Below are 72,089 nucleotides of genomic sequence, written 5' to 3'. Positions count from 1 at the left end.
GGAAGAACAGAATAATGCTGTAATAACTAAATTGGACAGTATTCTTTCTGTGCATTAAAGTACAGAAAAGCTTGCGAAAAAACAATTCTAAAAACTGTGCGCTCAGGAAATTGATTCTCTTTGGGACAACTAAACTCAAGTCTTTTTTTTTTTTAACTTCTAAATTAAGTTGCCATATAACTAACCACCTAAAGTAAGAAAGTAATCATAAGTGGTATTTGAATAATTGCAATTTCTTGAAAGATTAGCTGTTAAATTACAAAATATCTCATTTTTATTTTCAATCCTCATTAGGAAGTAATTATTCTTCCCTTTATATTTCTTTCATGAGAAATGGCTTCAGAATTAAAGCAGTTTAAAAATATTTTATTGAATACATGTAACATATAACATTGTGTAAGTTCAAGGTGTACAGCATGTTACTTTGATACATTTATATATTTTAATATGATTGCTGGCGTAGCAGTATTTATCACTAGATAAGTCTACATTTGCAGTCTAGCTTAAATCTCCCATTGCCAAACAGCTCTCAGAAAACAAAGAAAAAGGGATGAAATTTCAGGATATTTTTGAAGGTCTCTCTAATCTTGTTTTTTAAAAAAAATGCATTCTATTGTTTTTAGCTTCTATCACAAGTCTTTTTAATGTTTAGCATATTCCCACAGCAAGAAATTCTGAAACAAATTATTCACAGTGTGTTTGGAAATGTTCTGTTTACTATCCATTCTCATTTCAATGATTACACATTCCTAAATAGTGTTGGAATATACGTACCATTGAGAGACGTAAGTTATAATATGTGTATGCCTTCCACAATAATATCCTCATAAAAAATATGTGGTGAGTACTAGAAAGTTATTTCCTACATCACAGGGAAGGACTTTATCTCTTGAATATTTTCACCTATGACTGGCATGGCCAAGGAAACATAGCAAACAAAATGCATAATGCAAAATAATTAAAATCTTATGGACTATTATGTGGTATTCAGTAATACATGCTAAAGAGAAATAGAATATCCAGAGTTTAGAGAAAAGATTCACATGTCCACATTTTCAGTAATTTTCTGCTAATTTTTGTAGATTTTCTCACATGTGTTGAGGGAACTAAACTAAGCTGTAGAGGGAAATCAATAGTGATCAGAATAAATGAGATGAGAATGTCAAATACGTGGTCCAAACACAAAATGTGAGAGGGATATTAGGAATGATAGAGAAGGAAAGAAAATTAAAAAGGACATTGAGTTTGATACAATGATTCAAGGATAGTTTGGTGATATACAATGAGATTACACTGGAATAGTTTAGAACTGGTAGGTAAAATCAATAGATAGACAAATATATGCAGAAAACACAAAAGACATCATTTTCCCATGTCAACTTTGCTTTAGAAGGATCAAGGCCAAATTAATGTGAATTTTTTAACCTTTTCCATTTCCTTATATCATCCCTTGTCAACCTGCATATCAAAGTTTTCTATATCTTAAGTTTGCTTATCAGTTTCTGAGAGTAACAGCCAAAGCACTGAGGTTTCTCTTTCTTTAAAACAGTGTAACCAATAAATTATAAAACTGTCATTTCTTCTATCTATTCAAAAGGCTGTTTGATCCTTTTTCTTTCTATGTATGGTTGAATTTAAAATTTAACTATTAAATTCTAAACTGTATAAAAGCACATTATGGAAAATTCAATAAGCTATGAAAAATCAACAAAAAGTGCAAAAATGTAAGTACATTATAAAACAGCCTAAAAATAGAAGGTTTGAAAAATTCATTCACAATTCTATCTATAGTTAGCAACCCTGTAAAAATATTCTTTTGTTAAATTTTTTAAATTATTAAAACATTTTTAATGTTTATTTATTTTTGAGAGAGGGAGAGACAGAGCGTGAGCAGGGGAGGGGCAGAGAGAGAGAGAAAGAAAGAGAGAGAGAAAGAATCCAAAGCAGGCTCCAGGCTCCGAGCTGTCAGCACATAGCTTGATGCCGGGCTCAAACTCATGAGATCATGACCTGAGCCAAAGTCGGAGTCTTAACCGACTGAGCCATCCAGGTGCCCGTCCAGTAAAATTATTCTGACTGAATTTTAAAAAACATCAATGATTAATTTAAAATTAATTTATAAGTTTAATTTTTTCCTTTTTTAAACTACATTAGCCTATTATTGAAGACATAGAACTCACTCTCTGGTGTTAATGAAAGCAATTTTAGAAATAGAGCACTAGGGTCATCTAAAATTGAAAAGTTAAGAACAAGTCACTGGATGGAATAGAGAGCAAAGCAGGTAGTAGAAGAAAGTGCAACTTCATCCTATTTTAAGAAGGATGGGAGTAGAGAAAGGGTCAGAGAGAACAAAGGAGTTAGTGTGTGCCTTCTCCTCAATGCATGGTAAAACCTATCATCTACCAAGATGAGATTGGAGTTATTATAACTTTACCACAACTTCTCTCTTAAAGTATGTCTTATTGGAAAAACTGTACATGTATTACTATTTTCCCAGCCAATATTCTAGAGGTTTTAAAGACACCTCTAAAAGTAACTGTAAAAAAACAGTATCTACAAATCATCAAATCTCAAAATACCATTCTTTGGCTGTACATAAGAACTCTGTACATGAAAAAAACTGCATGTGTGTAGGCTTTAAAAATTCCCCCAAAATGTCACAAATTTTAAAGAAACTCTTTAGCTATGAAGAAATTGTAAATAGTCCCTGTTGACTGTGTTTATTTACTTATTTTTGGCATGCATGCTGACACAAAAATTAGTCATGATGTCCGTCTGTTAAGAGATAGATTTGCCTAGATAAAATCAAGTGTACTGATGTTTTAGAACTTAAGCAAGCCCCCACTTTCCTGAAAAGCTGATTTCCAGTATTTAGGCTTTCTGTTTTCAAAACCCTATTATAAATTTTTAAATAAACTTGTGAAAATGAGATATAATTTACAGACACTGGAAAGTACAGTGGATTATAGAGTTAAGTGAGGTTTAATAAATGCACACACCCAGTGTGTTAGGTTAGCCCATACCCCTTTCAAGATACAGAAAAATTTTATCACCCAGAAAGATTCCTCACTTGTCTTCCCAGACATCTCTACTCATTCTCCCCCTACTCCCTAAAACCCTATTGTCCCAAGGCAACTGCACTTTTCTCAGTTCCAAAATTTTATGTAGATGGAATCATACTATATGCATATATTGGATGTAATATTCATTCTTATTCAGTATGGGCTCATCTTAACCAACTATATCTACAAAGAACCTATTTCCAAACACAGTCACATTGTGAAGTTCCAGATGACATGAATTTTGGAAGGACACTATTCAAACCAATATACCTTCCATGTTTCATGGTCCAGAAGTGCCTTCAGGCAGGAACCATGGTGGTTATGGAGCATATTATATTTATTTCCCCTCTGTAAGAAACATCCCAGCTTGGCCTATTGTCCAATATTTAAAAGTTCGTTTTTTTCATTTGCATATATTCTATATAAATTTTAAGGTTGATATATTTTTTATTTTTTTAAATTTATTTTTTAGTATTTGTTTATTTTTGGAGAGAAAGAGAGAGACAGAGAGAGAGTGTGAGCAAGGGAAGGGCAGAGAGAGGGTGGGACACAGGATCTGAAGCAGGCTCCAGGCTCAGAGCTGTCAGCACACAGCTGGACATGGGGCTCACATTCACGAACCATGAGATCATGACCTGAACTGAAGTCAGAGGCTTAATTGACTAAGCCAACCAGGCGCCCCTATAATACATTTTTAATTGTTCAGTGCAGAAAGGTGAGTCTGACACTAGTTACTATATCATAGCCAGAATTAGAAATTCCTCTGAGTACATAAAGTTTGAAAAGTTTCAAGTAGAAATTCCAAGTATAATTAATTTTGATGTTTAAGTAAAATATATGTTAGTTAGTTAGTTAGTTAGTTAGTTAGTTAGTTAGTTAGTTATTTATTTATTTATTTATTTATTTTAGGTTCCAGCTGTAAAACCAACCTAAAACGCAGAAAAACACCAAATCTTGATGTTCCTTCTAAGCAATTTTGGGCACTTTATAAAAAAAAAATTTGCATTGGGTCCTCTGTGAAGTACATCCCAAGACAGAGCTAGGAGTGCAACAGTTAACTGGAAAGTAATACCAATGAAAGGTAATAGGTAGAAACAGGAATGGAAAGGGGAAGCCTTAGATAATAACACCGAATTGGCAGATTCCAACCTACATATTCTTCCTAGGTGGAGGAAGGATTAGCCGTTAGAGGAGTTGTACTTTGTATGGAAATGACTGGGCCTTGGCATCACAGTGCTTCTCAGTCAGTGACTGGGGCCACCGAAAGAGTGTGCTCTTAGTACAAAAGTGAAGGTTGACCTGAAGGAGTTAGCAGCTGAGACTGTCAACTAACTACAGTCCTTGCAGTTGGCCAGTGAGTCCTTTCTTGAAGAAAGTCAAGCAGCACACCTCCATATCTGTCACCATCCATTCTTTTTACCATGTAAGTCCACTTGACCATACACATTTGGGGATCCCTTCTCCAGAATTTGAGTGTGCCCACCTTAGTGTGGGGACACTTAAAAGAATAATGGTAATGTGGACTAAAAATACTCACTCTAATAGTTTTACCCAAACTGGTATATGTCTCCTCCTTTTTTCACTTTCATATCTAAATCCCCTTTAACTCTCAGTTGTCATGTCCCTAGCCTGGGTCACTTACATGGAAGTAGAAGAAAGCTTCCTTTCTAAAGAGTTCTGAACCACTGGTAACACAGTCTTGTCAGTGGCTGACTTTGATTATTCCATGTGAATACAAACTAATTTTCTTTCCTGATTGGGATAGGACATAAGTCATTCACCAAATCAGAATCTACATACTATGTACCTGAGGCCTCTAGCAATGATACCACATGAGCACAGAGATGAAACTTTATTACTTGGAGGAACTTTGGTCATCTATGCATACTTCAGGATCCACCCAATTTGTAAAGGACCCATACTTGCTAATATAATGGGGATGTGATAGAGGCTACCACCGCTGCATAGCTTATATCTCTGCTATTATCCTTACAGAAATAATGGCTGTAGGGGTAATTCAGAGACTTCTCCTTGCCTTTCCCTACTATGACATTGCACAGGCTAAAGACCCATTATAGTGGTAGTTACTCCAACTATCACATACATATATGGCAATTACATATCCCAAAGTTGTGGAAATGGCCAATAATTGGGTTTATGGATCCAGTGGACCCATCATATGCCCAATTTTGATCAGGATCCATTTATTACTTAACCTCTCTGTTGTCTCCACTGTTACAACAGCTTGCAGTTAGGCAGAGTCCTTGCTTGAAGGGAGATATTAGTGGTGCATTTCTATGTCTCCCCTAAGTACCTAAATAACCAACTAACTGAACGTACAAATGAATTTAAAAAAATAAAAAAAAATAAATAAATATTCTAGAAGCAATAATAATTCCACTAGTAAATCAGCATGTCCTGGTCAAATCCATGACACACTGATAATCACAAGTCAATTCAGGCATATCTTCGAGGCCATGCTATGAAAACTTTGCACAAGGATGAGTAACACACCTCCTACTGTTAATTTAAGAACCTTTGGTTGTCCTGTGAATCAGAAACCATTTTCAGAGGGATCCATTAAGGATAAACACATCATTGATTTTGTTGAATATGAATTATGCATATATAATTCACTATCACACATGCTTTTTCCAATATTGCAGTTTACTGAAAGCACCACCTTTTTACAAATGTCATTGCCTTTTATGGGAATCGTTTATTGTGTTATGTGTATAAACCAGACTCCAACTTTTCACAGAGCCATAGGACAAGTCAAATGAGGAAATCAGTAGAGAAGATAATAAACTCTTCTATAGGGAATGTACTGGGAACATGTAACAACAGTTTTAAAGTAGAGTTGACAGTGAGTGGGATGTTGAGTGTTTTGTGAAATAATAAACTTGTGGTGGGTGGAGAAAAAGTGAGGACTATTATTAAGACTGCACAAAATGCACTTTCAGAGAGTAAACTCAGAAATCAGAGCATCACAGATTGGGAGCTTATCATTAAGAAAAACCCAAAACATCCATTAGATATTACAGGATATGAACTAGATATTTAGAGAAACAAGAGTGAGCTCCCAGGTTGAAATCCTATATTATATTTGCTAAGGCAGGTTGACTAGACAGTAATGAAGATCATGTAACTGAGTAAACTAGAGACCAGCACATTTTCTATATCCTTTTCCATTTCTTTTCCCACGTAAATAGATCTGAGGGAACAACAATGGGAAGACTGAGGTATAATGTACCTCATTAGACAATCAAAGAGCTGGTTTTAGAATCAGCCATGGAGAAATGAGCATGTTTCTCTTTGTTTATCTGTATGTATACTTTAGAGTGATACCAGAGAAGGCAAAATAATTTGCACAAAAACTTGGAGTTAGACACTTCATAGAAGGCTGACCTTAACAGATTTTTTTTTCAATTTGATATTGCAAACATTTGAAACCTCTTTTTAACTCCCATGTCGTGATTTTATGCTCTGCAAGCAATCCTCTGATTATAGATGGGCTTTCCTGGATTTTGTCCTCAGAGGAAGAATGTATACAGGAGCTTAGTCCCTGTATAGCTGGTTTTGTAGATTTTAATATAGGTCAGTAAATCAGTGCTTTTGTTATAGACACTGGTGTCTGTGAAGTTAACTGAATTCTACCTGTGATAGATGCAGCACTATTTGGTATATACTCAACATCAGTTTTCTTTAGTGAGTGGTTAAGGCTAGCCTATAAAATGAGCTGATCTCTCCAAGATAAAGGACAATCTGTAGAGGCCTGTCTGATGGGCACACCATTCCAGTTCCCTTATTCATTGTGAGATATCCGAAGTTTTTACATAACTATGAATATAAGTGATTGCTAAAATCTCATAGAACATAAACTCAGTGACTGAAGGCAACTTTGCTTCATTCACCAATATATCTTAAGTGCCACAGAACAATGCATAGCATGGAGTAAGTTCTCAATAAATATGTGTTGTTAATAACTCACCATCATCAAATGAAAATGTTGCCATGTGTAATTTAAATTTTAGACAAGCATATAGCTACAGATAATTTGGGATTATGGATTTATATTCTTTGTATCCTTGAATGATTCATAGGGATCCTGAAGCATAAAGCAAAACATCATTCTCTAGATTCTAGAATTTATTATAAGCAACATAGATTGGCAGCTCTTAAAATAACACAGTTAATATTCTGACTTGTCTAAAATTATCTAGTTTACTATAAACTGTTTATTTTCTTCATTTGTATTTTAATCCATTTTAGATTTTGTCGAGAATGATATTTTCATTTTGATATACTCTTTTCTCAAGGGAGGAATTTGCCAGATATTGAGATATGTCATAAATGACATTATAATTTTCAATATAAATGGAAAAGTTAATACAATCAATTCTTATCTTACTAGTGAATCCAGAAAAAAGCTTGGCTTTTATAAAAGCTGGAATGGCTGGTTTCTGATTTCCTGTTTTTCTTGTACATAGAAAATGCTTTTGAATTCTGACATGCAATATAATTTCAGGTATTTCATTGTAACATACTTGAAATTAAGTTTAAAAATGTTTACACTACTCACATTGTAAGTGTGTTCTTAGAATTTTGTTAAAGTGCAAACTTTTTCTAAATATTTAAATAAGACTGAGCCACATTTCAAAGCAAAATACCCTCAAGGAAGTGAGTAAAAGAATAAAAAGTGGTAGAGGAAACATAGTGCTGGGCAGTCATGGTGATTGCTTCTAATTCTGCAAAATGGTTTTTCCCACATGCCTTCTGGCAATGGACCCCAACTCTGGAACAGAGTGAGCACATCACCCAAGCGTACTGCACAGTAATTCCCAGGCATGTGACCCAGTAGGGCCAATCTGTGTCCTATGAGCATTTTAATGAGTGTAGGGGGAAGAAATTTCTCCTCTAGATGTTAGCCTGCATAAAGTAAGTATGGAACAGCATTTTTCTCAAGCCACAGGTGGAAGATTGTTTTCGGAAGGAGGCAACACGAAAAGGAAAACTGAGCTGAAAAATAGAGGAGGAGATCAAGAGAAGGGCAGGCTGCTGTGAAACTAGTTTACAGGGGCATAATCACGTAATCTGTTGTGTCACAAAGGACCTTCATCAGTTGATTAGTCTGTTTGGGCTGCCACAACAAAATACCACAGACCAGTAGCTTAACCAACAGAAATGTGTTTCTCACAGTCCCAGAAGCTGGGAAGCCCAAGATCAAGGTGCTGGCAGAATCAATTTCTGATGAGATCTCTCTTCCTGGCTTGCAAACAACCAGCTTCTTACCCATGTTCCTCCTCCTTTCCTCTTCTTCTTATATGACCACCAATCCTATCAGATTAGTATCCGAGCCTCATGACCTCACTTAAGTTTAGCTATCTTTTAAAAGTCCCATGTACAGATACAATCACACTGGGGATTAGGGTTTCCACATACAGTAATACCTTGGATTGTGAGTAACTTCTTCTGCGAGGGTTTCACAAGGCAAGCAAACATTTCTAATAAATTTTAACTTGATAAACAAGCGACATCTTGCAATGTGTGTGGTATGTGATGCTGAATGTCACATGATCACAACTGAGCCAATGGTTCTTAAAATTCTCTTTGATATACGAATGCTTTGGATTACAAGCAAGTTTCCAGAACAAATTCTGCCCACAAACCAAGGTTTTACTGTATACATTTTGGGAGGGCACAGGTCAGTACATAGCAATCAGGGAGTAAAAATCACTTCTTTATTTTTGCTTGATCTCTCCCACATCAATGCCTTTATGCTGCTCCACTTTGCCCAGTTAATTGTTACTCATTCACAGCTCAGCTAATCATCATTCCTAAAAACCTTCTGATCTCTGTAATTAGGTGAAATCTCCTTAGTATACTCTTATTATATGCTTTTCTACTGCCACATGCTTTTCTTTCAAAGTACTTTCTTACTTGTCAGGTTATTTGTGGAAGTATTTGCTCCATGTTTATTTTCCTACTTGGAGTCTAATAGCCATGGGGCCAAAGACTGTGTCTAACTTTGCTCACAAGTTTATCTGCAATATTATCACAGTACACTGTAGGTAGATGTTTCTTGAACGAATAGAAGAATAAAATGTAAATATGAGATGAATCTTGTTATAAAACAAAAGACCAAGTATTTTCCAAGCAAGAGGTCATAGCATACACAAAAAGTCTGAATACATCAGAATCTCAACTGCATGGGGAAGCTATTTAAAAAAAACTACAATGAGTGGAACAGGGAGAGCAAGGAGGGTGGAAAGCTTGGAAGAGATTTGATTCTGCAGCTTGTTGTGCTTTATGTTGGTGAATTTTGTCCTTTTTGCTAAGAGAAATGAGCAAATATTGAAGAATTTTAAGCGGGAAAATGACACGATTTATTTTGCACATTATTAGAATGTCTCCGCTCCTACATGGAAAATGACTGGACAAGAGCAAGGTGGATACAGGTGGAAGAGATGGGAAGCTTTGCAAGAATCTAGCAAGGAGAGAACTGGAGCTGAACTAAGGTGGTGACAGTTGAGACAAGGAACTAAGAAACATTAAAATATTAAAAGATGTTTGAATTAGGACATACAACAGTTTACATTTAACCTACAGTAAAACAGCACAACATTTTTATTATACCTGTCTAATGCTCCCTTTCTGCAAACAATATGTCAATTTTCCACTTACGTCAAAACAACACAATACATGCTGCTATGGTTATGATTATTTAGAACCAAGAAAATAGAAATGAGTAGTATTAGTAGTAAATGAATGGAAAGCCAATGATTTGGTATTAAAATCCTTTAGGCACTCAATTTCGTGGAAGGCTCTGCAACCAGCTAAGAAATAAACCAATTCATAAAAATTCACAAATGCATTTCATAATGTTCAGGATTGCCTCGCTTACATTTGACTGTATTAATAATAAAGTCCAGAGATTAAATCTACAGATACACACATTGGAGGTATTTTTTATCAAAGGTCTTGTTTTTATACAATCTTTTCAAAAAGTATGAGATATTTAATTCTATTAAACATGAAAAAAAATTCAATGTGACGCTTATACAAACTCAACAATCACAAATCATCAGTAAGATTTTTGAAGGACATAGGCTGTTTTGTTCTTTCTTTTGTCCCTCCGTTGACTTTTACTCAAGAGTTGAGTGTCATGAATTTGCTTATGATTCTTTTTTAATTAATTAATTAATTTATTTATTTATTTGGAAAAAGAGCGAGAGAGAGTGTGTGCAAGCATGGGAAGGGCAGAGAGATGGGGAGAGAAAGAATCCCAAGCAGGCTCTGACCTGGCAGCATGGAGCCCTACATGGGACTTGATCTCATGAATCATGAGATCATGACCTGAGCAGAAACCAAGAGTCAGATGCTTAACTGACTCAGTCACCCAGACCCCCCCGCTTATTATTCTAAAATTATTTTGAATAGTAGTTAAAGCACTGGTGGAAAACACCTACATAGTAAAGAAACATCCATGGCAAAATGGGTGATTGGACACTCGGGTTTTTCTCTCTACTCCTTTCAAAAAAACCTACTGAAATGCTAAAAATAAACACGGTACTAATTAAGAACACCTGTGATAGTTACCTCAAAAGGTTACAGACACTTAGCAAACAAGAAGACTAAGGAGTCAGTGAATGAAATGGACTATGAACTAAATGGGTCCACTGTAATTGTGAAACTTAAGGTAATTGAGGAGCTGATAATTCTAAGAAACTCAAAACTAGCAACTAGCTTGAAAGGTTAACTTAGGTGTCTCCCAAGAGTGACAAAACAACTATTCTTAGTTTCTTTCTCTAAGAGCTGCTGGCTCTAGGTTTGCCATGGCTTCAGAAAAGGAGTATGGCTCTCCAAATAAAATGTAAATGTTCTGACGTGGGAAACTCCAAAAAAAAAAGACAAAAAAGAAAAAAAAAGTACTGGGATTTGGAAATGAGGTACTGCCATAAAGAAAAAAGACCCCATAGTAAGAGAAGAGACTATAAAATGAAAATTCACCTGGTCTTGGTCCTAACAGTCTCATTTTATATTTCCATTTTAGAAATATTTGGTTAATTTCCACAAAAATAACCTGCCAGGATTTGGGTATGGATTGGATAAATATATAGAGAAATTAGGAGAGAAATTACACCTTTTTGGTAAAAGTTTTCTAACCAGAAGTGTAATATGTCCTGCCACCTATTTAGGCTTTCTCTGACTTATCTCTGTAATATTTTGTAGGTTTCCACTGTAAAGTTCTTATACATATTTTTCATATTTATTCCAAAATATTCACTATTTTTGATATTAATTTAAATATTGTTATTTAAAAATGTTTTCTGTTACTTGCTATTATTTGGAAATGTATATATTGGTTTATCTAGCAATTGCAAATTAACACATTAATTATATAGCCTGTGGATTGTTTTGAATTTTTTATATATACACATTTTCCACATATTATGAGAGTTCTTTCTTTTTATTTACTATTTGTACATATTTTATGGAATTAATGAATTAGGATCTCTAGATCTGTACATTAGGATGTACAGAAAGTTGAGTGACTTTTTTTTTTTTTAGAGAGAGAGTGTTAGTGGTAGAGGGTGAGGGAATTTTAGGAAGGCTCCACTCCCAGTACGGAGCCTGATTCAGGGCTTGATCTCAAGACCCTGAGATCATGACCCTGAGATCATGACCTGAGCCAAAACCAAAAGTCAACTTAAACAACTTAGCCACTAGGTACCCTAAGAGAGAGCATTCTTGTACTCTTCTAGATATGGAGGAAAAAGTTTTCAAAATTTCACCAGTATGTACACACAGGTTGTAGAAATTTGTGGGTATGCTGTATCATACTAAGTTATTTTTTCCTTGGTTAAGAGGATTTTTTTAAATTATGTTTCACTGTTGAATTTTATCAAGTGCTTGTTCTATTAACAAAACTATATGAAATTTTCTTTTCATCCTACTAAAATGTAAGGTACTTTAACTGATTTTCAACTATTACACATGGCTTTATTCTCGAAATAAATCCAACTTGGTTTTGATGTCTCATGCCTTTTATATATTGCTGGGTCAGTTTGTTTATTAGGATTTTAGCATTTATGGTCAGGAGAAATATTAGCTTACAAATTTCCTTTCTTATAAAGTCTTTGTTAGGTTTTGGTATCAATATTATGCTGGCCACATAAAATAAGTTGGGAAAAACACCTCTTTTTTTTTTTTTTTTTTTTTTATCTAGTGTCAATTTGATAGAAATCATTTCCTGAATTCACCAATGAAGTCTTTCAGTCTACTGTTTTTTCTATTGTATCTTTAAAAAATAGTAAAATAGCTTTATGGAAACAAAACTCACACACCAAAATTCACTCATTTAAAGTGTACAATTCAACATGTTTGGTATATTCATAGAGCAGAAAAATCATCCCTTCAATCAGTTTTAGAGCATATTTATCACCATAAACAGAAACCCTATATCCATTAGCAGTCACTCCCCATTTATTCTCAACCATCCAAACCTAAACAACCACTAATCTACTTTCCAACTATATAGATTATCCTATTCTAGACTTTTCATAGAAATGAAATCATAAAATATATGATCTTTTATAACTGGCTTCTTTTGTTTTAGGTTTATTTATTTTGAGAGAGACAGAGTGGAAGCAGGGAAGGGGCAGAGACAGAGGGAGAATATCAAGGAGGCTCCACACTGTAAGCACAGAGCCCAATGTGGGGTCAAACTCACCAACTGTGAGATCATGACCTGAGCTGAAATCAAGAGTTAGGCACTTAACCAACTGAACCATTCAGGGGCGCCATGACTGGCTTATGTTTAGTGTAATGTTTGTAATGTTCTTGAATGTAGCACGCATCAGTACGTCATTTCTCTTTATTGACAGATAATATTTATTATATGGGTATATCATATTTTATTTAATCATTCATCAATTGTTAGATATTTGAGTTTTCTCTGATTTTTTATTAACATGAGTAATGTCGCTATTAACATTAACATACAAGTTTTTGTTTGGATGTATGTTTCAAATTCTTTTGAGTTTATTACCTACAAGTGGACTTGTGGAGTCATATGATGGTTCTATGCTTAACCTTTCAAGTAACTGCCAAAATGTTTTCCAAAACAGCTGCACCATTTTACATCCTCACTAACAGTGCATGAGGCTTCCAACTTCTCAACATCCTCCACAACATTTGTTATTATATGTCGTTTTGATTACACTCATCTTAGAGTGTCAACTGATACTGAATTTGTGGTTTTGATTTACAATTCCCTAATGAGTAATGGTGGTGAGCATCTTTTCATGTGTTTATTGGCCACTTTTTGGAATAATGTCTATTCAATTCCTTTGTTCCTTTTTCAATTTGGTTATGTGTCTTTCTGGTTGAGTTGTAAGGGTTTTTTATATATTCTGGACACAAGTCCCTGATCAAATATATGATTTGCTCATATTATGATAATGGGATCCATGCTAAGAAGAGGCAAGAGAACTAAATGCTAATATACCTTATAACAGAGTTTCAAAATACATTCAGCAAAAACAGAACACATACATAGTGTAACGTCTAAAAATAAATGCCAGTATTATGTGCTGCCTTGATAAGTGGTGAATTCAAAAGGGCTTTGAAAGGCCTAACTACAATTTCCCTTCTAATTGTTCCCATGTAGAAGGTCCCTTGGATAGGGTATCAGCCACAGTTCCTACCTATCTTTGAATAGCTTGTTTCAGTTCCCTTTCTGGCCATGGAATTATTCAAACGAGCCAATTACATCATCCGTCGGAACAAGGAGTCATCCTACCTTCTTGATATACAAAGGTCCCCTCTCTTAATCCCTACTTGTTCCCTCCATCCCCAGCTGGAAACTCTGTGTGGTCCCACATGGCATGCAGTGTTCTCCCACAGGCTATGAGTACATGTGACCAAATAAACTGCTGTAAATCCCAACTGTCCTGAGTCAGGCGGTATATATTTGGCCACCCCCCTTACCCTGAGGTAGAACCCCTTTCTCACTAATGGGATGGACGTGAGGCAAACAAAAAGAACTGGCATAAAAAATAGCATGGCTCAGCCACATCCTAGGAGCCCTGGTCAGCTTTCAGTAAGTGCTCCTGGCTTACTGACTGCTCTGGGATAGAGTGCAAGCCACCAGGGACACTGTCGGAGGGTGTGCACTTTTGCCTGTGTACACTTTCCTCTTGTTCTCAAGGGTTGCCCTACTCTTCTAACCCTAAAACACTCTCATCTCTGAGACAAGAACTGTTGTTCACTGACTGCACCCCAGCATGACGTGCTGTCAGGTCCACGCTGTGTTTGGCAGGTCATCTGTAAGGTTCCCATCATAAAGGCAGTGAAGACATGGTGCCTTAACCTGTTGGTCCTTGAGTCCTCCTTACCAACCAGCAGGCTGGAGCTCTCTGGTCACGGCAGCTACCTACTGACTGTTACTGTCAGCCTGGGGCAGCTATAAGGACTTTTTGTTTTTGTCTTCATGCACCCCTGACATGGGGAGACGGGCCAGGGATGGCTTACTGTGGAGTTTGTGCAAATGAAGAAGATGACCAGCCCAGGGAGAATTGAGCATGGCACTAGGTTGTCCTACAAGAGTCATGTTGTTCAGGCAATACTAGTGGCCCTGCCCATCTTCTGTGTTGCTATTTCTCTTGATTTTGTCATGAGCACTATTAAAAAAAAAAAAGTGCTAGTAGACCTAAAAGACATATGGGAATTTGATATTTGATAAAGGTGACATTTTAAATAGTTAGAAAGCCTGGATAATCTCATGAGTCCTATGGGGAAACTGCATAGATATTTTAAAATGCATAGATAGATTAAAATGATGTGAAATTTCTAATCTTTCCTTATGCAAAGCAGAGCAGGTTCAAACATTTAATGTAAAAATCGTATAACCATAAAATTCAGAGAGAGGAAGAGAAAATTTACATTCAGGAAACTGTTTCCAAGTCAAAAATGAAACCCAGAAGCCATAGAAGCAAATTTTATTCTAACTATATAAAATTTAGAAATGTTTTAACAGTAAATGATACAATATCCAAAATACAAATTTATATATCAAAGATTATAAAGAAAAAAAATAAGAAACAAGTGGTTGCCAAATGGTAACTTCCCAAAATTAATCTATGGAATTAGGCCTACACAAAAATACTACGAAGTTTAACTGAGGATGCGGTTGTGTTTGATTTTGTTCTGTTACAGTGTTTTAAGACCAATCAACATTTATTAACGTAAACATCAGATTACTTTTACAGATTTGTCATCACCTCACAGCATGTAGAAATGATTTTCAACATTTCAAATGTCCAACTAGTTAGGTCCAACTACAGTAACAGTTCAAGTACTAGTACACTAATTAAATAAATTAAAATATAATAATTATATTGCCTAATTCTGAAGGCTCCAATGAAATAAAATTATATACTCTTAAAAGTTATGGTAAAACAATATATATTCTGGAAACAATATTTTGGAGTTTACAATTATATAAAACTACAAAAGAGTGAATACTGCATCACTTAGGGTAACAAGTTAAGCCAAAAGGCATCCATCAGAATTAATTTAAGGAGAGAAGACAAATCAGATATCCTGTTGAGGTTGTAGATATCTGGGAGTTGGCTGCTGCAAACCTCAATCAAACTTGTATCTATCACCCAGGATCCTTAAACCTTCCCACCTCACCCTGGATGCCCCGGGGATCTGATGAGAGAGGCATGCTCTGACTCTCTAGGACCCTGCCTTGAGACACTGGAAATAGGAGGCAGAAAGGGGCCACTTGGAAAAAGTTACAACTCAAACTCTAATTCAGCCAGTTTTTGCCTGTTGTGACCATGTTCTTTCTTTAGATCATCAAGCTTTCTCTTGATTGCAATCACAACTGGCAAATTTTCTCAAGCTAACTTCTCATAGGAATTGATCCATCTTTGATTGAAGGAAACGGAATATCCAAATGTTTCTCCAGGATTTTGGCCATCTTTCTGTAGAAGTCAAGGTTTTGATATACAAGGCTAATGTTTTCATATACTTTGTGGAGTGTCTCCTCCATTTCTAAGCAGTAAATTCCCTCCCCCAATGATTTTCTGCAAAATCGCATTTCATGTTCTTGTTTTAGCTCAGGAAGTCTGGAGATTCAGAGGAAGCTTTTGAATCTCGCTTCCAAACTGTGCGTTTTCTCACTGCATAGAAAGATGCCTGCTCTGTTTAAGAACTTTTAAAATACTCTTTGCTTCTCTTTTTTGAGTTTTTTTTTTTTTAAAGAAAACATTTCAGTTAATGGCATCAATGAGCTTCTTCAAATTGATCTCTGACACTCTTGGTTTCCATATTTTGACATCCTTTTTGTGTGTTGCCAGCTTTTCACTATCTGTGTAATCATCTCTAAAGATAACAGGGAAGTTTATCATCTTCAACACAGAGTCCAGTCAGACATTGTAACTGGTTCTCTGTAGGTGACCTCCTATTTCCTTTGTGTGTTGATATATCCTATCCTTTGTTTTTTTTCTCCTGTTCCTACAACTCTTGTACTCTTTTGTTTTCAGCATCTTCTTGGGCAAGCAGCCTTAAGGTTTTCTGAAACTAAATATTTTCATCAAACCTATGAACTGTTTGCCTCTGACTCTGCTCTATATTCTTCTGAAATTAACATTTTTCAGGCCTCAGTCACTTGGGACTACAGGGATTTTGATGCCTCTTTTGAGTGGCCATGTTTGTCTTTCAAGACCTGCCAGCATCATATCATGAAATGTAAGTTTAGGGGACTCACTCTTCTGATTTTGGTTGAGAAGGTCTACCCTGTTCACCACTGAAAGAGTGGACCTGTTTGTGTCTTTACCAAGTGCTGCCAGACACAGAGTTTGTAACTTAAGCAGCCTGGCCTCTGCTGTGGCTAAGTGGAATGCTTCAAAGGCAGCTATTATGAGTCCAATCTTCACACTGACCTTATATGACTCTTCAGTTTAAGCAGCAAGTCTCGTGGCTAGATCTTTTCCCTTTAAAGCGTATTGTCTTTTTACAATAAAAATGAACAAAATACCACATATCAAAATTTCCAAGGGAAAAATCAAGCAGATCTTAGTCTGGTGTCTATAATTCAGAGCTCCATGTGAACCCTGCACATCTGCCACAGGATTAGCTGGAAAGACATTTTTGTGGTCATTAGTAGGTGAGGGACTCTGTGGCTCAAGAGGTCACTGCAGCTCTGCCTCTGGCTAGCATCCTATGGGACACAGCTTCCCACCTAGAACCCTGTTGAGTTTTCTCCCATTAAAACAAAACAAATCTCTGACTACCAGGAAAGGACATCAGTGGGGGTATGGGGTGAGGAGGGTAGGCAAATTTATAAAGTGGTACTCTTTAACTTTGCTCTGGCTATTGCACAAGTAGAAAGGGTTATTGTTTGTAATATACCAGGGGAAAAAGAAAAGACTTGATTATGGCCAGAGAAAACCAACCAGCCCACAGGCTGTGACCCATAGGAAACTATGGGGATCCAGACAGAACTATGCCAAAACCAAACCTACAGGACTAAAAGTGGATTCAGATGAGCTTCCAGTTCTCTCTTTATTTCATTAGCTTCATAACCCAGGACTTCAAAAATCACAAACAATATGATAAAAATAATGCAGACCATGAACCATCATCCTACGGAGTGTCTTCTGTAAGCCTGACTGACCTATGAAGTTGGTCATCCCATGAAGTTAAAAATCCTACCAAGTTATTAAATGTATTTTAATTGATGAGCTTAAGCTTAGGCAAGTTAAATGGCTTGTTCAAAGACACTACTGCAACTACTACTAAGGTGCAGGATTAGACTTTGAATCAAAATTGCTTAGTGTTTTGTAAGAAATATGTGTATATTCCTGTGGACAGCCTGATCACCCATCCTCCACTGTAAAAATAAAGGAATTGGTAAACAGTATCCACAGACCATGAAGCTCAAAAGTTCCCTAATTTTATTATTCTTTTTGTCTTTTTAATGCAATAGTAAAATGTCTATTTTTGTCCCATGTGCTATAACCCAGTTATTTAAAATCAGTGATGAAACAACTATGTGACAAGTACTAGCGTTACAGAAACAGTCTGGCCAGGGACAAGCAAGTTAAAAGGGGACACTTGGAAAGACAACTGCCACATCGTGTGAAAGTGCTTTGGAAAAGGGAGTGCAAGCCTAGGGAAAATACACCGCAAACAGAAGTTTAGGAGTGGAGGCACACCAAAAGCTCAGAACCATGGAGAATTACAATGAAGTGTATTTTGAAAGAAAAGTAGGAGCTAATTCTAATGCTGTGACTAGAGGATAGAGTTTTCAAGGTAAAGGAAATAATACATGTAAAGTCAGACAAAAACAAATGAAACTGGTTTTCAAAATAACAAGTGGCTTGATAGTTAAAGCACCGGGCACAGCAAATGAAGTGACAGCTTATCATCTGAGCACACTGTCAGAGAGAAATCATATTACAAACTGGACAAAGACTTCCGGCTGTGATTCCGACATGTAAGGAGTTGGAAGTTGTCATGTCTATCCTTACACCTGAAAAAAAGTTGAAAAAATCTGAAAAAGTAAGTTTTGAAATATACCCAGGGCTCTCTGTGTTCCTTAACAAACCTGCCCTAAAGGGAATGTACTTTACAGAAGCCTAACTGACTGCGGTTTTACCAAGCCTCAACTTACCTTGAGGAAGGGAAATACACAAACCTAGTCTTCTCTCGTCTTTGACATGGAGAAAGAGAAATATCCAACTCAGTCTCACTAAAAGACTGAGACCTAGTCAGAGGATTATAGAATGCATGCCCCTCTCCCACACCTTAATATCACATCTACTGGGCTCCCATATAATAACAAGGGATTGCAACATAACAAAAAAACCCTACAAGTTTCATTACTATTTGACTCTCTAGGGACACCCAAAGACATTAAGGGAGATAAGAACAAGGATATTAAAAGACATTTTAGCCTCTGATACCAAAGCCAAAGCAAAGAGAACACAGCTTAACTCCTAGCCTGCTAAACATAAAGCCACGCACTAACAACCTACCTACTGCAGTTCCTTTTACCTGATACAGCACATGTGGCCTTTGACCAAAATTTTACAAGACATGCTAACAACAAGAAAACAGTCTGAAGAAATAGAACGAGCATCAGATTCAGATTTAGTTATGGCAGAGATGTTGGAATTATCAGACTAGGAATTTAAGATAGCTCTGATTAATATGCTAAAGTATCTAGTGAAAAAAAATGGACAACGCACAAGAAGAGACAGGTAACATAAGCAGATATGAAAACTCAAAGAAGTAAAGGCAAATGCTAGATATCAAAAATACTGTAACAGAAATGAATGAAGAATGCCTTTGATGGCTTCATCAGTAAACTGGACACATGTAAGGAAAGATTCAGTAAGCTTCAATATAGGTCAATGGAAACTGTCAAAAGTGAAATACAAAGAGAAAAACAAAATGAAAAGAATAGAATATCCAAGACCTATGGGAGGATTACAAAAAGTGTAACTTACACATTATGATGTTAACTGGGATTATCTGGGGTGCCAGATAATTGGCCAAATATTATTCTGAGCGTTTCTGTGAAGGTGTTTTGGGATGAGTTTAATATTTAAATAGTTGGACTGAATAAAGCAGATTTTCCTCCCTAATGTGGGTGGGCCTCACCCAATCGTTTGAAGGCCCGAATAAAACAAAAAGTCTGATCCTCCTCCATATAAAAGGGAATTCCTCTTTGCCTGACTATCTTTGTGCCGAAATATTAGTTTTTTCTCGCCTTTCGACTCAAACTGAAACATCACCTCCTCCTGGATTTTGAGCATGCCAATCTTTACAATTCTCAAGAGTATTTTAAAAATTATTTCAAATTAAATGAAATACACTTTATAAAATTTGAACCATACAGCAAAAGCAATGCTATATGGAAATTGATAGTATTGACTACCTATATTAGAAAAGAAAAATAAAAAATCAATAATGTAAGGTTCCATCGCTGGAAACTAGAAAAAGAAAAGCAAACTGAATCCAAAGTAAGCAGAAGAAAGGAAATGTAAAAATTAGATCATAAATCAATGAAGTTGAAAATAGGAATATGATAGAGAAAATCAATAAACCAAAAGCTAGTTCTTTTAAAAGATCAATATGCTTGATAAAACACTAGAGAGGCTAACTTAAAAAAAGAGAAAGTTAAGACACATACAAATTTGATAGCTTAAAGGAAATTGATCTATTTCTTGAAAGATGCGCTCAACCAAAACTCACACAGGAGAATAGATAATCTCAACATGACCTATATAGATTAAAAAAATTAAATCAATAATAACTCTCCAAAATATAAAGTATCATGCCGAGATAGATTTACTGGCGAATTCTACCAACTCTTTAAAGGAGATATTATACTAATTCTTTTCCATCTATTCCAGAAAAAAAGAAGTAGAGAGAACATTTCCTAACTTATTCTGTGAGCTGAGAATTACCCTAATAACCAAACTGCGCAAAGACATTATGAGAAAAGAAAACTACAGACCAGTATCTCTCATGAACATGGATACAAAAATCCTCAAGAAAACATTAGCAAATGAAATCCAACAATGTTGAAAACTAATTCTACGTCACTACCAAGTAGGGTTTATTCCAAGTATTCAAATTTGACTCAACATTTGAAAATTATTTATGTACTTGAGACTACTTTTCTATGTGCATATACATCCAAAAATATTATGAATTCCATTTTATCATTATGAAGTATTCCACTTATGATCCATAGATGCCTTGAGCAGAAAAACACGGTGTGGTTTTAAGTAATAAAAATATTTTTTCCCATATGTGCATTAGAAATACAGTTGATCTACTTAAAATAAATTACTCATTTTTGCCTATTATTACAAAAGTCTTGATTGTACACATTTATTGGCATATTTGAAATCTTCAAGTCATCTTAAAATTAGTGTTTTATGTTTAAAGTTCGAAAAAAGAGACATATGTGCCCTTTATGGGAAAAAAACTAATGTCAAGCCAATTTACCTGTCAAGAAAAATTGACAAAGCTGAAAAAGCTCAAAAATGTTTGAAGACATCAGAGTTACTAAGACTATAGGACATAGGGAGCTAACGTTTTATAGAGGAACAAGTTAAGTAGTGAGAAGAACCTTTTTACTTCCTCTTTTGAAAATTTAAAAACTACATTTAAAAAGACTTATTGCTTTATTCTTTAAGATTATAAAAGTATTTAGATATTGTCTTTTTTATATTTCTAGAAACAGTCCTCAAATTTCAAACTTGTGTCCTTAAGTATAGATAAGAGTCTCTAAGTATCTAAAATCTGGTCATAGCAAATCTATCACAAATATATATTCAAACAATAAGAATTATTACAGAGTGAGCATATAATCTGTTCTACATACAGGCTTCACTCAAAATGAAAGTTTCTTTGTGAGATAAATTAGAAATATGGGCAAATAAATTGTAATCATATCTAAATCTTTCGTGAATGCAAGCTTATACATTTCCTTGTTGGCTTCATATGGAGCTGCTCTGCACTGAGGAGGCCATAGAATTAACTTGCTGTCAAACAGGAATGAAAACTAATCCCTGTTGACAATATATACATGTTGTGAATGCAGCTGATGACACTTTCTTCTAAACACTCAATTTCCCAAATGGTCCTTACCCAAATGTTGTATTTTCTATGAAAAATATATCATATGGACAATTTCTCAGTAAGTGATGATTTTTTTAATCTGATAAAAAATGTTAATATGATGTCTCGATTTATATATGATTTGTGTATATATTTATGGCATATTGGTTTTTTTCTGTCTAGTGAAAAAACGCAGATGGGGAAATTTAAGATATGCACATCTATGTTTTTATGAGAGACACTTTTTTTTCTAAGCTTTGGAAGAGTTAAAATGCTGCACCTTTCTAAGCATGTTTTAACTCTATTCGATTTGTCATGTAACACTATGTCAAGGAGAGTCTTTTGAAAAGAAATACTCGTGTCCAAAACACAAGCAATTCAAGACTTTAAAAATATAAACTTTGGAAGATTTGAGGGATTTTTAATCTCAAACTTGTAACAAAAATAATAAAAGTCTGTAATTTTGGCATATTAGCTGTTTACAAATAAATGATTTATCTTGTTTATTGTTTTGGAGATAGTATTTGTACAAAAGGTCAACAACGACTTTTAGGCTAACTACACACATTTCAGGGTATTCTCCAGCATATTTAATTGCTATGATTTTATAAAAGATTTTCCGCTTTGAAACCTCCCATCAAAGCTGAATATTTATCATTTTATTAAGTACACCTTAGACATTTATCTGCATAGTAAAATGTGCAGGAATAAAGAGTTAGCCATAATGGACCATGACTAAGAATCTCCCTGTTGACAAGTAAGATCCATCAATTTGCTGCCAAATTCAATTTTATAGTAGAGTAATAAATAATTTGTAGAACAGAATAATCCAGCTGGCATGGAACTGAACAGACAGGTAGTTGAACAATTTTTCATTTTATAGAGTATTGGGACAAGAGACATTGACATTTGTCTAATTCTTAACATCAGTGTGGAAAAAAATCAAATCTGAAATTCGGACTCCCATATGTCTGTATAGTATATACCACACACAGCCCCTCAAGCAGGTCAATGTCTTCTCAACTGGGAACAAAGATGGCAGTGATGGTGAAGAAGAGAACTGAGTCCAGGCATACGTCAACAGTTTCATTTTCGGCATAAATAATATAGTGCCAAAAAAGCAACTAAAGTTATTGTGATAAAAGACTTGAATTTGGAGTTGAAAGTCAGAAGCAGGTTCATATGCACTTGTTTTTCTGGTTTAGGTCTGAAATAAATCACTTTACAAACCTAACAATGACATATCACCTTATTCCTGTCAGAATGCCTAGAATAAATAAGACAAGGAATAACAAGCGTTGGTCAGGATACAGCAAAAAAGGAACGCTTGTGCACTGTTGGTGAGAATGCAAATTTGTACAGCTACTGTGGAAAACAATACGGAGGTTCCTCAAAAATTAAAAACAGAATTACCATACGATTCAGTAATTACACTACTGGGTATTAACCCAAAGAAAATGGAAACATGAATTTGAAAATTCATATATATTCCTATGTTAATTGCAGCTTTATTTGTAATAGCCAAGATATGGAAGCAACCGTGTCTAGATGATTGGGTAAAAATGTGATGTGATGTGATGTGACGTGTGTGTGTGTGTGTGTGTGTGTGTGTGTGTGTGTGTGTGTGTGTATTACCCAGCCACATAAAGAATGAGATATTGCCATTTGCAACAACATGGATGGACCTAGAGGGTATAATACTACATGAAATAAGTCACACAGAGAAAGACAAATATCATATGATTTCATTCATATGTGGAATTCAAGAAACAAAACAGATAAAGAAAAACAGAGATAAACAAACAAAAAACACTCTTAAATACAGAGAGCAGAGGCTGGTGGATAGGAAAATGGGTGAGATAAAGGGGATTAAAAGACATTTATTGTTTGGAATGAGGATGGTGTGAGCTTCAACATGTCTATCAGTTTTAAATAAATGGTGTATTGCGACGCAAATGGGATTATGATCGTGATGAGCACTGAGTAATATATAGAAGTGTTGAATCGTTATATTGTAGACCTAAAACTAATATAATACTGTATGTTAATTATACTTCAATTAAAATTTTTCAAAACAATAAATTGTATTGCTCAAATTTTAAAAATCCATTTTATTTGTCAATGATAAATTGTTGAGTTACTTTGCTTCTGAAATCAATGAGAATATTGATATTCATCAAACATTTAGTAATCAGTTTAGTTTATTTCTCTCTCAATTCTGTTTTGGTTTTGTTTCAGGTTTTTTATGAAGTTTGGTTCTGGTTCTGATTTGTATATGGCCAATAACTCATTCCTGACTGGCTGGCAGTAATGACTGGGATTCTGGTTTCATGACCTGAACATTTGGTAATCTCCATTGAGATAATGAAGATTTTTTTTTTGTCAGCTAAGAGATGATCAAAATCTGGCTATTTAGTTCTTTATTTTGTGTGCCTTTTCTATTTGTGAGCTTAACTCAGTGAAGAAAACATTTCTTGCCCACTGGAAAAAAAATAAAACGCTTTAAGATCTCAATACTGATTTCTTTGTTGCTGTTCTGTATTTTTTTAATGTTTATTTATTGATTTTGAGTGAGAGAGAGAGAGAGAGAGAGAGAGAGAGAGAGAGGGAGAGAGAGCGCACACATGCAGGGGAGGAGCAGAGAGAGAGGGAGAAAGAGAATCCCAAGCAGACTCGACACTATCAGCACAGAGCCAGATGCAGGGCCCGAACTCACGGACCATGAGAGCATGACCTGAAGCCAAATCAAGACTCGGTCACTTAACTGACAGAGCCACCCAGGTGCCCCTTCTGTATTTATTTTAAATTTGTGGCTGCGCCCCAGAGCTAAACCTGCTAGCTGTCTATGCATCTGTGTAGTTTTGATTGGGAAACACCTATACTGTTGTGAGTTCAAAATCTTTCCTTTGTAGTATATCAATACATTGAATTATAACATCTCTCAACTGAATAAGCTTTGTTCAATTAGTCTATAGAGACTGACAAGGGTAACATAAATCAGGGATTTATGTAATTTTTGTTTTAGGATTTATGTTATATATATATTAGGGAATCCAACAATTAGGGAACCTAGGAGAACAAAACAACTAAACTTCTGAAACCTTAAATATGCTAGTATATTATGAATTTAGATGTATTAATTATTAATTAAGAATTCATAAGTGTTCTGTGACATTTGGGCATGAGAACTTAAAAAACTGCCAATATCTTTGCTTAACTTAAAGACACAGACTAATATTAAACCAAGTAATTGATAACTAATATTTAGGTGCCTGGTGAAACATTAAGAAACAGTGAATACTAAACTTTAATTAATATATACATGTATATATACATGCATATATATGCATTTCTATTTATATATACATTTATGTATATATCTATATATATATCATATACATATATACATATATATAGATATATATCAAATACATATATATATCTATATAGATATATACCATATATATATTCCTTTAGTTATTACTTTAGTATGTTACAGAGTGGCCATACTTTGCATCAAATTAATCAACATCTCTATTTAGTCACTTCAGAAAGGAATAAAAAGAATGTGGGTATTAGTAGGTGGTCACTGTTTTGCTCATGAGACTTTGTGGTCTGTCAACTGATTGGCATTGGCAGTCAGCTGCCAATCACTACATCTCAGCTTTCTCCTTGCAATAGAGTTTTTATGATTAAAAGTTGTAATTAAGGGGAGCCTAGTGTCTCTTTTGGTTGAGCATCTGACTTGATTTTGCCTCAGGTCATGATCTCACAGTTTGTGAGATGGAGCCTCGTATCAGGCTCTGTGCTGCCAGCAAAGGCAGAGAGCTGTCTCTCTCTTTCCCTCTGCCCCTCTCCTGCTCATGCTCTCTTTCTCTCTCTCTCTCAAAATCAATATGGCTTTAAAAAAGTCATAGTTAATATTGGTGTTTGCACTTATAGTAGGAATGTTAATGGCCTGCAAAAACAAGTCTGTACATTAAGCTTCTGATTTTAAGAGAAAATAAGATAGTAGTTTTGCCCTAAAATAAATGTGTCAGGTCACTTCAGAGTGTACAGAAGTCACATAAAGGGAAATGCTTGAGTGTATTTAGCAAGTTTTAGAGGACTTGAGAGACGTTAACTTTATTTAACTTGGAAATGAACTACCTGCAAATAATTCATGTAAAGAGAAGAAAATAAATATGTTAAAAATTTGGTATTATTTTAGTACTGAGGACCTGATTAATAATATATTTTAAAATAAGCTTATGAATTTTCTAGTGCCATATGTTAATGGAAAACTGAATTTGTTTTTCATTAGGGTAATAATCAAGTATTTAGTCATGTGTTAACAAGAGGTATTAAAACAATGTGTATGCTCAAACAGCTGAGGTTTCATACTTCGTCAGAGGAACTCCGTATTTTCTGTGCTTTGTTTTGACTTCATCATGTGGTTGAGTTTTAAACAATGAAAAGATATTTATTTCTGTATCTAAAGGAGCTGAAGTTTCTTCTCTTTGAATTATTTAAAATATTATATTGCCACATTGATTACTTTTTCTTAAGAACCCAGGATTTGGTTTTAATCAAGTGAACAAATCTTCACTAATTTTTTTTTATTTTGCCTTCCTCTAAATCAGGCTGTGAATTTAGTGGGGGGAAAAAACTGCATGGCTTTTACACCTAAACTCAAAGATTAGAATTCTTCACAGGGTTTTTGGAAATCATAAGTCCTCTTGTTCTTTCACCTTATCAAAAGAGAAATATGAGAAAATAATAGATTCATTTAACATCCTTCAGATTTCTTATCTAACTTAACACTGTTATAAAAGATACATGGGAAGAGATTTCAGACTAAAGGATAATTTTATACAAGTTGACAGTGAATAATATAAATATATCAGAGACTCTACGGTATGCAAAATGGATTTGAAGGTCCTGAAGATTTGTCAATGCCCTTGCTGTCCTTAGTATGTTCTCAGAGACAACACTGAAAAAAATTCTTAGGAACGGGTTATTCACTGTACTCCAATAAAGAACTTCACTCCTCTCCACAGTGATATTGGTTCTGTGATAAACTAAGCACAGCCATTCAGTATCATCAACAGATGTTTTTTGCTGTTCTCTCATGCTTGTTAAAGTCTAATAGGCTATAGAATAAATTTTTGTGTTCAACAAAGAAAGGTAGGCTTATGGAAGGCAATATATCAGGTGCTTTTAACTACTGATAACTCTTGATAACTTCAAAAAGTCGACTTGCAGTTACAGAGTTTGAAGCTTATAGTTGACATCATGTAGACAGCTGCCAGATCGTACCAGGAGACTCAATCAGGTGATCTGTCAGTTTTCTTTCTTTTTTAATTTATTTACATTTTTTAAAAAGTTTATTTATTTTATTTTGAGAGAGAGAGAGAGCAGAGGAGGGGCAGAGAGGGGAAAGAGAGAATCTCAAGCAGGCTCCCCACTGCCAGTGCAGAGCCCATGTGGGGCTCTAATTCATGAACTGTGAGATGATGACCTGAACTGAAATCAAGAGTCAGGTCCTTAACTGACTGAGCCACCCAGGTGCCCCTGTTTTTGTTTTTTAATCCAGAAGTAGAAAGTTTTATGTAAAAACCGACAAATGACCTAAGACTCAGTAAAAGAATTAATCCCTTGGACAGAACTAATGAGGAAATTTAATTGTGGTTATTTATTTGCAATACTATGGATTTAATCTCATTGTTCTATTTTCTGATGGGTATATTAGTAAACTCATTCTCTTCCTCTTAATCTGTGTCAAAAGTCAATTTACTAGTCTCTTTTACCCCTCATGCTTCAGAAACAAATACTTCTACTGAGTTTCTGCACTTTTAATGAAAATATAGTTATTTGCAGAGGTTAAATAAAAATGTTTTCTTATTAAAATATATTTGGAGATATCAACAGTGAATCCAAGAGCATACCTAAAGGGTCGCAATGAGAATGCTATTAATTTGATCAGAGTATGCCAAGTGGACTCTTAAGGAACGAGTTTCCACACGGTGCCTATGCTAACAGAGGCTTCTCAGGTAAACTGTCCCATGTACTTGTTACACACTTACAGCTTCTTCATTCAGGAAGGCCCTTCCTGACAGACCAGAGACCTTAACAGTTATTACATACCTCATACAGTAGAAATTCCCCAAATTTATAGGAGAGAATTTCTCAGCCGTGGTTTCCTGGACTGAGTATAAAAGAACAAATAATATGAGCTTGTAAAAACCCAAAACTGAGTGTCTGTATGAAAATTTCTAGCGAGGGTTAGTTGGTAGATGCTCAGTAGTTGTTCAAAACTGTGTGCAGACTGTGAATCGATACTTCTTCCTGTAACTATACAAACAAGCAATCCAACCATAATGTGTTCAATCTTTGTGATGAAGAAAGCTTTTTGGAGATTATTTATAAAAATGGGGGGACTGTTAACAAAAATGTCAAAATCTGGAAAAGAGGCAAAAAAAGCACATGATGTTCTTTCAATATGATATTGGAGCACTGGTTTCACAGATAAGGGCTATTAAATTCTCTAGAAGAATATACCTCTATTTGACATTGCTTTTTGCTGTTTGACTAAAGGTCAAGAAACTATAAAGCGGCATAGTACTTGTAGACTTCTGTCCAGGAGAGAAAATAAGCCCCATTTAATTTTATTGTCCTATAAGACATTAACAAGTTTTATCTCTAAAATGGAATTCTTATTCTAACATTTGCTTTTAAAAATGCTTAAAAACACCTAGTTGCAGTGGCAACCATCTTTAACACCGATACTTGTTCCTTCATTGAAGAATTAGGAAATCATTGAAATGTTGATTCCATATATACGATTCCATATATATATATATATATATATATATATGTGTGTGTGTGTGTGTGTGTGTGTGTGTGTGTGTGTGTCAAGTTTTTATATTTAAGAAACTTTTTCGAGAAGGTGAATTTGACATTCTAATTTCTGTATTTTTTAAGAGTATACATTGATATTACTTTGTTATCAGAAAAACGTTACAAAGAATTGAAACATTATTTTTGTGCCTGATACAGCTAAGCTATTTGAGATTGGTACCTTTAATTATCACTTGTAACATTTTAAGGCAAGGAAATTCATTTTTTTTGTTCTTTTAGATCTAAAAACAGCCACAGCTATTTAGTATTGAGCATCAAGTCTATCCAAAATATATCTGAAAAGTTTAAGATACAGAGCCAAGATATAGCGGACAGAAGCAATCTCAGGTATGTGCTCAGAGGCACAACTATTCTCTTGCATTAATTGTAAGTATTTTTACCCTCCCTGATGCTGTTGGCCATGCCCTCTTCCTAAGTTATGTGAACTAGGTCTGTCGGATAGTGGCAGTCTAACTTCTAAAAACAGAAACTCAGCACCACTCTTCCCATCTTTTCCTACCCATACCCTGAAATTCTCTTAAAGGAAAGGATCACATGCCCTTGTCCTACGAAATACCATAATATTACCATGGAAGACTGGTAGCATAAAATCAATCCAAATTTGCCTAGAAAGAAATTTTGCCATTTATTTTGATGTTATTTTGGGTGAGACAGAAAAGAAAGTAAAACTATGGCTAAACCCAGATTTATCAAAATTTTATTTCAGGGAATGGATTTAGTAAACGGAAAAGAAACCTTATTCTTTGCCACATTCCTGTTGGGGATGTGAGTGTAAGACTGAAGAGAACTTTTTTGTATATGAATTTTCTGGGGCAACAAAGTTATTTGTTAGTTAAAATAAAGAGAATACAATTTTTAGACTAAGACACTGTATTGCAGGTTGCTTTGTGTTTTTGAGGAGTTTAGAATTCTTTCCAGTGATTCCTTTTTTCCTTGCTGATATTTGTAGTTTGCACAAACTGTATCAAATATTAGAGAAGTTTCAAAGATTTAAAAAAAAAATGTAGTTTTGGGCCCAGCAGGCTTTTATGGAAGGGTCTTTATGTAGCACTTAAGAATTTGAAGAAAAACAAAATAATTGTGCATCCCATCTTCAAAGGATAGACTTAGGAAAGAAAAGTAGACTGGGCTGAATGATGAGATTGTAATACACTGATGTTGTTTTTGGAAGTATAAATACATTCTGATATTTGAAAGATGTCAGTGTCACCAAGAAGCTTAGTCTATCTCTAAAGGGATACAGTTTCCGAAATACACCTTTAGATGCAGAAAGTCTTGTTTGGAACTTTCAAGAAAGAAGGTATTAAATTAAGATTAATTTAAATATGCTGTTCCGTTTACCAAATGAATAAAGCCACCTGTAACCAGATTGAAATGTCCAAAAAATATTTAGGTATAAAAATATCAAGATTGGTATAATCATTTAGACCTTTAAACCTTTGCTCTTCTTGGCAGGACACTATTACAGACATTTCTATATCATGGAAATCAGGGAACACCCACCCGCAAAAGCACCATGACCTGACTGAAGCCCAGTTGCAATCTCTTGTAAAAAGAGGGATAGCAAGTCCCCTAACTCACCTCCAGAGGGAGCTCCCTAACAGAATTTCCCATTTGTTGCCATTGCTTTGTTGCATAATGAGTTGTAGCTAATTCTGCCCCCTTCACTTTGCATCCTTTCTCTTGATGATTGTTGGCTCCATTTGGCCATTTGACTTGAATTAATTTGACAATAAAAAGTTGTATATTTTCTGCAATCCATTTACTTCCAGCTATATAAGAGTTTTATTTGAAAGGACTACTTTATTTTAGAGAAGTAGCTGAACGTCAGACAATACTAAAAAAATATAGTATGTCTCCATTCTTTAATGACTTTATCATCTGTATCTAAGAAAATTAAAAAACATAGGGGGAAAATATGATACTAATGCATTAGAGAACACATTTGGCTTTAAATTAAAAATTTCCAATTCAAACAATAGAGGAAGAAAAAGAAGGATGTTGTCTCAGAAAAGGATGTTTTCTAAGGAATGAATTGAAACTGAAAATTAATTCAAAGAAATGCTTATTTTTACTCTTAAATCACTTAGTCATTAAAAAAAGAAGTCAAAGGAGAACTACTTCACAGCAATCTGCAGAAAATCTTAGGCTATTTTGAAATACTGTAGGAATTTTAAGATTGCAAAATCATAATAATACAGGTATTACTATTTCCCTTATTCTGTTTTATTCTCACTCCTACTTATGAGTAAATGATTTTCTTTAATAATGGTTATTCTTAACGTTACTTTAAAAAAGTTGGTGCTTTAAACTATTTAATAACAAATAGCTCTAGTTGGCCCTTCCCACAATTTTCTGGCTTATTTTGTCAAGGGGAACATAGTTATATGTGTATGCATAGAAGTAAGAGTGTTAAAATCAATGCCTTTGCTTAGAGGAAATTTAACATCCTTTATGTTACTCCTACATGCTTGTACAAATCACAGTAATAAATGCTGTCAAACTCACCCCTGAAATTAAATATTCTTCAGGCCAGAAACATGTGTCTTTTCTTTCAGTAAATAACTATTTAAATTATGTGTATGTTATATGTGTTATTACATGATACGCACATATGTATATGTATTTACCAATAAAAAGAGAATTGACAACTCATCTATTTAAAAATAGTGGGAAGAAACAATTAAAATAATTTGATTACCCCTTGGAAAGACTAAATTTAAGATGTGAAATAATATGCAAAAAGTGTTCACATTTAGAAATTAGTTGGCATTAGTGATTACAATATCAACAATATGCCAGTTTAATAAAAATGGATACACTTGAACTTTTAACCATTTGGTAAAAAAAAGTACTTAGTATTCAAATGGTCTTCCTAATGGGAAAAAAGAAAATAAGTCTTCCTTGAGCATAGCAGTCTGGTCTGATAATTCAGATAATGGAAACTTAGTGCTGGAAAAACTTTTTAAAAGAAATTGGTAAAGAGGTGCCCTTGTGGCTCAGTTGGTTAAGCATCCAACTCTTGATTTCGGCGCAGGACACAATCTCACAGTTTGTGAGTTTGAGCCCCCGGGTGGGGCTGTGCACTAACAGTGAGGGGGCTGCTTGGGATTCTCTCTCTCTCTCTCTCTCTCCCTTTCTCTACCCCTCCCAAGCTCACGTGCTCTTTCTCTCTGTCTCTCTCAAAATAAATAAGTAAATAAATAAACCTAAAATAATTAATTGATAAGAGGTATATGTTCATATCAAGGAATGAAATCAAAACTTTGAGAAAATAAATAGGGGAGGAGGGAGTACATGTAATTATTATTTTTAGGGCTCCTCTCTTAATCAAACTTTTATTACCATCTTAATATTTGGCAAAATACAACAATAATAGAGGACAAAAGCAAACCATAGGGTAAATATTGGCAGTATACACATCCAAGAAAGAAATGATATCCAAAATAAAATTATTATAAAAGACAGAAAATCCAAGAGAAGAATATGCAAAAAAAATTTGCACATTTCACAGAAGATGCCAGCTATTTAAAAAGCCAATAAATATTTGAAAAGGTATTCAACTCCTTATTGTCGCTTATAAATCACTAGAAGACTGAAATGAAATATCCTTACAATGGGATACTAAATAAAATGAACAAATGATCTGCAATTATATGCAACAGACTGATAAGTTTAAGAAGTAAAATCTGAGACAAAAAAGGCAGATATAAAAGTGTACATAATGTATGATTCTATTTATATTGATAACAAAAGAAGGCAGAGTTAATCTAAGCTCTTAGAAGTCAGATAGCAATTACCCTTATGGGGGTAGTACTAAGTGTATTGAGGTAGCTAAGGGATATTTCTGGTATTCTGGTAATGCTCCATCTCTTGACCTGGGTGCCAATCACATCATTGTGTGTATTTAATTTTGCGAATACTCACTAAGTTCGACACTTGAATATGTTATTTGCTGATAAATATTATACTCGACAAGGGTTTAAAAAAATGAAAGCTTATCTTCTGAACACTTTCAAGAGAATAAACATGAAATGTTTTGAAAAGAATTATACTTACAAAAAATTAATGTATAAAACAATTTGTTTATAACTCTTACTATTTCAGAGATAACTATATGACAAACTTCTTAAGTCACAGGATTTTTTTCCAAATAACTATCATTCACAATTAAAGTAAAAATCTGTTGTGACGTGCCTGTATTTGGTTTTACTTATAAAATATATCAATATATAACATATCAATTAGTAGTGCACCTGCATAAAAAGACTGAAGAAAGGGCACCTGAGTGGCTCAGTCGGTTAAGTGTCCAACTCTTGATTTTGGCTCAGGTCATGATCTCACACTTCATGAATTGGAGCCCCACATCTGGCTCTATGCTGACAGTGCCTGCTTGGGATTTTCGGTCTCCCTTTCTCTCTGCCCTCTTCTTCTCTCTCTCAAAAATAAATAAATAACCTTTTTTTTTTTTTTAACAATTGAAGAATTCAGAGTGATAGTTACCCTTCCATCCCCTTCCATTCACTAACATGGCCTGTGGCTAATACCTTATAAATCATGTAGATAATGAAGATCTACCGTAATCTTATCAAAATGGTAATGTCACTTGAAAATGCCATACGTGATATGGAATGACTCATATAAGCATAGTCACCAGCAATTAGTACACAGAAATTGAGTTGGCAAAAAAGTTTTCTTTGAGAAATATGATGAGGAGGCCAAAAGCAGTTTGCCTTTATACATTAAGGCCAGCAGTAAAGCTTCAATGTAGAATTCAAGTGAATTTTCTTCTGTCATAAGATATCCACACACTGATATTCCTTGATATGACATAAAACATCACACACGGTCTACAGATTATCACACAGTGGAACAAAAACATGCCCATCGTTATAGAGAAAAGATTTGACTTGGAAAAAAACATCCCTCAGTACATGACCTTTTCTAGAAGGAGATAATCTGACCATGCAATGAATAAGTATGAGTCTAAACTGCCATCTATGAGCTGCATGTCATTATGGTACTAAGTCATGGGTGTTTCAGGAATTCATCATGCAACATAAATCATACAATTAGGACAGGATGCAAGGAGGTTCAAAAAGCATAAGACAATTACATGAAGAGCCACTGTTTCATAAAGGCACATGTCCATTAGCTCAGCCAAGCTGTAAAGTTCTAAGCAAGCTTTGCAAACACTGTCTTTCAGAAAATTACATTGGGAAGCATGGAAAAGGTATATTTTCTTCTTTGTATTTCTGTCCCCAACTCCTGCTAGTCAAATTTCACAACATGGGAAGCTACTATCCTTGACTTTCAACTTGTATTATGTGGTCCTTTGACAACCATTGGGGAAGTCCATTTCTTGCCAGGTGGTGTGGTATTTTATCTGGAAGTGGTGGGGGAATCATAAGCCTCTCGGTGTCAGCCTCAGACAGGCAGAACGACATGATCCCATGGAGTTAGTTGCCATGGTAGCAGTAGCAGAGCAAGCAGCTAAAAGACCAGGAGTCAAGTGGGTCCTGGCACCCATCATGCATGAGATATGTCCAGATATGTCCATAACAAAATTCAAAAATCTCACACAGGGCTTTTAAAACCTAATTAGTTTTTTGTTTACTGGAAGCAAAATAATAACATCAAGTACTTATTATGTGTTAATTACTTTTTTTTTTTTTTTTGAGGGAGAGAGCACACACAAACAAGCAGGGGAGGGGCAGAGAGAGAAGGCGACAGAGGATCTGAAGCAGGTCTGCGCCCACAGCAGAGAGGCTGATGTGGGGCTGGAACTCACAAACCATGGGATCATGACCTGAGCCAAAGGCAGACCCTTAAGCAACTTAGCCACTCAGGTGCCCCTGTGTTAGTTACTATTTTAAGTGAGTTACAGATATAGAGATAGATATAGATATAGATATAGATATAGATATAGATATAGATAGATATAATCATTTAATCCTCATCAAACTTTATGAAATAGGTATGCTGATCTAGAAAGCCTAAAAATAAAAGGAGAGAAAAAGCTATATAAGAAAATCATGAAAAATAAAGATGATGAATGATAAATATGAAGCAAAGTAGCATTCAAAGTGAAAAGGAGTAAATGAGAAAAGAAGTCTCATTATACCTAAGCACGTATGTGTATTAAAAAGACATAAGGACTAGGGGCGCCTGGGTGGCGCAGTCGGTTAAGCGTCCGACTTCAGCCAGTTCACAATCTCGCGGTCCGTGAGTTCGAGCCCCACGTCAGGCTCTGGGCTGATGGCTCGGAGCCTGGAGCCTGTTTCTGATTCTGTGTCTCCCTCTCTCTCTGCCCCTCCCCCGTTCATGCTCTGTCTCTCTCTGTCCCAAAAATAAATTAAAAAAACGTTGAAAAAAAAAATAAAAAAAAAAAAAGACATAAGGATTAAAAACACACGCCAACAATGGAACAATAACATGATATACCTAATGAAAATGAGCCCAAATCTAGTCAATGTACCTCTATCTACTAATAAATCACCAAGCAATACAGTAAGAATAGAAAATTACATTCTACACAAACTACACCCTCATTATAATGTGATCACAGAGAATGCTGAGACTTTGAGTAAAAGAGAAAAATAACCTACCAACTAGCAATATATGATCTTCCACACTAACATGTCACTGCCACTGCATCAACAAGTTTATGGCAACAAAGGCAAATGACGGAAAACTGTGGGAAGACAGAAGGAAGATCCTATGTTATTGGTGTACACTTCCTTTCTTAAAGGAATTTGAGTGTTCCCTCAGTTTCATTGCTTTAAAATGATTTATGGAACAATGAGACTATTTGTTTATTGAAGGTTTGGTAGAATTCCTCTATGATGTCATATGACACTGGTGCTTCCAGGGCGGTTCCTCCATAATTTTCCTTATTAGGAAATTGGATAAAGCTGTCTAACTCTATTGGGGTTAATCTGCCCTTCTCTGGGAAATTATCCATTTCATCTAGGTTTTCAAGTCTGTTTGCATAGACATTTCTGAAGGAGTCTCTTTAAATTTCTTATGTTTCAATGGTTATTCCTCCTTGTTATATTTCTTATTTTGAATATTTATGACCTCTTCTGTTTTCTCTTGATCAATTTAGCCAGTGGGTGGTTGGTTTGTTTTATACTATGAGTGATGTAAAAAGGCATAAAAGCTAATCCTTTGCTGATGCTATATATCATTGATGAAAACATTTTTTATGGTTGCTTTAAGATGACTTTTGTATTTTTTTATCCTAGAAATTTAAGAATGTTTGTTGGGAAATCTATGAATATGATTCAGTCTTTACATAGTTCAAAGGAGGAAAAAAATCATGAATTAGAGAACTGTCAAATTTTTATAATAGAAATCACCATCCATTCCTGATTACAGAACACACAAAACTCTTAGTAAAATATAATACAAGAATGTTACTTAATATAATTTGTAATCATGATAAAATCATGCTAAATAGTGAAAGCCAGAGACATTTCTATTAATTAAAAAATAATGCAATAATTACTACTAACAGTACTTCCATTTACTCAAAAGTGTTAGCTAATATTGACTAGACAGCAAAATAAGCTGAAATATTTAAGCAATATGGACATTACCAAAGTCTCACAAAGTTATTCAGTGATTCTAAAATTTTTCATGAGTCACTCTTCTTTGAGAATCTAATAATTAATATTCTCCCGTGGGGGGAAAAAGGCCATATAATCTTCTAGGTCCCAAAATTTTTCGTGAAACGTTTTGCTCCTTTGAAATTCAGTTATTATTTATGTATAATATAGAAATAGCATTACAGAGGCTTATTTCTCTTATGCACAATTTAAATCAAACAACTGATTACCATTTAAGAAAAGAAAGGGGAAATTAATACAAGTATATAATAAAGCAAAAGTAAATTTTAATTATACTCAAAAGTGGTTTTCAAAAGGAATATGCTAAAATGTAGTTTACATATGTGTTTGTAAATGTGGAAGAGTATGAGAATGACAATGCAATGAAACGTATTGTTTCTATTTAATCAGTTTCCTTTATTCTTATGGCCATATGTGCTGAAAATTCAGAAACAGAAATATACATGGAAACAAAACAAAACAAAACAAAACAAAATCAAGGCTCTCCTAGCTCACTTTGCCAAACATGTCTAAATTGTTGAGGAACATCAGAATTCTCTAAGAGTCTTCAAGGTGAATTTATGCTATAATTGCCTTTGTACTTTTGCCAATTAAATAATATCTGTCTGGGTTTGTATCAAAGTGCTATTTATATCTGCAAGGAAACAACTGAGAAACCACCCTCAAGTTTGAGGTAATCGGAGCAGGTAATCTTCAAAAGAGTTTTCCAATGTTTCCAGGTGACTGAATATTTTAACTATCAGAGACAATAAAAACCACGGTCATTCTCAATTTCCAAGTCTTACAACACTTAAAAGAGTATATGGTTGAACATTTCCAACATTATGTAAAGGAGATTCAGAATATCTTAACAAAATACTATGTCTACATACAGGCTAATGAATTTGAAATTGTAATAGGTTAATGATCTTTCTAAACATTCAAAATATAACACTGATTTAAGAAAGAGAAAATATGAATAAACCAAAAACTATTAAAAATGCTGAAAAATTCAAAACTTATGTCCAAATAAAGCTCTAGGATAAAGTAACTTAAGTGTGATATCTTTCAACGGGAGATCATGACCTGAGCTAAAGTCAGACAATTAACCAACTGAGCCACTCAAATGCTTCTGATCTGTGCATGCATTTTGAGGTTCCTTTGATGGGGCGCCTGGGTGTCTCAGTTGGTTAAGCATCTGGTTTCGGCTCAGGTCATGATCTCACAGTTCTTGGGTTCAAGCCCCAAGAACTTTTCAGTCTACTTTTGTGTTACTGAATTTCACTCTCTTTGTAAACTTTGAATTCAAATGCTTCTTGAGAAGAGCTGACAAAACAAAAAAAGTAATTTGGTAAGCCAATATCCATTATTGGTCACCGAGATTGAATAGAACTAGTATTTTTTTTTTCCTACAGGCTCCATATGCACAGGGCACATATTCAGTCTATCAATAATATAAGTTTATATGCACATACCTATATATCTCAAAAATTACACATATATATACACCCAAGTTTATAAATAAAAAGATTATATAGTAATAAATATAAATCTTAAATCTAAATAAAATTGTAAATAAATTCTAAGCAACTTAAATCAAACATCATGAAGAACGAGATTTAGCCTGTCAATTAAATAATTATTATCATAAAATCACTACATTATGTCCCAGGCAACTGGAAAAACTATTCACAATTACCATTTGGGAATTTCAATCATATTGTCATTAGGGAATTCAATCACACTGTCCCTAATTAAGTTATTTAGAAATAATAAAAAAAAAAAAAAGAAATCCCCTTAAACTACGAGCTAATATGGTAATAGATTTGTTCACGTTAAAATCAGAAGGTTTTAGCCAATAGTATTATTTAGTCATTTGAAACATCTGGCAAATAAATAAATGAATAAAAACTGTGTGTTACCAATGGGAAGGAAGAAACTAAATTTTTTGTTTTTTTGTTGGTGCAAATAATGTATCTGAGTTATTCTGTGTAGAAATCCAAAGCAATGATTTGGAATACAATAAAAATTAATGACTGATTTCAGTAAAGTAGATGTGGATCATGATTAGGTTTGGCAAACTACCACCTGCTAACCAAATCAGTCCACTATCATTTTTGTAAGTGAAGTTTTAATGGAACACAACCACGCCCATTCATTTAGGTATAATCTATGAAAACTTTTATGAACAGAAATGAGTAGTTGTGTAGAGTAGAGTCAAGTACTCTATGGTCTGCCAAACCCTAAGATATTTAATATCTGGCCCTTTGCAGAAAATGTGCACTGACCCTTGATAAAGATAAATATTTCATAATAAAAATGTTTTAGCCAGCAATTAAGAGTTCCATTAAGAGATAATAAAGAAAGATACTGGGAGAAAAAAATTTCTCAGACCTGAAGGAGATGGTTTTCCAAACTGCACAGGTTCACTGATTACTTTGTATAACACAGGAAGAAACCCATCACAGCAGGCCAGACATGATCACAGTAACACTTGAGACCTACATTCAGATCCTAGAAACTTTCAGAGAAGAAAAAAGGATGCATAAAATATTTTGCATCTTATTCCTCAAGATCAACTTAGGAAACTAAAGAGCTGATAAAATAATTCTACTCTATATATTCAGTATAAAGTCAAGTCATGCTTGACTTTAAATCTTTCACTTCTGAGATCTTTGAGAATATACTCCATCAAAATTAGAGAATAAACACTAAAAAGAGAAGACATGAGATAAAGAGGATCTGACAGATAGGGGAAGATAATTCCCAGGATGGTGAAAAAAATGGTAATTTTCCAAAGCCGTATGTACAGTAGGCTTTGTGAATAAATGGGCCAGATGGGAGCAGGGGACAAAGAGGTCTAGGCCGGATATATCAAGGGAGAAATAATGAAACTTATAGATGCATATGGAGTATCTGTCCATATTGAAAATAATTGTACAGTTCTGTCAGGACATTTGGGTGCTTGAGTTACTGATAAATAATAGGGGGAAAAAAGCAATTGAAGAGAATGAGGTAACTCCAGGATAAAGAAAAACTCATACAAGCAATGAAGTGTTAGTGTGTTTAGTACAGAAATGAAGTGTGAAAGTTCTGACAATGGCCCAACTGACAGCAATATCTGAAAAACCATAAAAATGTAAACAATGAAGTTTGAGTTAACCAGGAAACTGGGTATTAGTATTTTAGAAGAATGGCTATAGATGTGGAGTCACAAAGGGAGGAAGAATTGTATGAGTGAAATCCTCCTCTTCTAGGAGTCAATAAGTAATGCCCAACAGTGAAATCTCCAGAAATAGCTCTATAAGTTATATTACAGATGCAGAGATAGTTTTCTTTTTAAGAAAGAGGAAGATGGAGGTATAAGCAAAGTAGTAACTAGTGATGGCAAAAAAAGGCATTTTTATCATCAGCTTTATAGAACCACTGGATATTTAAAACCAAGAAAGAATTGGTCAATTACACCAAAGCAAGTCCTTCCTTCCTTCCTTCCTTCCTTCCTTCCTTCCTTCCTTCCTTCCTTCCTTCCTTCCTTCCTTCTTTCCTTCCTTCCTACCTTCCTTCCTTCCTTTCTTCCCTCCCTCCCTTTCATCTCTCTCTCTCTTTCTTTCAAGACAGAGAAAACTTTATTCAAACCCATCAGAGAAATGGAGACAGCTTAGGTCTGTAACAACTGTTGTATTTTAAAGTACAGGTCAGTAATTCTATATGAGACCATACACTGCTACATACAAATTAAATAATCAGATCACAACTTTTCAATGTTTAAAACAGAATAAGCTTCCAGGTAAAAACAGTACCTTTGTGACATTTTTAACTTCAGTTTTCCTCTCTTTCTTCCTCATCCTCTCCTTCAACAGAATCCACACTAGCCTCTTCATATCCTTCTTAAGGGCAGCTACACCCTCATGGGTCTTAGAAAACTTTCCTTCCTCCATGATCTCACCCACATACCAGGGAACAAAGGCATGCTAGGCGCACATTTTGTCAAACTTGTGGTCCAGGTGAACCCAGTCCTCTGCAATGACTGCGATTGTTCAGCATCCACAATCTCACTGTACTTTGGCCAGGTCTCTACCAGTACCATAGGGGAAGGGTGGTAATTAATACCAACTTTGAAGCCACTGGAGCTCCAGTCTACAAACTGGATGGTATGTTTGGTCTTAATGATGGCCATGGCAGCACCGACATATTTGGGAACCATGATGCCATGATACAATAGGCAGCAAGCCATGTAATTACCATGGCAAGGGTCATATTTCACCGTTTACTTGGCTGGCCCAAAGCACTCACTGGTGATCTTTGCTACAGAAAGCTGTTCACAGTAGGCTTTCTCAGGAGAGAAGGCAGGGGCATATGTGGCCAGAGAGAAGTGGATATGGGGATAGGGCACCAGATTAGTTTAGAATTCTGTTATATCAACATTCAGAGCCCATCAAATCTGATCTGAGAGAAGCAGTGATGGAGGACACTGTTTGGCTTATCAGCCTATTCAGGTTAACATAAGTTGTTTTCCAGGCAATAAAGCTCCCAGCAGGCATTGCCGATCTGTACATCAGCCTGGCCAATGTGGTTGGAGATGTACTCACACATGGTTGTTGCTTTACGTCTGCTGCTCCATTAAGCAGATGGCGCAGAGGAAGAAGAGAGATTGTTACTTATCCCAGCACAGCTTTTAGGCGGTTGGTGTAGGAGAACCTGCCACAGGTTCTATATTTAAAAGGCCTATGTATAACCAGAACTTACCCATTTACTAACTGTAACTAAATAAACTTCCATGTGTCTGAATTTTTTTTTCTTCTTAAAATAGAGATAATAGAGGTAACTATCTAAAAGAGGCATGAAAGTGGTGCCTGGGTGGCTCAGCCAGTTAAGCATCCCTCTTCAGCTCAGCTCATGATCTCATGGTTCCTGAGTTCAAGCCTCGAAGCAGGCTCTCTGCTATCAGCACAGAGCCTGCCTTGGATCCTCTGTCTCCCTCTCTCTGCCCCTCCCCTGCTCTCTCCCTCTCAAAAATAAAACCATTAAAAAATTTAAAAAAAATAAAGAGCTGATAAAAGATGCATGAAAGATGGTGAATGAACTAATAGATGTAAGGCACTTAATTATATATATTACTTTGATAAAATAGCAACTATACGTTCTTTTACAATATTATTAACTATATTCCATGTGCTGTGCTTTTTGTCTCTGTGACTTATTTATTTTATAACTTGAAGTTTGTACTACTTAATCTCCTTCACCTATTTCACCTATCTTCTATACATCTCCCCTCTGGCAACCACCATTTTTTTTTCAATTTTATTTTAATTTTTATTATTACTATTTTTTTCTTTCCAAGTTTTTATTTAAATATCAGTTAGTTAATGTACAGTGTAATGTTAGTTTCAGGTGTAGAATTTTGTGATTCATTATTTATATACAACACCTGGTACTCATTACAAGTGCCCTCTTTAATCCTTATCGCCTATTAAACCCATTCCCCCCACTTCCTCCCTGGTAACCATCAGTTTATTCTCTATAGTTGAGTCTGTTTCTTGGTTTCCTCTCTTTCCCCCCTGCTGCTATTTGTTTTGTTCCTTGAGTTCCATATACAATCATATGGTATTTGTCTTCATCAGTCTGACTTATTTCACTTACCAAAATACCCTCTAGTTCAATCTATATAGTCACAAATGGCAAGATCTCATTGTTTTTTTATAGCTGAGTAATATTCCATCGTGTGTATGTGTGTGTGTGTATGTGTGTGTGTATACACATACACACCACATCTTTATCCATTCATCTCCTGATAGATTGGGTTCCTTCTGTATCTTTGCTATTATAAATAATGCCACAATAAACATAGAAGTGCATACATCTTTTTGCATTGGTGGTTTTCATTTTCTTTGGGTAAATACCCAGTAGTGGAACTATTGGATCACATGGTATTTCTGTTTTTAAATTTTGAGAAACCTCCATACTGTTTTCCACAGTGATTGCACCAATTGACCTCACCACCAGTACTCAAAGATTCCCTTTTCTCCACATATTCATCAACACTTATTATTTGATACTAGTCATTCTGATGGATGTGAAGTAATGTCTCATTGTGGGTTTTATTTGCATTCCCCTGATGATTAGAGACACTGGCCATCTGTATGTCTATGGAAAAACCTATCTGTTCAGGTCCTCTGCCAATACCCATTACGGGAATTATTGCATCATATGATATTTGTTTTGATTTTTTTTAAGGCATCTCCATACTTCTTTCCACACTGGCTTTACCAACTTACATCCCCATCAACAGTGTATGAGGGCTCCTTCTTTTCCATATCCTTGCCCACATTTATTTCTTGTCTTTTTGACACTAGTCATTCTGAATGGTGTGAGATCATATCTAGTTGTGGTTTTGATTTGCATTTCCCTGATGATCAGTGATGTTGAGTATCTTTATTTTTTGAGCATCTTTTCATATATCCATTGGCCATCTATAGGTCTTCTTTGGGGAAAAAAAGGGGCTATTCAGGTCCTTTGCCCATTTTTAATTGGATTTTTCAAGTATTGAGTTATATAATTTCTTTATGTATTTTGGAAATTAACACTTTATCATATATATCATTTGAAAATATCTTCTCCCATTTAGTAGGTTGCCTTTTTGCTTTGTTGTTGGAACATTACAATTTTTAAAAGTAAATATAAATGAGAAAAGTGTCTCCTCACAATAACATTACAAAGAAGTAATCTGTATTGTAATGTACAAGACATACACAAAGGGTTAGCAAGTTGATTTGAAAAATTCAGAAAATAAAACCAGTCCATTTAAAATTGTTATTATTCTAATAATATAAATTATGTTTTCCATGTTGTTGAAGAAGACTATTTTATTTGGATATAAATTCACACAAGGTATTTATGAAGAGGATTAAAGTAATTTTCATGAAATTTGATAGACTTTTAGAAGACCATTGGCTCTTAGATATTTTCTCTTAGGGCAAAAATGCTAGGCTCATGTATAAAAGAAAGAGGTGTTGACAACATCAGAATTTTGAGTAATTTTAGCAATGTTTCTAAGGACCTACTTTTTCCAATTGAGCCTTTTAAAAAGACTTCATATTTTCTTTCATTGCTGTATCATATATATCATTGTCTATCTGCAGCTATAAGATATAATTCCCATTGTTCCATTAATATTTATGAACAATTATTCTTTTTTCAAACCTTAATATTCGTTTGATGAAATGGGGAGGGGAATATGGAGAAGTGCTTTAAAAATATGTACATGCACCTACAAGCTTGGTCCAGATATAAAAACTTAAATGTGTATGAAATAGTCTGAACTGTAAGGAAAGCAAAACAGTTTGTAAACCTTCCCTTCTTCTCCAAAATGGAATGGTTTTATGAATATAAATTTACCTCGGGGCACCTTGGTGGCAAGGCGGTTAAGCGTCTGACTTCAACTTAGGTCACGATCTTGTGTTCGTGAGTTCGAGTCCTATATCAGGCTTGCTGCTGCCAGCAGAGAGCCTGCTTCAGATCCTCTGCCCCTTCTCTCTCTGCCCTTCCCCCACTTGCGCTCTCTCTCTTTCTCTCACCCTCTCTCAAAAAATGAAAACATTAAAGATTCCTCCAGGCGGCAGGGTTCCAAGGAGAGGTGGCTAACCACAGCTGAGCCCTCCACCGACTCACAGGGTTTCTGCTTGGGTGATGGAGTCAGTCAAACCTGAGTTCATGAGCTGTGGCTTCAACCAGGATGTTAGTGAAGAGGGGCTGAGACATGAATATTTTCAGGATATTCTCTGGAGGATGTAGTGTGAAGGCAGCCATCTATCTGCAAGCCAAGAAGAGAAGCCTCATGGGGAACCAAATTGGATAGCATCTTCGTCTTGGGCTTCCCAGCCTCTAGATGGCTCAACCTGAAAGATCCAAGCATCTGGACTGAGAAAGGAAAGGGGTTTCCTCAGAGGAAATTCCACCCCTGTCCCAGACTGTTAGAGAACCAGGCTGGAACGCTGGCAGAAAAACCAAGAAGCACTCGGAGATCTTGGTGGATTGGAGATTTATTTAACACCGGCCGGATCAGAAGAGACTGGTTCTCCAAAAATCTGAGCACCGAATGCAAGTGGGGAGGTCTGACTGCAGCCCTGCCCACCAACACAAGTTACTTCAGACAGCACAGGGGAAGAGCCCTGCAGTTCCGCGCCACTCCAGGGACTATCCAAAATGATGAAATGGAAGAATTCTCCTCAAAAGAAACTCCAGGAAGTAGCAACAGCTAACGAACTGATCAAAAACGATTTAAGCAATATAAGAGAAAATGAATTTAAAATAATAGTCATAAAAATAATCGCTGGGCTCGAAAAAAGTACAGAGGACAGCAGAGAATCTATTGCTACAGAGATCAAGGGACTAAGAAACAGTCAGGAGGAGCTAAAAAAGGCTATATATGAGCTGCAAAATAAAATGGCGGCGACCACAGCTCGGATTGAAGAGGCAGAGGAGAGAACAGGTGAACTAGAAGATAAAATTATGGAAAAAGAGGAATATGAGAAAAAGATAAATCGAGGAGTATGAGGGGAGAATTAGAGAACTAAGTGATATGATGAAACGCAATAATATACATATAATAGGGATTCCAGAGGAGGAAGAGAGAGAGAACGGTGCTGAAGGTGTACTTGAAGAAATCATAGCTGAGAACTTCCCTGATCTGGGGAAGGAAAAAGGCATTGAAATCCAAGAGGCACAGAGATCTCCCTTCAGACGTAACTTGAATCGATCTTCTGCATGACATATCATAGTCCAACTGGCAAAATACAGGGATGAAGAGAAAATTCTGAAAGCAGCTAGGAATAAACATGCTGTAACATATAAAGGGAGACTGGTAAGACTAATGATGGATCTATCTCCTGAAACTTGGCAGGCCAGAAAGGAATGGCAGGAAATCTTCAATGTGATGAACAGAAAAAATATGCAGCCGAGAATCCTCTATCCAGCAAGTCTGTCATTTAGAATACAAGGAGAGATAAAGGTCTTCCCAAACAAACAAAAACTGAAGGAATTCGTCACCACTAAACCAACCCTACAAGAGATCTTAAGGGGTAGCCTGTGAGACAAAGTACAAGAGACATCGCTACAAGCATGAAACCTACAGACATCACAATGACTCTAAACCCATATCTTTCTATAATAACACTGAATGTAAATGGACTAAATGCGCCAACCAAAAGGCATAGGGTATCAGAATGGATAAAAAAACAAGACCCATCTATTTGCTGTCTACAGGAGACTCATTTTAGACCTGAGGACACCTTCAGATTGAAAGTGAGGGGATAGAGAACTATCTATCATGCTACTGGAAGCCAAAAGAAAGCTGGAGTAGCCATGCTTATATCAGACAAACTAGACTTTAAGTTAAAGGCTGTAACAGGAGATGAAGAAGGGCATTATATAATAATTACAGGGTCTATCCATCAGGAAGAGCTAACAATTATAAATGTCTATGTGCTGAATATGGGAGCCCCCAAATACATAAAACAATTACTCACAAACATAAGCAACCTTATTGATAAGAATGTGGTAATTGCAGGGGACTTTAATACTCCACTTACAACAATGGATAGATCATCTAGACACAGGACCAATAAAGAAACAAGGGCCCTGAATGAAAAATTGGATCAGATGGACTTGACAGATATATTTAGAACTCTGCATCCCAAAGCAACAGAATATACTTTCTTCTTCAGTGCACATGGAACATTCTCAAAGATAGATCACATACTGGGTCACAAAACAACCCTTCATAAGTATACAAGAATTGAGAACATACCATGCATACTTTCAGACCAAATGCTATGAAGCTTGAAATCAACCACAGGAAAAGTCTGGAAAACCTCCAAAAGCATGGAGGTTAAAGAACACCCTATTAAAGAATGAATGGGTCAACCAGGCAATTAGAGAAGAAATTAAAAAATATATGGAAACAAATGAAAATGAAAATACAACAATCCAAATGCTTTGGGTTGCAGCGAAGGCAGTCCTGAGAGGAAAATACATTGCAATCCAGGCCTATCTCAAGAAACAAGAAAAATCCCAAATACAAAATCTAACAGCACACCTAAAACAACTAGAAGCAGAACAGCAAAGACACCTCCCAACCCAGCAGAAGAAGAGAAATAATAAAGATCAGAGCAGAAATAAACAATATAGAATCTAAAAAAACTGTAGAGCAGATCAATGAAACCAAGAGTTGTTTTTTTTGTTTTTTTTTAAATAAACAAAGTTGATAAACCTCTAGCCAGGCTTCTCAAAAAAAAAAAAAAAAAGGGAGATGACCCAAATAGATAAAATCATGAATGAAAATGGAATTATTACAACCAATCCCTCAGAAATACAAGCAATTATCAGGGAATACAATGAAAAATTATATGCCAACAAACTGGACAACCTGGAAGAAATGGACAAATTCCTAAATACCCACACACTTCCAAAACTCAAACAGGAAGAAATAGAAAACTTGAACAGACTCATACCCAGCAAAAAAATTGAATCAGTTATCAAAAATCTCCAACAAATAAGAGTCCAGGACCAGATGGGCTTCCCAGGGGAATTCTACCAGACATTTAAAGCAGAGATAATACCTATTCTTCTCAAGCTATTCCAAAAAATAGAAAGGGAAGGAAAACTTCCAGACTCATTCTATGAAGCCAGCATTACCTTGATTCCTAAACCAGACAGAGGTCCAGTAAAAAAAGAGAACTACAGGCCATATCCCTGATGAATATGGATGCAAACATTCTCAATAAGATACTAGCAAATCGAATTCAACACCATATAGACAGAATTATTCACCATGATCAAGTGGGATTCATTCCTGGGATGCAGGGCTGGTTCAACATTCACAAATCAATCAACGTGATACATCACACTAATAAAAGAAAAGATAAGAACCATATGATCCTGTCAATCGATGCAGAAAAAGCATCTGACAAAATTCAGCATCCTTTCTAAATAAAAACCCTCGAGAAAGTCAGGATAGAAGGAACATACTTAAACATCATAAAAGCCATTTATGAAAAGCCCACAGCTAATATCATCCTCAACGGGAAAAACTGAGAGCTTTCCCCCCTGAGATCAGGAACACGACAGGGATGTCCACTGTCACCACTGTTGTTTAACATAGTGTTGGAAGTTCTAGCATTAGCAATCAGACAACGAAAGGAAATCAAAGGCATCAAAATTGGCAAAGATGAAGTCAAGCTTTCAATTTTTGCAGATGATATGATATTATACATGGAAAATCCAATAGACTCCACCAAAAGTCTGCTAGAACTGATACATGAATTCAGCAAAGTCACAGGATACAAAATCAATGTCCAGAAATCAGTTGCATTCTTATACAATAATAATGAAGCAACAGAAAGACAAATAAAGAAACTGATCCCATTCACAATTGCACCAAGAAGCATAAAATACCTAGGAATAAACCTAACCAAAGATGTAAAAGATTTGTAGGCTGAAAACTATAGAAAGCTTATGAAGGAAATTGAAGAAGATATAAAGAAATGGAAAAACATTCCGTGCTCATGGATTGGAAGAATAAATATTGTTAAATGTCAATACTACCCAAAGCAATCTACACATTCAATGCAATCCCAATAAAAATTGCACCAGCATTCTTTTCGAAGCTAGAACAAGCAATCCTAAAATCTGTATGGAACCACAAAAGGCCCCGAAGAGCCAAGTAATTTTGAAGAAGATCAAAGCAGGAGGCATCACAATCCCATTCTTTAGCCTCTACTAAAAAGCTGTAATCATCAAGACAGCATGGTTTGGCACAAAAACAGACACATAGACCAGTGGAATAGAATAGAAACCCCAGAACTAGACCCACAAAAGTATGGCCAACTCATCTTTGACAAAGCAGGAAAGAATATACAATGGGAAAAAGACAGTCTCTTTAACAAATGGTGCTGGGAGAACTGGACAGCAACACGCAGAAGGTTGAAACTAGACCACTTTCTCACACCATTCACAAAGACAAACTCAAAATGGATAAAGGGCCTGAATGTGAGGCAGGAAACCATCAAAACCCTAGAGGAGAAAGCAGGAAAAAAAAAACATTTTTGACTTCAGTTGCAGCAATTTCTTACTTGACACATCTCCAAAGGCAAGGGAATTAAAAGCAAAAATGAACTATTGGGACCTCATGAAGATACAAAGCTTCTGCACTGCAAAGGAAACAATCAACAAAACTAAAAGGCAACCAACGGAATGGGAAAAGATATTTGCAAATGACATATCGGACAAAGGGCTAGTATCCAAAATCTATAAAGAGCTCACCAAACTCCACACCCGAAAAACAAATAACCCAGTGAAGAAATGGGCAGAAAACATGAATAGACACTTCTCTAAAGAAGACATCCAGATGGCCAACAGGCACATGAAACGATGCTCAACATCACTCCTCATCAGGGGAATACAAATCGAAACCACACTTAGATATCACCTCACGCCAGTCAGAGTGACTAAAATGAACAAATCAGGAGACTATAGATGCTGGAGAGGATGTGGAGAAACGGGAACCCTCTTGCACTGTGGGTGGGAATGCAAACTGGTACAGCCACTCTGGAAAACAGTGTGGAGGTTCCTCAAAAAATTAAAAATAGACCTACCCTATGACCCAGCAATGGCACTGCTAGGAATATACCCAAGGGATACAGGAGTGCTGATGCATAGGGGCACTTGTACCCCAAAGTTTATAGCAGCACTTTCAACAATAGCCAAATTATGGAAAGAGCCTAAATGTCCATCAACTGACGAATGGATAAAGAAATTGTGGTTTATATACACAATGGAATACTACGTACCAATGAGAAAGAATGAAATATGGCCTTTTGTAGCAACGTGGATGGAACTGGAGAATGTTATGCTAAGTGAAATAAGTCATAGAGAGAAAGACAGATACCATATGTTTTCACTCTTATGTGGATCCTGAGAAACTTAACAGAAGTCCATGGGGGAGGGGAAGAAAAAAAAAAGAGGTTAGAGAGGGAGACAGCCAAAGTATAAGAGACTCTTAAAAACTGAGAATAAACTAAGGGTTGATGGGGGGTGGGAGGGAGGGGAGGGTGGGTGATGGGTACTGAAGAGGGCACCTGTTGGGATGATCACTGGGTGTTGTATGGAAACCAATTCGACAATACATTTAATATTTTAAAAAATAAATATAACTAAATAAATAATAAACATAGAAACATTAAAGAAAAAGAAACTGATCCTCATAGCAACCATTAACTTTCCTTATAAATTGAGGAATTTAACCACTCAGTGTAGTGACATAGATATAATTTACAATCACAAAGTAATTTTCCCAAATACTAGCGCTGTGCTCTCTCCAAAAACCCTACAACATTTGCACTTATGAAAATGTCCTGGCCTAGACAATAAAATGTCTAAAAGAGCATGCAATTTACTTTTCAGTTCAACCTTGCCCTCATTATTACTATCTATAAACAGGTTAGCGGCGAACTCCTCCAGAGTTTAATTGCAAAAGCTTCCCACTTTTCTAAGGGGCCTGATAAATTTTACAATCTTGTGGAGAAAACAGTGATAAAAAAAATTCACCACATTTTTTATGCACAGGTGATCCTGTGCAGGGACACAGGGACACAGTATATATCTACTTACAAGGTATTTTAAATTAATCACCAAAAGTTACCCTTTCAAAATATTTCAGTGATCAAGAAGACACATGTAGGGATAATTTAGGAGTTTCTTGCCAGAGAGGGGGAAAACAGTGACTAACAGGACATAAAACAAGTTTTGCTGGAGACACTTGGCAGACATGTTCATTACAGGTAATTGTGGGCAGTAAACATATTAGATGAGATGATGATAATTGGTAGGGCAAAATTGGAGCAGCAGAAGCATCCCAGGGAAACAGAGGAAGCATATCGTATCAGAGTGCTTACAAGTCCTGTGTGGAGCCCTGATGGATTTGAATCCAAGCTGTGTCACTTACTAGCTATGTACTAAACAATTAATTTACCCACTGTATGCTTTAGTTGTGTCATCTGTAAAATAGAGACAATGATAGTCCCCATTTCTTAGAATTATAGTGAAAAACAAATTCACTCCAGCATGTGTTTAGCAAAGTTCCTGATTCAATGAGTAACAGTTATGCTTTTCTTAGAAGCAGCACTAAGAAAGAGCATCCAGGTGGGCAACCAAAGAGATAGATTACTTGCCCCTCAATTTTGTCCAGGTATGTATCTGATGATTATTTCATTACCACCCAACTGCTGCACAATGGCCTTTTAGAGATTATTTCACATCTGTGTGAAATACTTCGTGTGAAAATTCAAGCAGAGGGCTGACCTCCCTTAAAGGAGGATTAACTGGTAAATGACTGCCAAGCACTAGAACACTTGAAGAGTTCCAAAAATGTTGCTTGCTAATTCTCCTCATCCTGAGAAAGGCCAGCTGATGACAATTCTAGGCTGAAGTGTCTCATGTCATATAAATACTCAATCCAAAGTTGTTGTGAAATTTCCAGTGTGCAAGTGGCCGGAGGGCACACTAAGAACACATTTGTAGAAGAGCAGCACATTCCACACCTGGCATAAGATTAGGGACTACTTAAGTAAAATGTTACCTCCGGCATTTGGTTTTCAGTTTGGTTTACTTTTTCACATTTTCACATCTGACTCATTAAAAGAGCTTCACACAGCAATCTTCCTGTCACATGTAAGAAGATCATATGGTGAAAGACCATATTATTGAGAAAAATCTGCTATATGCAGACTGTGGAAATAAATTAAATTTTTTGTGTGTTTAGTAAGGTCTGCAGATGACATTACATTCACAATTTTTATTGTATCATAATCCTCTAGGAAAGATACTTAATGGTCCCAAAGGCATCTTCAGCAAAAGTACATGATGAATTCTAAAAGGAAACAGTTTTCATGGAATTATGAATTGCACAGGAGTTCCATCTAGAGATAAATATTCATAAGTCATTAACAAATTCCAGATCAGTTCATGATTATTCATCATTAGAGCACATGTACTCGATTTTATATGAATTATTCATTGGCTTTGTTTATGAACATCTTTAACTGATTAATGGCAAATCTTGACGAATATTCCTGAATCGTTCAAACTGAAGCATAGATCATAATGAATGAAGTCATGCATTGCTTTTCAGGAGTGTGAGATGAATAGCCGATACAGAAAGAAATATAAGGAATTGCAATGGTTTTTGCAAATATGTCTGGTTTAGAGATCTGAGGGCTTAACTTTTTATTAGTAACACATTGACAATCAACATCCCACTCTTTAAGCTATGAGTCTTGGCTTCAGAGTCCGAAAAGGTGATATAACACATTGCCAGGAAACATGCCTCAAGCATTTCAGAGTTTCTTTGTCCCAAATTTCTGAAACCAGGCCTGAACTCTTCAATAGATAGGTCATGCATTTAAATAGCTCCCTCAAATATAGCACTTAATTCAAATTTACTCAATAATATTCTTTTTCAATTTTTATTTTATTGTGGCAACATTTAACATGAGAACTACCCACTTAGCTTTTAAGTATATACTACAGCATTCATCTTGGATTACTAGAACTTTAAAACAATTTCATTTTTAACTTTTATTTCTATTTTTATTTATTTATTGAAGTATAGTTGACATATATTATATTAATTTTAGGTATACAACATAGTGATTTGACCATTATAAACTTATGATATACTTATCACAAGTGTACTTACCATCTGTTAGCATACAAATTATTACAATATTACTGACTATACTCTTTAGGCTGTACTTTTCATCCCTATAATTTATCTATTTTATAACTGAAAATTTGTACCTCTTAATCCTTTTCACTAATTTAGCTCATCATTACTGGAACTTTATACCCATTGGTGAGCAGCTACCCATTTCCCTTCCCTGCTGCCCCTGGTAACCACCTTTCTGCTCTCTACTTCTAGGAGTCTGACTATTTTAAATACTTCACATAAGTGGAATCAGGCAGTATTTGTCTTTCTGTGGATGTGTTATTTCATTTAACACAATGTACTTAGAGTTCATCTATGTTTTCACATATTATAGGATTTACTTATTTTTTAAGGCTGAAAAACAGTCTAGTGTGTGTGTGTGTGTGTGCACATCTCCTTCATCTAATCTATTCATCTACTGATGGATACTTAGGTTGTTTCCACATCTGGCTATGGCAAATAGTGCTGCAATAAACATGACAGCTAATCTCACTTTGAGTTCTTAATTTCCATTATTTTAAATAAATATCTAGAATTATAATTACTGGATAACATGGTAGTAAAAATTAATTATTTTTAATTATTTGAGGAAACTCAATACTGTTTTTCTTAGAGGCTTCACCATTTTTGCATTCCCAATAGTGTACAAGGGTTCCCATTTCTTGACAACAGTATTTTTTTTATAATACCCATCCTAACAGATGTTAGGTGATACCTCATTATAGTTCTGATTTACATCTTCCTGATGATTAGTCATGTTGAGCATCTTTTCATAAACCTGTCAGCTACTTGTATATCTTTTGAAGAAAGGTCTATTCAAGTCCTTAGCCCATTTTAAATAGGTTTGTTAGTTTTTGCTCCTATCGAGTTATAAGAGGTCCTTATATATTTTGGGAGGTAATCTCTTATCAGATATATGGTTTGCAAATATTTTCCTCTATTCTGTGTGTTGCCTTTTCACTTTAATGATTGTTTCCTTTACTGTGGAGAAGTTTTTTGTTTGATTGGAAGATTTAATATTGTTAAAATGGCTATACTACCCAAAGCAATCTACAGATTGAATGCAATCCCTAACAAAATTCTAATGCCATTTTTTATAGAAGTAGAAAAAATAATTCTAAAATTCATATGGAATAACAAAGGATCTCAAATCACAAAGATTTCTCAAACTTGAAAAGGAAGGATAAAGCTAGAGGCATTGCATTTCCTGATTTCAAAATATACTACAGATACAGCAATAAAACAGTAAGGTAGTGGCATAAACAGACTTTTAGACTAAAAGAACAGAATACAGAGAACCTAGAAATAAATTCAGACATTATAAAGTCATCTGATCTTTGACAAGGATGACAAGAACACAATGGGAGAAGAATGGTCTCATCAAAAACTGGCAATAGGAAAAGTGGATATCTTCAGACATAAAGATGAAATTGGACCCTGATCTTACACCATACACAACAATCAACTCAAGAGTGATTACAGACTTAAACTTAACTCCTGAAACTGTAAAGCTTCTAAATGAAAACTCAGGGAAGAAATCTTCCTGCCACGGTCCTTGGCAATGATTTCATAGATATAACATTAAAACCATAGGCAATAAAAGCAAAAACAGACAAATGGGACTACACCAATAATATTCTTGACCACCAAAAATGAACTTATTTTTTCATAAGAATTAAAGTTTCTTGATGAGAAATTATTTTAAAGCCAGTCAATAAAGCACAATGAAAATGGAGTAAAAGAATAAGGCCATATTTCTGCCTGTGTTAAAACTTACAGTCTTGGTATGCATTTGTGCCTTTCCATGAATCAATTTTCATACATATTTTTCTTTTTTTAATGTTTATTTTTGGAGACAGAGAGACTAAGTGTGTGAACGGGGGAGAGGCAGAGAGAGAGAGGGTGACACAGAATCTAAAACAGGCTCCAGGCACAAAGCCTGACATGGGGCTCAAACTCACAAACTGTGATATCATGACCTGAGCCAAAGTCAGATGTTTAACCGACTGAGCCATCCAGGTGCCCCGTATACATTTCTCTTATTTCTGTATTTTAACCTGATTTGCAGTAATCCAAGATATTTATACTATAATAAAATCCCATGATGAAACTGGAAAATCATGCTCTCATATTATTAATTAGAATGACACTTAAAGACTAAATACAAAAATGATTTTGTGACACATGCTTCAGTCAGTGTTTATTACTAAGTTATTGTTTGAATGATCCACTGAGTCATGGCAAGTCAAAGAATGAAGTTAGATCCTTTGTGAAATCTGGATAAAGGGGAAAAACTGTATTATAAAATGCAGTAGGTAGTAAAATCAAGTGAAAATGTGAAACAGGGAATCTAAGAGGAGCATTTTATTGAAGCTAGATATATTACTGTTCTTTTCTTTTTTAATTTTTTATGTTTACTTATTTTGAGAGAGAGAAAGAGAGAGCACACAGGGGAGGGGCAGAGAAAGAGTGAGAGAAAGAAACCCAAATAGGTTCCATGCTCTCAGTGCAGAGGCCAACATGGGGCTTGATCTCATCAACTGCAAAATCATGACCTGAGTCAAAATCAAGGGACAGATGCTTAACCGACTAAGCCACCCAGGCACCCTAGATAAATTCGTGTTCACAATTTTTACATTCTGAAAAGTAAGTACAAGGGAGAGAAATTACAGGACCTAAGGAATAAAGTTGCCCTTGTATTCATGGCTCATCTCTCCCAAAATTTTTATGGATGCCTTGAACCTGGTAAACATTTTTGACAATTTTTGAAATATAAGCATATTCTACATAGGACAATTTAAACTGCCATGTCATATCTTTTGGTATTAATTGCATTAGGTTAGTGATTCTTAATCAGGTTATACACTTCAATCATCTGTATGGATTTGAACACATATATACTTTGAATAAGATTTTTTTAAGGGATAGAAGCTCTATATGGAAAGGACAATATGCTCCATAGATGATTATAACATCTTAGAGAAGCATTCAATGTGGTTATACTGATTTGGTAGATAGTACTCTCCCACTCTTAGTGTGGATTTTGGTATGTGACTTGCTCTGGCCAATGAAACACTGGCAAGAATTTTATAAACACAGGCTTAAAAAGTACTTGCAAGCTTTCATCTGTGTCCTTGAATCTCTGCCACCACTATGAGAATATGCACATTCTAGACAATTAAAGATACATGGAATAAAGAGGAGTGTCTCAGTTTTCTCATAGCCAGCCTACATCAGCCTGCAGCTAGGCAATGCCAAGACTGAAGAGTAAGCTCAGTCAAAAGGAGCAGAATTGCCCAGGCAAAGCCCTGTTTGAGTCACTTAACTGCAGCCTCATAAGCCAAAAATGCTTGTTGTTTTAAGCCATTACATTTTCAGGAGTTCTTTCCTCCCATCTCAGGAGTTTTGTTATGTAGCATTAGTGCAAAAAAAGAAAAAAAAAAAAAAAGGAGCTGATACACCATATTAAGGAATAAATTATTTAGATTTGATTTCAATTAAAGTTCCAATTACAATTCTTTGGAAAAGTCAAAAGTAGTGTAAGAGAATTATGAAAAATATAGTTGAATAGATGAAATAGCTTATTTAGTGAGAAGTAAATAATATTTTAAAGTTAGCAATTTTGGTCATTTGAACTACCCTATATGATAAATACATGATATATATGGTAAATATTTTAATCTCTTATGTTTCCCTCATAAATGCCATAATTATATCCCCAACTCTAATAAAATCACTTTAAAAATTTAGTAAATATCAATGGATTAAGTTATATGTAATTTAAAAATTACCTTATTCATTGATTTGATATGTTTTTAAGAAGAACATTTTGCCACTGGGTGTTGTTTGTAAGTGACAAATCACTTTACTCTTGAAACCAATATTGCACTGTACGTTAGCTAACTAGAATTTAAATAAAAATTTGAAAAGAAAAAATATATTAAAAAGAATAACATTTTGCTGTTCTGCTGTCTATAAATATATATGAATTATGATAAATACTGTATGTTATATACATATATAGTGTAAAATACATAAAACACCAGCTCTCAAATGTAAACAATTTTAATATTACAGAACACATTCTTTATTTTACAACATGCTAATTGATCACAACTGTTTTCTAATTTTTTAAAACTCATGTCACTAATCCATTTGATATAATTATATATTCCTTTTATCAGGAGCATTTTAATGACTGATACATTATCATGTATATAAGAAGAAAGGTATGTAGAGATGCATTATATATAAATACATTATATGCAGAGAGAAAATATACTGTCATGTATGCATTATTATGTATATAGAAAAGACAAAGATCCAAAACATTCCAAATACATTCCATATTTAGATTAGAAGGTAAAATGAGGAATAGCAACCAGCAAACTCTGAAGTAAAAGAGAAAAGTACAAGAAAAAGAAAATCAGAAAAGATGTCCTTTAAGGTAGAGAAGTCAATGATGCAAAAAGAGGGAATGGTCAATCATGTCAATCAGGAGGGAAAGTCATTAACCTTCATGGGAGCCACACCCAAAAGAAGGTGGTAATTACTTCTCCACTTTGGAAAACAGAATATAGAAGACATGACAGGAGATGAGGAGAAGGTGAAACACTATGGAACATAAAAAAACCTGCCACAGATAAGTGCCTGTCTCCAATATATCAACCAATTATCTAATGTCTTGGCCTAGGTAAAGTGGTGTTGGTGAAGAACGGGTACTGAGTGGTTCGTTGGCAGTCACATAGAGATTTTAAATGTTGTGAGATTCTAGAAATCCAGGATGAATGCAAACAGTGGAATGTGTAGTCAATATCAAAGAAAAAACAAAAAAAGACCTTGCAGATAAGTATCATAAATCTTAATCTGTCTTCCAACTTAAAGATGCTAGGTGTCCATATAATGTGTCAAGCTATAGTCATGGAAATCAGGGGAGAGATGATGGTGTGACTGAATAAGATCTTGAAAATTTGCTCATTTTTTTTAAATAAAAGTTAAAATGGAATCTAACCTACTTCTACATTTTCTTTCCTTGCACAGCAAAAGCCAATATAATTTGAATTCAGTGAGCTAGCCATGCCCTTCTTTTTTTCCTTTGGAACTACCACAAACCACAAGAGTTCTAATTCTAGTAACTAAGAGTGTGGAGGAAGTGGAGTATTTCGTGGGGAATATATGTGGCAGCAGGGGAAGACAGATGATGGAAGTGAAAAGAACATGCTTTACAAAGAGTAGAGAATTCAAGTACAGTTAGCTAGAATGTACTTTTGTATAGGAATTCTGAACTCCATGCTTGAAATATGATTTCTTGAATTTTTTATTTCAAGTCTTTCCAATATACCACTCAGTTGTATATACCACTTTGTCAAGAGTGCTATCTGAAAGCTCTTGTATTTAAGGGCTTAAGTGATCTCAACTTTTTCTCATGGCAAAGTAAAATTAAAAAAAAAAAGGAAAAGAGAAGAATAGAAAAATTTGTTTTTTAACCAAGTCTGAACAATATTAAAGAATTTACTAAAATGTCAGTTGTCTTTCAGTAACTATCCCAAGCTCATCTACAGTACTGCAGTATTGCTGGGAGATTCTGGGAATACTGCTCAGTGTTAGCAGGTAAAAAAAAAAAATAACTGAAACATCAAATAGCGACAAAACTCTCTTACATCAAAGAGAAGGTCATTTTGCCATCAATGCAAATAAACAGAGATCATGATGTCCTAGTGCAAACTTTCAGTATCTCAGAATACTTAAGCTGTTTTCTTCTTTTTTTGTCAGTTTAATACAGGTTTTTAAATAAAAAAATAATAAGACAAGCTGCTACCTTCATTACATTTAGACTGAGGCAATTCAAATATTAAGAGTCTGATTTACCTGATGGCATCATTCTCCTACTGTTTTATTTCATTTCAGGATCATGTCCTTAGGGCCAGACATTTTAGACACCAACTATCACAAACTGCATCAGGAAGGTTAAGAGACAGCAGGAAAACGAAAGAGTCGCATGAAGTGTAAAAACAAATTGTGGCAGGGCAATTTTACCCAAGTCATCAGGTTCATGGTCAGAAAACCACTTATTTGGCACATAATTGCTTATTCAATAGACAACATATTAAGGTAGGTGGATAGGTAAAAAACTGTTAACTGTCTCTCAGAGAAAATGATGATGGAATTTAGGAAAATAACACTTAAGTTTTCTTAATTATGGTTTTTTTAAATGTTCATTTCAGGATTAGTAAATAACAATGTTTAAAATAACTGTATTTGTGGGCATAGTACCTACTCATAGACTAATGTAAGTCATTTAAATGGCAAAGTTGAGTTATCACATATTAACTTGTCCCATTTTAAAGAAGTCTATTGATTCAATACATCTGGAAGTTTCTAAATTGGCTGGGCTGATATCACTTTGCTCATGATACAGAGAAATACTCAAAAGTTCCCATGTTGCTATGAATCTTTGCTTGAATCCACTGGGGTCATACCCATACATGATCTTCATGTTTTACTTAACTTCACTTTCAGGATTTCTTAAAACCTACTCTCTTTTAAGTAATTGTCTTGTTCAAATCTTTTATAAGAAAGAGAACCATATCTGAAACTGAGTTAGAGTCCAGGATCAGGGTGAGAGCTGTAATGTTCATGGGACTCAAGAATACTGGCTTAAATTCTACAGATTTTTATAGATCTGGATGATATAAAAGTCTACATTTTGGGGAAAGTTATGATTTATTGAATGTTTCATGTAATTGGATAGAGATTCTTGAAAATAACTTACAGAAAAAAAAATTTGAGGCAAAATAATGTAACCTGTCTTTAAATAGCTATAGAAAGCTCTTAGAAAACAAAACCGAAACCCCATAAAGTTGTTGAAGATAAGGGAAATTAAATTATTACTTTTATAAATATTTTATATGCAGATTGTGATTTTTTAAAGACTTGAAAAATATGTTATTTAAAACTATGGATCCTTCCAGTTCTATCACTTATAAGTCAGGTACCTTTGGAAAGTTATCTGGTTATTTTCTTCATCTATAATGTGGAGAAAAGATTAATCTTTAAATCAAGTTGTACAAATGAAAACTATATGTAAATTTCTTAGCACAGTACATAGGATAAATAAACAACTACAAAGAGCTGTTTTACGCTAACAGGGTCAAAAAAGCTTATGTGCATGTATTATCAATGATATACAAACAATATGGGAGGCTTATGAATAGGATTGATTGGATCTGTTAACATACTTATTATAACTTATTATACTTATTACAACTATAAATTATTATAATGTTGTCAACATTTTTTACCAATTTTATTTGTTGTTGTTGTTTTGCCAGTCAGAGAAAGTGGTATTTTAACCAATACTGGAGGTGAGTGAGTTCATACATGTCTGGGGGAAAAAGTTGACTAGGGAGGAGAAACAATTCGAGCTAAGACTACAAATTGGAGCATTCTGGATTTATTCCAGGAACAGCAAGAAGGTAACTGTTGCTACAACAAGTAAAAGAGATTAGCAGGACATGAAAGGAGTTAGGGAGCACCAGATCACTTATTAAGGAAAATGCTCTACTTTGAGGAAAGTATCTTTCCTCATTATGACTTAACCTGGATAGTGGTGAGTGATGGCACTATATCAACATATACATGAAAAAATTTAAGCAAAATATATTAAATCACAAATTCTACACCAGTGTGGGGTCTTCTAATAAAGATCAATCACATAATGACTATATTATCCTGTTATATTTTCAAACTATTCTACTATAGACCATATAGAGTCTAAAAGATTTTCATCTAAACAATTACCAGAATAATATAAAAATAAGGAAAATTTTAGGATCTTAACTTCAAGGCAAATATGGTGAATATATTATTTTTAAAATGAGCAACAATTACTATATAAACTTTATTTAAATTACACCATGGTGATATAACGGTCTACTACCAAAAAGTAAGAGTCAAATACTAATTAGAAATGTCTTTTCTTCTTTCTACTGCTATAGCACCATGGACAGTGACTCACCAACACCAATTGTTAGGCCATCTGTTGGTTAATCTGGAAATTTCATAAATACCACCAGTTTTATAAACAAGGGTCAACTACACAACAAGGCTCTGAAGCAATAATTAAAATTAGATATTTGATTTAGTTTCAATTCTTCTAGGAAAAGCATAGTATAACGGAAAGGAAAATACATGAGGAATCAAATCAAGTGTTTTACATATAGCTTTAAATAAAGCTCTTCAAAATATAGATAGCTAGCCTATCTTTGGTAAGCCAATTAACATTTCTTTCTTTTTTCCCCCAATTAACATTTCTGGAGTTCAATGTGTTCTTTGTAAAATGGTGAGGTAGAAAGAAAATGTGGAAAAGTTACCTAAGGACCTCTCCTGCTCTAAATTTTAGTAGTATTATCTAAAACTAGTCTGACAAATTTAGACAAATGAAATCCTAACTTATATACCTATACCATTGATAGAGACTCTCAATTCTTTCAAATCCACTCAGAAAGATTGTCTTATGTAAATAAGTTCTTCAGTGTATGAAATACTCAAGCATCAACTATAATGCAGGTAAGAGAAGAACCAAATAAAAATAACTTGGCAATACAGAAATTCAATATTGCATGTAAAAAGAAGTTCAGAGAGAGAATGATTAGTTAACTGAGTGGATAAATTACAGCATAATGACTTATTCTTTTTATGTTTTGGTTTGTTTCTTCTTCTTCTTCTTCTTCTTCTTCTTCTTCTTTTTTTTTTTTTTTTTTTTTTTTGCCTGCATGTATCTTTACTAATTCTTGTACACTGGCACTACTCAAGTTCCCAGAATGACTGCCAAATTTTCAACTCTCATGAAAGAATCCAGAAGGGAAGACTATTATTTTGTTTCTGCTTTTCCTTGTTATTAGTGAGAATAATAGTCTTTTCCAGAATCCCCCTTGCAGTTTTTCCCTCATGTCTGTAAAGCCAGAATTCAATCACATGCTTATACTTAACACCAGTCATTGGTATAAGTTTGAAAAGCCAATGGCATGAAAACTGAATTACAATCATTGGCTTAGCTGATCAAAATTAGCTACTGGTATGTACATTTTAAAAATATATGACCTTCTCTTTAGTATATGGCTTTCCAATAACTGAGTAGAACTGGGGTTCTCTCAACAACAACAAAAAAAAATGAGAAATGGCTGTCAGGTCTACCTTATTTAACTTAAAAAGAAACATAGGTTCTATCCAAAGTTCTATCCAGTTGCATACTCTTCTCTCTATGCAGGTTGGCACTGACAGACATGCATCTGCTTTGCAACAAGGTATCATTTAGGAAACTAACCTTCTCCTTAATAGGAAGACTTCAGCCATTGCTTTTCAAACTCTTTGTTGTTTTATCAGTTACGAGCATCACTGTTACATGATCTAATTAACAAATATTAATTAATATCTTATTAGTGCAGTGCTTGTAACTCTAGTTCAACTGATAGTGTATTGAAAATGAGTATCCCTGCACATCTCGTTTTATACATTTACCCCATTAAATTTATCCAAATGCCTATATTCAACCTTGACATTTCCTATCACTATCATCTGCAAATAGATGCTAAACTATATACAAAATTAGCTATAAGTTATCTTTTACAAGGTGTAATGTAACATTATCTTACTTGAAAACAGGTCTTCTCTTAAAAATTCCATCTTACCATTTTTCTCCAATCCTAATATACCCTTAATATCTACATTTTAATTTTTACCCCGTGCTAACAACTCTAAATTCTATTATATAAAGGTGATATGTAATCTACTTAAAATATTAATATAGTTATTCATTTAAAATCCTCTTCAAATCATCATAAAAGAGTATGCCTTAGTTTTCTTTGCTAGCGAGAACCATTAGCATCTGAATAATACAAAAAATTTCAAGTAACAAAATGTGAAATCACTTTCCAAAGCCCTGAGCCAATAAGGACGTATTATGCATTATTATCTTTACTTTGCCAATGACACAATGTGCAGACAGGTCAACAGATTTGCCACACCAAAACAGGAGACTCAGAACGAGGTCATCATGAGTCTAATAACCAACTCTATTCTTAATTCTCTTAGTCACAAAAATATGATTAATGCAGCAAATGCAGGCTTGTTACCTGATTATTATCCCCTCTGGGTATGACATAATTCTGTCTGTCTCTTTACAAATATATTCCATGTGTGATGCTGATCCAGTGCTCTGCAAAACACACCAGGAAGACATTAAAGTCTCTGCTTGAAAGAAAAAAAAATCATCAGACTCATGCAAGCCCTGAAAATAGAGATTTATATTTTTGAATGCCATATGCCATTTTAGAGAGGGGTCTGGTTTTTCCACATGTGACATCTTAATTGTCCCGTGAGGAAGATGAGAAATAGGAAAGTACTTATTAGCTGATCCTTCAAAAGGTAACAGCTCTTGCATTAAAATGGACTACTCAAGTATTAATTTTCTGATGATACATTTGGGTTTATTTAGCTGAACACAAATGATATGAAAGATCATATTCAGTCCACAAGAACTGAATGAAGCTTCATCCTTAGTGTCAAAGTCTAAAGTCAAGAGCAACGGTTGAGAATGCTGCTCATAATCTCTCCACCACAGAAAGCATTTAACATGTTACAGTTATGGAAACTGAGGGAAGAGACAAAGTCAGAGGAAATGAAAAATGTCTGAAGACCTTCTTAATCTGTAGGTATGCATTACCTTTTTTTTATACCACTTAACACATAATAGTTGCATTTTTGAAAAGCTCAACTGCCCCATGAATAATAAACTTGCCAACAGATAACAGCATCCTTATAAAACTCATTGCTTGAAGACAAGTGATACGCATTGGTGGAATATTATCACATGGAATCATTTCTCCGAGACTCAAAGACAGGATGTCTTGCTTTGTGAAATCTGCACTTATGGAAGAACTGCCATTAAAACTTTTCTGTATGTAAACAGTCATTTATAAGAATCTGGGGAAAAGTTCCTCAGTAAAAGGATGGAATTCAATCATACTTTATAACAAATAAAGCCATATGATTGCATAATTAATTAGAAATAAATTAATTTTCCAGGAAAAGTATTTATGAAAAAGTGTAACATAGATGTAAAGTGATATTTATGTTTCCACAATGAACTGAAGGCCACAGGCCCACAGCCATTTTAAAAAGGCAGTTTGAGTTCAACAAAATCCACCAAAATTTCATAGCAGTTTTTCTTTCAAATTTGATTTAGCAGATCACTGAGTGGATAGCCTAAGAATATAAAATGGATTTGTTGACATATGCAAGTGGAAAGAAGATCCAAAAAAAAGAGTAACAATTCAAAATGTAGCAATAAATGAATAATGGGCAAACATAATTCCTATGAACACTGACATAATACACTAGATGAACAATATAATCAATGGGTTTATTTATAGAACATTTTTTCCAAGACTCAAAGTTTTGGATAGAAATTTCTCAAGGTCTGTAAATCAAATGTTGTAATTTTTAAGCATTCTTTTCCTGTAGAAATAGCTTTAAGTTAGTTTGCTTTTGTTTTAAAAATACTTTCTATTTATTTTTTTAAAATGTAGAAGCTATAAATCATTGTGAGAAAGAAAACGTGAACCACCCATAGTCAGTTGATAAAAATGTTTTTTTTCGATTATCCTGAGAGGAAACTAACAAATACAGAAGGAAAAATGTAATGACGTTAAAACCACTTTTTTTGTTTAGGCAAACACTGGTCTGTCAAAATATGTTTCTTTTCAATATTTTCTTGAAGGGTTTTGAAGAGCTTACTGAGTTAATGTAATTTACATGAATTAATTCATGTACTTTACTTCCTCATTTTTTGAAATGCAATGTGAGGTTTCTCTCGCCAAAAAAGATGTAAGAGAATTGATTACGGAAGAAGAAAAGCTGGAACGCATATGTATCCAAAGGACAAACTGTGTTAATGTTTTGGTTTTCTAAATTAAAATGCATATAAATTTGTTATGAGATTTTTAATTAAAATTACTACTCCAAATGGAAAAGAAACAGAATAAATGAGCATCATTAGGAGATAAACTTCAAAATAACTGAAAATTAAAGAATTGTTGACCCTTTAATGTAAAATGGTATTTACTTGAACTTATCAGATGTATTATACAAAGAAAACATTAAAAAACATTTATGCACTTGTTTTCAAATATTTGTAATTTAAAAAATATTTTTCATGTCATAACTGTATAAGATGCAGCTACAACATTTATACAAATCTATGTATTTTTATGTGTATAGCAAAGCCACAATATAACTGTCACTTTATACCTTTATTAAAATGGAGTAAAGCACTGAAATGTTAATTCATAATAATAATTACTAGCTATTGGGCATATTCTATGATAGACTATACCAGGCACTCCACATACAGTTGACGTCATGACAACCCAAAGATGGAGATAATAAAAGAGGAATTTAGAGCTCAGAGAGGTAAAGTGATACCTCAAAGTCACTCACATAATTAATAAGTAACAAACCCAAGATTGAACCCAAAGCTGTTGGACTCAATTTTCAACTCTCAATAATAGTTACAAATTACCTTGCCAGCTAATACCCTTGCCAGGCAGTGAAAATGCTTATGAAAGTAAAAAGTATACTAGAAATCTGTTTTATATGTTTTCTTTAAATTTCATTCAAAATATTTTGTTGGACATAACTGAAACCACAGTCTCAAACTACTGATGGAGATTTTATATGGAAGAATCCACTATAGAGAGCTAGCATTTCTATCATTTATTACTTATATGTTACTTCCTTCCCAAATGAGTTGAAGCATTTCAAGAACTGACAATGCTAAAATGTTTATAATACCTTCTAACATCTTGAATGACGTGGAAGAATAAAGAATGGTTGACCTTGGCATTTCCTTTCTTAAAAACTAACAAATTAAATTTGAGGCATCAGGGTTGTGTGTCTTCTGGAAGCAAACCGATCCAAAGGTACCATGGTAAAATTCAAAGCTCAAAAATATCTCAAAAAATGGTAACAAAAATTCCAACCAGGTAGTGTAGATTCTGTAACAGAACTACTGACAAATTGCCAGTTTTCAAACTGAATGTATTTCTGACTTAGCACTTTTAATCCTAACCCACTCCCAGATTTCCCCCAAACATATATAAATACAAGCTCTTTCTCAGACTCTTAGAAAACCAAAACGAACATATAATTTATATGTCTTAAGTAAAATCTTAGATGTGGAGACAAACATGTCTTAGACAATGTAGTCAAATAATTAAGAAAAATTAACCACACTGTCCCAGAAAAACAAAATAGTTCATACTTTTTGAGTTAGAATTGTTTGAGTCAGAAATAAATGGAATGAAGTCAGAATGGCATATATCTATGGCACTATAAGAAGGTAAACTAAAAATGTAAAAATCATAAAATGATGAAATTTTCAATTCCAAGATTAAATAAAACTCAAGACAAAAATAACTACACTAGTGTTTGGTTGTTTGCATCAAAGAATTCAAAGAGAGCATACTTTTATTTTACATTCCTTCTTTCTTTCCTTCCTTCCTCCCATCCTTCCTTCCTTTCATCCTCTCATTCTCCTCTCGGAGAGAAAGAGTGCATATGCACACATGTGAGTGAGCGGTGGAGAGGCGGAGAGAAAGAACCTCAAGCTGGCTCCACACCCAGCTCACAAGCCCACATGGGGCTCAATCTCATAACCCTGAGATCATGACCTGAACCAAAATCAAGAGTCGACTGCTTAACTGACTGAGCCACCCAGGTGCCCCAAAGAGAGCATACTTTTAATGAAATCAAATATTAAATATGAAATGACAAAAGTACAAAATTGCATGAATAGGAAGACCACAGACTTAGAAGAACAAAATCATGAATTAAGCAACAGTGTTACAAAAGCAGTGAGTTTGAAACAAGGAAGAGAATAAATATGGGTGAAATAAAATCAATGGCATAGAGAAAGGGCATAAGAAATTACTGTGAAGGATGCCTGGGTAGCTCAGTCGGCTGTGTCCCAATCTTGATTTTGGCTCAGGTCATGACATCATAGTTGTACGATGGAGCCCCATGTTGGGGCAGCAGGAGGGGAGGAGGTGCTGAGATTCTCTCTTTCTCGCTGCCCCTCTACCCTGCTCATGTACTCTCTCTCCTAAAGAAAAGAAATTACTGTGAAAGCCAAATACAGGAAAAAGATTAAGACAACTAAAAAGAACATAGCAGATAAGGTAAATAAAGATGACCAAACATCACTATAATTTGTGTCTATTTCAACACATTGAATAGAAAAAAAATATTAAAGGACAATAATGGAAGAAAATGAAGGAAAAATTAAATTACTATATTAAAAAGTCATACCGTATTACTAAAATCTTTATTGGATTATTTGGGGAAAAAATGCATATTAAGACATACCCTGGTTAAATACTATATTTTTGAGACGACTTTTCAGGGTACCAAGTACAAAACTACAGTGGAGAGACATTAGGAAGGGGGGTGAGAAAATGAGACGAGCCTCAGATCTTTCACATCAGTAACCAATATAGTAACAAACTACTTGAATACCAAATACTAAGAAAAAAAAAACCCTAATTAAGACAACTAAAAAGAATAAAGCAGATAATAACAGATGGTAATCTCCTCCAGAAACACCCTCACAGACACACCCAGAAATATGTTTAATCTGGGTAGCCTTGGGTGCAATCAAATTGACATAAAATTAGACATCACAATACCTGTGTTGAAAATAGCTAAGATAAAGGATAAAATATTTTAATTTCTCTTTTTAAAATACTTTAATTGATCCAATAACAAGGATAACACAAAGACCCTGAGAGTGAAGTGAGAATAGCATGATTGGCATGGGCACAGTGTCATTCTTTTAGTCACTGTAGTAGCCCAGTTTTCTCCATCAATATAATCTGCAGCAGAGATTATATAACTGTAAATAACTCTATTTTTTAATGTTATTCTTATCTGTAACTCCCAGCTATAAACTGCAAGTCATTAAGATTTTTAGCCACCTAACCTAAGGGGTAGCACAGTGATAGTTAAATTACATGGTGATGTGTTGGAGAAAATTTGAAGTCCCTGTAATTTTCATCTATTCTGTCATTAATAATTTTCTACTACAGTGGAATATATATGATGCGGCAAATGTAGTAAATGTTCTCTTGCTGACTAGTTAGGGAGCAATGTAGTGTGTTTAAATGGGTTTGCAAAGGTAATTGTTTTCCTACTATTTTTCTGTCTTTTCATTTTAGAGTGGCGTTAGGGGCATTGTAATTAACCGAATTTTTTGCAGTGTTTTTGCATGTTTTTGTCTTCATCCTAGCACTTAGTGAAAAATTATATTGAAGATACATGCTTAACTCTCAGTTTTCCTCAATAATACACTCCTCCAGGACCGGGAGTGTGACTTTCATATTTACACCCTTCAGTTTTTCTGACAGTTCCCCCATTTAAAAGACACATGTGTGCTGAACTCGACTGATTCCACACTAGGAGTGTTGTTTTCATTTGCCTACTCCAACCTTGATTAGCTCTCTGCTCAAACACAATATTACATATCATATAAATTCATGCTTCAGATTTAACGTGTGTTTTTACTTATAGGAGATGGAAGTGGAGAATCAACATTATTTTTTTTTAATTTTTTCATGTTGATTTTTGAGAGAAAGAGAGAGAGAGAGCAAAGGAGGGGCAGAGAGAGAGGGAGACACAGAATCTGAAGAAGGCTCCAGGCTCTGAACTGTCAGCACAGAGCCCGACGCAGGGCTTGAACTCACAGACGACGAGATCATGACCTGAGCCAAAGTCAGACGCTTAACCCACTGAGCCACCCAGGCATTCCATAATTAGATTTTTTTTTCTTTTTCCTTTTTTTTTTTTTTTGAGAGAGAGACAGAGGGCACAAGTGAGTGAGGGGCAGAGAGAGAGAGAGAGAGAGAGAGAGAGAGAAAGAGAGAGTGAGTGTGTCCTGGAAGGGATGCAGAGAGAGAGAGAGAGAAGCAGTGCTCACCCAAAGTGGGGCTCAAACTCATGAACTATGAGATCATGACCTGAGCCCAAGCCAGATGCTTAACACAATGAGCTACCCAGGCACCCAAGAATCAATGGTATTATTGAGAAAAGTTGACAAAAGTATTGTGATTTAGTCTGATTAGTGGAAAATAAATTCCCTCCTTAACTGCCTAATTCTTCATTTGCTTTCTGTGTCTAGACCTAGCTAAATTACATATAAATGAGATGGACAGTCATGGTAACATTAAGGACATGGGGTTTTGTGTTTGTTTCTTCAGGGGAAATTACTGACATTCAGAATTGGCTGCAATGTAAACAACAGTAGAGAAGCAATTACTATTAAATTAATTACTCCTGAAAAAAAAAATCAAGTGGGAGACCCTCAAATATTATTGATGGAGGCTGCTAATTTTGATATTCCCCCAGGAACTTTCACCAAATAAGATGTGTTCAATATGTCTTCAATTTGTATATATCACAACAGCAGTGAAAGCTATTACAAACCTAAGACACCTCCAAAAACAAATCAATGAAATGGAGGCCTCAAACAAATGTGTATAGATCTTGTTACAGTAATACATTTAACTGGATGTGCTTTCAAGTGTCTCATTAGCTATCCGTTTAGAGTAAGACACTCTCTTCGCTTCCCCGCCCCACCAGAGAGGTTCACCTGCATGTTCTCTGGTGACAGAATGTCATAATCAAATTTGCAGGGATGCACAGTTCTTTATCTACACTGCCAAAAAGGAACAATTTCTCAAAATGCAAGAAACCATTCAAGTAAAACTTCAGAGTTATGGGTTTTCCCGTGGAAACTTTTAATATTAAATATCAGTCTCCCGATATTTTTTTAACATAATGTAAACACTATCTGATAGAGCCCTGTTTCTTTTATAAAATAATCACCATGTTTTAACAATAAAAAAAAATCATAATTTACAACTGTGCTGCAGGGAAAATTGTATGCACTCCAGGTATTTTCAAGGGATATTCTCAGTGTTTTTGTTTTTGTTTTTTAAACATGAAAAGTGCTCATCAAAGAAGCAAAATATAGTAGTAATTACCAGACCAGACGCTCTCACATGAAAGTTAAAGATGGCACAGTGATTACGTTTCATCAGTATAAGAGTAGGGATGAACATCCAAATTAGATGAGAAGGGGCAGGGTTCTTTTATTTCAAGTGGAATTATGGAATGAAGAGACATTATTGTTGTTATACTGACTTCAGAATATGTGTTCTTTGAAGACATATTTGTCTCTGTGATTCAGTTAACATTTTGTTCTTAACTCTGCAGCTCCACATAAAGCAATGTTGAGTTAAATTAAGATTATTTTAAAAATACGCAAATAGGGGCACCTGGGTGGCTCAGCCGGTTGAGCAGCCGACTTAGGCTCAGGTCATGATCTTACAGTTTGTGAGCTCCAGCCCCGAATAGGGCTCTGAGCTGTCAGCACAGGCCTGGAGCCTGCTTTGGAATCTGTGTCTCCCTCTCTCTGCCCCTTCCCCGCTCACACTCTGGCTCTCTCTCAAAAATAAACATTAAGAAAAATACAAAAATAGAATAAATACACCAAGAGAATAAGAAGAATATCATGTTGTATTCAATGTAATAATGGTCTATTTCTGGTCCTATTATGCATATTTGCAAAATACTTTTCTTTTTCTTACAATGTCTCTTTACAAAATTTGTAGTGTGGTTATCTCTCTAGGCATTTATATCCAAATATGTTTGTAGCTTAGGTCTCACTAGATTATTCTTTGCCCCCAAACAAATACTGTTTCAGAAAATCTGCTCTAGGTAATTCTTTACTAGACTTCTTAGTCTTAATAAATGGGCCTACCATTATCCTATTTACCTAAATGAGCATGTTAGGAGAAATTCTAAATTCTTTTCTAATTCAACTTATCCTCCACAATCCAGCTGACCATTTAACTCCTAAATATTCACTGAGGCACAAAATAATAAAGTGGACCTAAAACAGGGGCTCTGGATTGCCTGGTTAAAAATTTATCTCCAATTTTTAGTACCTCCACAATCTTTAACAAGTTCCTCAAACTGTTAAAGGATTAATTTTCTCTTTTTTTCAAGTGCAGAGAAAAATAGGTCTAAACTTACAGAGCTATCATAAGGATTATGCAATATAATTTATGTAATAGACTTTCCACTGTACTTGTCAAATAGTATGTGCTCAAAACTGTTACCTGTAATTATCATCATCAGTAACAGCATCACCATCCTCATCAGCACCATCATCATTATCATAATCATCATTTTGAATCTATTCTTACGTCTTTATTCACACTTCCTCTGACTTAATCAGATTCGCAGCTCATGACCTTTCACTGATATGATACATCCCTAACTGGTCTTCCTGTTTTCAAACTTATCACTCTTTGAAAAGTAGTTATTTTTAAATAAAAACTGATGATGTTTCTCTCCTGTTTAAAATATATCTGCAGCAAAATACATCTCTGTAGTTGAATATATAAATATATAACTTTAGGTCATTTGCCTCACCTAACTCATTAAACAGAATCCATTTACCGGGGGCGCCTGGGTGGCTCAGTCGATTAAGCATCCGACTTCAGCTCAAGTCGTGTTCTCATATTTGTGGGTTTGAGCCCTGCATGGGCTCTGTGGTGACAGCTCAGAGCCCGGAGCCTGCTATGAATTCTGTGCCTCCCTCTCTCTACCCCTCCCCTGCTCATGCTCTGTCTGTCAAAAATGAATACATGTTAAGAAAGAAAGAAAGAAAGAAAGAAAGAAAGAAAGAAAGAAAGAAAGAAAGAAAGAAAGAAAGAAAGAAAGAAAGAAAGAAGGAAGGAAAGAAAGAAGGAAAGAAGGAAGAAAGACAAAGAAGGAAAGAAATAAAACTATACTTCAGGTGTTTCAGAAGTTTAAATATTGCTTAACACAAAATTCCATCTGACCACAACCCCATCTTCACCTGGAAAATGCCTGCTGTCTTGTCCCCTGGGAAACTCTGATTCTCCTAGTCTAGATGTGTGCTTCTGTACTTCCGAAGCACCTCATTCATATTGCTCTCACTCACGTCACTGTCTTGCAGTTATGTGTGCACCTCTCTAAGACGCTTTACTTCATAACTGCGGAGACTATACATCATACATACCTCTGGATCTCCAGCCCCTGAAGTACCTCACACATAGCTGAACCATAAACGGATGGAAAATGAATGCTACCTTTTTTTTCAGCATTCCTTTTGCAAATAAAGACTTCTTATTGTCCTTAATCTTACTGTCTCCAACACACTCCATCAAATTGTTTTAAAAAACTTGTAGAGAGTTTCTCAGTGACTTATACATCCAACCCCAATTCCTCCGACTGCCTGTCACTCACTAATATCCATTAACTTCCAATTTATTTATTCTCTATTTTTTCTTTATCTGGTGCACTTCCCTATTACCTTGGATCTTCCAAAGAGAGAGGGGGAAGCACATTTACTCTCAGATCAGACTCAGACTCATCACCTCATCAGTGTTTTTCCCTTGCTTTCCTCACCATTTGCTTCAATATACATCTATATTTGAATTTCCATTGCCCACCCATACACAATATTTCCAGCTAAACCTCCTTCCTCCTCTCTTTTCTGAACATGTCTCTCTCACAAACCTAGGTTATTATTAACTGTTTCTTCAGACTGCAATGCTCGTATCCCCAATACTTGACTGGTAAAAATATTACCGATAGGATGTACAATTCAAACTCACATGCTGCCTGGTAACAACAGCAGCAACAACCACAACTGTTCTATTCCTATGACAATTACATAATGTATCTTTTTTTTTTTTAGAATCCTCATAGGATTTCCGTTTTTCATATATCCTGAATATACCCTATGTTTTTATTAACTTTTTAGCTTAAATGAGCTACATACTTAATGTAGCCTTACCTAAAAAAAAAAGCCAAAAATGTTATTGTGCTTTAGACCAAATTCAACCCTGCAAGGTTTTTAATTATGTATTTTATTGAAAACAAAGGATAAGCAACTTTGCTTAGTACTGCAAAGCTGATGTAAATACTTCAGGTATTATTAGTGTTGTACTCAGAAGG

The 72,089-nt window shown here is 34.9% G+C and overlaps 1 pseudogene; it reads right to left on the bottom strand.

Moving 5' to 3' along the window:
- Positions 1–37,481: 37,481 nt before the first annotated feature.
- Positions 37,482–46,389, bottom strand: LOC128314781 (tubulin alpha-1A chain-like; annotated as a pseudogene).
- Between the last annotated feature and the right edge of the window lie 25,700 nt (positions 46,390–72,089).

This window comes from Acinonyx jubatus, chromosome A2 (genome assembly GCF_027475565.1).
Source record: "Acinonyx jubatus isolate Ajub_Pintada_27869175 chromosome A2, VMU_Ajub_asm_v1.0, whole genome shotgun sequence".
NCBI classification, from domain to species: domain Eukaryota; kingdom Metazoa; phylum Chordata; class Mammalia; order Carnivora; family Felidae; genus Acinonyx; species Acinonyx jubatus.
The sequence above is the reverse complement of the archived record's forward strand: the minus strand, read 5'-3'. Positions and strand labels throughout refer to the sequence as shown.